The sequence below is a fragment of the Eleutherodactylus coqui genome, chromosome 11 (assembly GCF_035609145.1).
Source record: "Eleutherodactylus coqui strain aEleCoq1 chromosome 11, aEleCoq1.hap1, whole genome shotgun sequence".
Taxonomy (NCBI): domain Eukaryota; kingdom Metazoa; phylum Chordata; class Amphibia; order Anura; family Eleutherodactylidae; genus Eleutherodactylus; species Eleutherodactylus coqui.
In genome coordinates this window covers 90,413,073-90,474,020 of record NC_089847.1, presented here as the reverse complement: position 1 = coordinate 90,474,020, position 60,948 = coordinate 90,413,073, and the positions used below count along the sequence as shown (strand labels likewise).

At 45.8% G+C, this 60,948-nt stretch overlaps 1 protein-coding gene across 2 annotated transcripts; it reads right to left on the bottom strand.

The window, feature by feature from the left end:
* Positions 1-14,476: 14,476 nt before the first annotated feature.
* PNPLA2 (patatin like phospholipase domain containing 2) lies at positions 14,477-52,624 on the bottom strand. Of its 2 annotated transcripts, none has more exons than XM_066583018.1 (10): positions 52,514-52,624; positions 52,227-52,438; positions 32,205-32,437; positions 30,930-30,995; positions 27,254-27,463; positions 24,102-24,162; positions 22,284-22,442; positions 21,957-22,089; positions 21,742-21,864; positions 14,477-18,954 (listed from the first exon to the last, which is right to left on the bottom strand). In XM_066583018.1, the coding sequence occupies exons 2-10, from the start codon at positions 52,411-52,413 to the stop codon at positions 18,669-18,671; spliced, it is 1,458 nt and encodes a 485-aa protein (XP_066439115.1). In that variant the 5' UTR covers positions 52,414-52,438; positions 52,514-52,624; the 3' UTR covers positions 14,477-18,668. The 2 variants fall into 2 exon arrangements, with proteins under 2 accessions (XP_066439115.1, XP_066439116.1); XM_066583019.1 differs by having other exon boundaries at positions 18,859-18,978.
* Between the last annotated feature and the right edge of the window lie 8,324 nt (positions 52,625-60,948).

Below are 60,948 nucleotides of genomic sequence, written 5' to 3'. Positions count from 1 at the left end.
CTGCGGGCTACGATGTCCGACCAAACAATAGTCACCATGTGGAAACATTCCTGGAAACGCAAAATGTCCTGCTTCATTAAGACCAGAAGGTCCCTGGTCTTCAAACTGCCGAGGTCGTTACCCCCCGCGTGGACGACCAAAACCACTCTCCCGGGGTTACGCCTCCCAATGTCCGCTACGAGTCTTAGCATGTCCGGCCATTTTAGCCCCCGGACGCCGTGCCAGGTTACGGACGTTCCGGTAAGGCCCAAGTCCAATCCCATTGGCCGTACCGCCGCCCTCTTCTGGGCCCAATATATATATGAGTGGCCCACGATGTGCACCTTCCATGGCTCCATAACTGAGAAAACAAAAAACAGTTCCAAGGGCAACGATCTCTTCTTGAGCACAAACAAAAAATTATTTTTAAAAAACGCTAACACGACTAACCATGAACGTTCCCAACCATTAGATCCGGCCTAACGTAGGACTTATACGCCTGAGACTTCCACCTCCCCAGTCTCTTTAACCCTTCTTCGCTCATACCGCCCGCATCGGCCGATGTGGCTGCGCCAATTCTAAACGAGTGCGTGCCGAAATCAGACGCGTCGAAACCTGCTGCCCGTAGAGACCTGCGCAAGACAGCCGAAACCTGAAAACGTGTGAGGGGAAAACCCGACGCGTGGACCAAAAACCGATCGCCCGAAGGCCTGGACGCCATATAACGTGTTACTGTCGCGACTGGGCACCAACGAGCGCCCAGCGGGCTGATGGATACCCACTCACCTCTGCCGTACACGTCCGTTTTCGACTTTCTTATCCGTACTCGTAGCGCCCCTTCTACTATCATCACGTCGTTGTCGTGTAGCCCTCCCGCCTTGAATCTACTGGCGGGCACGAGCTCGCCTATTCTCAAGGCTGCAAAAAACGCCAGCAAAAATGCAGATCTGAATAGTAACGCTTCCGCCGAGTCCGTGCAAATGCCTTCCAACACCTCCAATAACCTACACAAAACTGGGTAAGTTATTGGACGGCGGGTGTCCACCTGGGCCTTTTCTTTTTTCCATCCCCGGACAATCTGCCGGAAAACGAATTCCTTTGTAACGTCTACCAAGCTGTGGAGTTTTAATAAAAAGGCAACACCAGCAAGATGTTTCTTGACCACGTCGACTGACGCCTTGCTTTTTCGCAACGCCGCTAACATGTCCAGCGTCACCGCGCGCGCCCTTTCACCCTGTACCATGCGGCCCCCCGCACAATTCACCCACTTCTGCCAAACCGCATTGTACTGCTTCCACGTTCCCGCCGCTACGGATGTCTCAACTAGCTTCAGCAAGTCTGCTCGGCCAGCTTCCACAAGAAAGGCGGGCAGCGTACGCCCTCGGCGTCCGCCTGTGGATGCCGCTCCCTGAAACGCTCCATCTGCGAACGAGAGAGTGCGTCAGCTGCCATGTTCTTGTAACCCGGTACATGCTTTGCGCGTAGATATATGTTCCGCTGCAAACACCTCAAAACCACGTGTCTCAAAAATACCAGTACCGGCAGGGAAGCCGCGGACTGCCTGTTAATTATCTCCACCACTGCCGCATTGTCGGACCAAAAACACAACTTATGATCCTGGAGCTCTTCGCCCCATAATTCCAACGCTACCACCAGCGGAAAAAACTCCAAGAGCGTAATGTTTCTGTTCCAACTTTTTTCCAGCCAGGATACTGGCCAGGGTTCCCTGCACCAGTGGTTCCGGAAAATCACCCCGAAACCCACCGATCCTGCTGCATCCGCAAACAAGCAGAGGTCGGGGCCCAACCACTCCTCCTTAGGGCACACCACTTGCCCGTTAAAGGATTCCAGGAAAACTCTCCAAATATGGAGATCCCTTTTGATTCCTTGCGAGATCCTTATGAAGTGATGTGGCTCTTTTATGCCTACCGTCGCAAGGGAAAGACGCCTGGAAAAAACGCGGCCCATGGGAATCACTTTGCAAGCAAAGTTTAATAAACCCAATAAGACCTGCACTTGGCGTAACGTGGCCTTCTTACAGCTCGCAATCTCGTTTACCGTCTGCCGAAGCCGCGCGATTTTTTCCAGTGGTAACCTGAAAACCATTTCCTCGGTATCGATCTCGATCCCCAGAAAAATCAATCTGTTGACTGGGCCCATTGTCTTCTCTTCAGACAATGGGACCCCCGCGCGCGACATCAATTTTCGGAACGTGTTTAACAACAAGGAGCACGCGCCGGATGTTTCCGTACCTATGAATAAAAAATCATCAAGGTAATGCGTCACCGATGAGATGCCCGTTTCATACTTAAGCATCCACTCCAGGAAGGAGCTGAACAGCTCGAAGTAGTAACATGAAATTGAGCAGCCCATCGGCAAACACATGTCAAAGAAAAATTGATTGTCCACTTTGCATCCGAGTAAATGAAAACAATCTGGATGTATCGGGAGGAGGCGGAAGGCGGATTCGATATCAGCTTTTGCTAATTGCGCCCGCCTTCCCGCTTTTCTTACCAGCGCTACTGCTTGGTCAAAAGAAGCATAAACTACCGACGCTTCCTCCTTCGATATCCCATCATTTACCGACTCCCCTTTTGGGAATGATAAGTGATGTATCAAACGAAATTTTCCGGGCTCCTTCTTGGGGACAAGCCCCAATGGGGAGACCCGCAAATTGGGGAAAGGCGGTTCAGCAAAGGGGCCTGCCATGCGGCCCGCTGCTACTTCTTTCAGTAATTTTTCCTTGACTAGTTCTAAATTATCCGTCGCTGATTTTAGGTTCGGACACCACGTGGACGCGGGCTGAAACGTAAACGGTATACCGAAGCCTACTGCAAAACCCTGTCTAAGGATTCTTGCTTCCTCCTTCCTGTGATATTTGTCTAGCCACAGGGAGAGGTACTGGCTTTTCACCGGTGTTCGGAGCTCCGCTGGCGCCAGCTCCGGCGCCTGCTGCTCTTTGCTTCCTAAAGCATCGCGCCGCCGCGTGTTGACCCCCACAGACAGAACACTCGTGTCTGAACTTGCAGGTGGCATAGAACCTGCAATGGCCCTCATTGTAGAGCCAACAAGTGCCATTGGGTCTTGAGGAGGCCGCAGGAGGCTGTTGCCCGCCCCCCACGGCTCCTCCCTGAAATGTCATTTTTTGCGGGCGCTGTGCTAGGATGAGTTGTATCCAGACATCCGTCGCTTTTGACGCCCAACTTATGTGACTAATGCCCGAAATCCTCCGACGAAAATCCTCGTCGTAACGCCACCACGCAGCGCCGCCATGTAGCTTATATGCACTAAAAATTGTGTTTAGGTACACCAACATCTCAGGGCCTTTTTTAGGCTGTTGTTGGCATACTACGTACGCCAACACTGTATAAGCCTGTAACCAGTTGGCGAACGTTTTAGCCACTTTCGGCTTCCTGTCCGCACCACGCTCCGTAACCCTTTCCTTGTCAACCATCACGTGGTCCGCCGACAGCAAGGACCATATATCCACGTATATACCTTTCCGTATTTTTTCCACCACATCATCGGACAAACCGACCCCCAAAGGGGCGACACCACAAAACAGCGAGTCCGCATATCTCAAACCCTCCATAGGGTCCACATCACCACCGGCTGTTGAGCTACCACCTTCCTGCCCCACCGGCGGGCCCGCGCCCCCTGGGGAACCACAGGACTCTGACACACCATCCTTATTATCCACTCTGCTCAACAGCGATCTCAATACCGTGACTAAATCACATTTCTCCGCCACCCTGGCGGGATCCAACACATTATTCCAAGCATTTAAGTAGTTGGACTCACCGGCATGCCTGTCCTCCGGCGTCGCCAAGGGGGTGGACCTTGCCGGGCTTCCTCCTGGGCTTCTGCCCCCGAGGGCTGCTGATTGCCGCGAATTCACGTGCGGAGCCCTGCGAGCCCTCGTTTCCTGTGTTGTACCAAGGTGGCCCAGCTCCGGCCGCTCCTGCGTAACATCCCGCCTCCTGTGGCGTATGCAATCCCTGGTGTTCTGAGTCTCTGGCAAGATGTCCGCCTGGCGGTAAGTTCCCGTCTGGTGCCGCTGCTCAGGACCGCGGAACCCTTCGCCTACGGTCTCTCTACCTGTTCTTGCCCTGATGCCGCTGGCCTCCGCAGCTAGCCTGGCCTGCTCGCTATCGCGCCTGCGCTGATACCTCTCCCTTCTAGCTCTCTCCCTCTGCCTCCGCTTAGCGCCCTGGCCTTGCCTGTTCTTGCTAGCGCGACTAACGTAGCTATATGATGACTCTCCTCCACCTGAAGAGAGAGCCTCCACGAAACGTGGGTTAACGTAGCAGAACCTCTGCGACGTTGAGCGTGCGCCATCATGCTGCTGCTGTGGGGGGGGGTTACTAAGCGCGCCGTAACTGTCACGACTGCACGCCGCGGCACCGCGTGGGAACGCAGTGGCCGCAACTTGATGCCGCGAGAGTTGTCTGCCGTAGCCTTGTGAGGGTGGGATATCTGTGTAGCCCCCAGGCGTAGGGCCCTGTGGTGGGCTGTCCGAAAACAAACTAGCGCTACCATCCGTTTCACAACCCCTGCCCCCGCTACCCTGCCTGCTACCTCTCCTGCTATCCGCGCTGCTAACTACACTAGAAGACGTGCTATAACTCTCCCTCCCCTCCCCTCTACTCTGATCCTGCTGTGGCCTGCTACCTCGTTGCCTCCCCCCCCCTCGTTCCCTTGCACCTCTCATACCCGTCCCTGTCTGTCCTACCTGCGCCTGCTGAACGCTCGCGCCGCCATCTTGTCTTCTCCTGCGCTCCTGCGGGGCGCCGCCGCGCGCCGCTCTCCTTCCTTGCTGACTCTGTCCCGAGTTATGCTCCACTGCCGTGCGCCCTGCCACGCGCTGGTCCCTCGGGCCGGGGCACCCCGACGATGCCGCCGTTTGTAATCCCGATCCCAGCGGACTGCCACTCGGCAGTGACCGCTGGTCGGCGACGGGCGCTCCTCCCGCCGCGCGATTTGACTTTGGCGCCTTTTTCTGGTTGGCGCGAACTGTCCCCGCTGTCTTCTCGCCGCCTCGGCTGCTCCTCCGGCCGCTCCTCTTTGCCGCGGGGCTCGGGCTGAGCCTCGCGGGAGGGTTCTTCCTTCTCTTCGGGCGTCCTCGCCCGGCATCCCCCTCTTGCGCTGCTTTTTCTCCTGCTGCCGGCTCCTGAACTGCTGTCTCCCCCCGCCTTCCGGATTCCGATCCCGACCTGCAGCTGCCTAGGAGTTCCTCCAGCCACCCGGCTCCATCGCGGTCGATAGCCTCCCGGATCATCCTCTGCAAATCTTCCATCTGTCTTGGGACTTCTCGCTCTTTTGCTAACTCACAGCCCTCCGATCGCCTTTCTTTCTTCTTCACCGCTGTACGTCCGATGCTGCAACCGCTTGACTTCTGCTGTGCTGCTTGTCTCTTCACCTGGACTCTTCCCCGCTCTCGTTCAGCTGCTCTGCTTCTAATCTTTCTTTATCTTCTTTCACTGCCGTCTTCTCCGTTCACCGATCACCTCTTCTCCTCGTGTCTTTCTTCTTCTGCTTCCCTTCTTCCGCTCCCTCCTTTCCACATCCTGTCCTAAGCTCCGCCCCCCCTTGGCTCGCTCACCTACTTTCCCTCCCACTCTCCTACCTCCTGTCCCCAGTCACCTGCTGTTTTCTTAAGCAGCTCACAGCATACGAGGAAGCTACGTTCTCTCTCACCATCCAAAACGGGGACATTTCTGCTTCATCAATCTGTGTCTAATATTCCTCCTCCTCCTCCTCCTGCTCCTCCTCCTGAAACCTCACGTAATCACGCTGAACGGGCAATTTTTCTTAGGGCCACAAGGCTCACTCAAATAATTTTTCAGAACAATTTTTATAAGTTTCAATGCGCTTAAAAGCATTGGAACTTTAACTTGAACCAATTTTTCGTTACACTGGGCTGCCTCCAGGCCTAGTTACCACTTAAGCCACATTAACCAAAGCGATTAATGGGTTTCACCTGCCCTCTTGGCTGGCCATGGCCAATTTTTGGGATGTACATTAGTACTGTTGATACAGCAATTTTTGTGGGCCCTCGCCTACAGTGTAATCAAATTAATTTTTAGCCCACCTGCATTACAGCTGACGTTACCTCAGCTGTGTTGGGCAATGCAATGGGATATTTTTGTGTACCGCCGGTGGGTTCCAGGGAGCCACCCATGCTGTAGGTGCACACTGAGTTTTTAATACATCTGTACACTTCTAAAGAACCCGTCTGACTGGGGCATGCAGTGTGGGCCGAAGCCCACCTGTATTACGCACGACATTACTACCTCAGCTGTGTTGGGCAATGCAATGGGATATTTCTATGTACCGCCGGTGGCTTCCTGGCACCCACCCAGGCAGTGGGTCCACAGGGAGTTAAACCTACATGTTTCCACTTGTAAAGAACCCCAGTCTGACTGGGGCATGCAGTGTGGGCCGAAGCCCACCTGTATTATGCACGACATTACTACCTCAGCTGTGTTGGGCAATGCAATGGGATATTTTTGTGTACCGCCGGTGGGTTCCAGGGAGCCACCCATGCTGTAGGTGCACACTGAGTTTTTAATACATCTGTACACTTCTAAAGAACCCGTCTGACTGGGGCATGCAGTGTGGGCCGAAGCCCACCTGTATTACGCACGACATTACTACCTCAGCTGTGTTGGGCAATGCAATGGGATATTTCTATGTACCGCCGGTGGCTTCCTGGCACCCACCCAGGCAGTGGGTCCACAGGGAGTTAAACCTACATGTGTCCACTTGTAAAGAACCCCAGTCTGACTGGGGCATGCAGTGTGGGCCGAAACCCACCTGCATTAACCCTTTCCAGTCCACTGTGTGACCTGTGAAGACATTAGGGTTTAAGGCTGTACAGCTCCGTTGTTGGTAGACGTCCGTCGGGGTTCTCTTACTGTATATTGCCAGCCTCTCTGCTGTCGGAGCCTATCCTACGTGTCAGCTCATGCAGTACTGGCTTTAGCCAGCATATAGCGCCGTTGTATAACAGCAGAAAAAGAGTAAGCCCCCTAGGAAAACCATATACAAATTGGATTGGAAAGGGTTAAGCACAACATTACTACCTCAGCTGTGTTGGGCAATGCAATGGGATATTTCTATGTACCGCCGGTGGCTTCCTGGCACCCACCCATGCTGTAGGTGCACACGGAGTTTTTACTACATCTGTACACTTATAAAGAACCCCAGTCAGACTGGGGCATGCAGTGTGGGCCGAAGCCCACCTGCATTAAGCACGACATTACTACCTCAGCTGTGTTGGGCAATGCAATGGGATATTTCTGTGTACCGCCGGTGGGTTCCAGGGAGCCACCCATGCTGTGGGTCGACAGGGACTTCACAATAGGGAGTTGTACCTGCCTGTGTCTATGAATTAAAAAGCCCGGTCTGACTGGGGCATGCAGACACCTTGACAGAATGAATAGTGTGTGGCACATAGGTTCCCCATTGCTATGCCCACGTGTGCAGCTCCTGATGGCGGTGGCACAGGATTCTATTTCTCATTGCTTCTGTACAGCATTGTGGGCTATCGCTCCGCCACTTTTAAAGAGGGTCGCTGCCTAGCCGTGCCAACCTCTGCAGTGTGTGCCTGCGGTCCCTCGTCATGGCAGACGCAATTCTAAATAGACATGAGCGTGGTGTGGCATGAGGGCAGCTGAAGGCTGCGCAGGGACACTTTGGTGTGCGCTGTGGGGGGGAGGGGGGGCGGTTGGGCAGCATGTAACCCAGGAGAAGTGTCAGTGGAGTGTCATGCAGGCAGTGATTGTGCTTTGTTGGAGGTAGTGTGGTGCTTAGCAAAGGTATGCCATGCTAATGAGGGCTTTTCAGAAGTAAAAGTTGTTGGGAGGGGGGGGGCCCACTCTTGCCGGTATTGTGGCTTAATAGTGGGACCTGGGAACTTGAGATGCAGCCCAACATGTAGCCCCTCGCCTGCCCTATCCGTCACTGTGTCATTCCCATCACTTTCCTGAATTGCCCAGATTTTCACACATGAAAACCTTAGCGAGCATCGGCGAAATACAAAAATGTTCTGGTCGCCCATTGACTTCAATGGGGTTCGTTGTTCGAAACGAACCCTCGAGCATCACGGGAAGTTCGTTACGAATAACGAACACCCGAACATTTTGGTGTTCGCTCATCTCTAGTAATTATCCATCTCTACTCTGCCTTAGACTAGTTTCACATGGGCAAGCGTCTTATTGGGCCATGAAACTTGGCCTGATATCATGCTCAGGAACGTGCAAGGCACTTTTATGTCAATGGGAAACTACGCATTGCACTCATGTGCATCTGCATGCCATGCAATGTTTTTTCTGGGCCTATTGAAAACATTGGGTGAGGCTGTAATGGGTCTTGGGTTGGTTTGGAGCCTTTCTGTTGTAACCAGAGCGGACAGATAGCGAAGTCAGAGGAAAGCCTGAGGTCAGTAAAGGGAAGTATCTGTTGCGGTACAAAGGAGCAGGCACGTAGCATCATCAGAGGAAAGCCAGAGGTCAGTACCTGATAGTAGCAGTTCACTTCAGAGAAGCAGGCAGGTGGTGGAGTTTGGGAGCTCAATAATCACGCAGGGAGGAAGTGGCAAGCTTAACTAGTGTGCCTAATCAAGGGAACGCGGGCAAAACCAGACAGGGAAACAGGAACTGCATCAAATCAGAGCAAGGACTAGGCTAGACTTCTGCAGGGAGCTGTCCAGCAAGCTGGATAGGTCAAGAGGTAGACCTGCTGCCTGGAGCACAGGTTTGAGTTCTAACACCAGTTTCCTCCTTTCAGGATGGCAAACGGACATCCCAGGAGCTGTTTTTCCTGGCTACCTGTGATGAAACTCCATTGTGAGCCTGGGGCATGAATATTGGAGACTGGCTCCCATGAATTCTCTTCTGGACCACATCCCCTCCATTGAACGAGGTATTGTTGTTAACTCCTAAAGATCCTGGAATCCAAAATGATGTTTTCCACAAGGTACTCCTCCTCACCGTGGACTCTTACTGGTGGAGGAGGAGTTTGATTTCTTCTGGAAAAGGTGTTTACTTTAAAAGGCTTTAGTAGGGACACATGGAACACCAGATGAATCTTCAGGTTGCCAGGGAGGTTTAATTGGAAGGCCACCTGGCCAATCTTCGCAGCAATCTGGAACGGACCCAAGAGCCTTTGGCCAAACTTTGGGGAGGGGTACATGTTTTTAAGATCATGAAATATAAGCCATCCCCTGAAAATAAGCATTAGCTACACTACATGAAAAAAACAAACAGCAATACTCACCTACCCAGCAGTGTCTGAGTCCCTCGTGTTGGTCTCCGGCGCTGCAGCAGGTTGCCGTGTCCTCAGTATTGACCCAGCACTCTCATTCTGGTGACAGGGCTTTGAATACCCCACCTCCAGCAAGTGAGTACTCTGAATGGATCACGAGTGCCGCTGGCTCAGCCAATCAGAGCTGGCGCTCGATCATTCACAGCCATTCAGTGAATGACATAACTGAATGTCTGTCACTGCTTCATTGAGCACCGGCTCTGATTGGCTGAGCAACGGTGCTCATGATCAAATCACAGAGACCCAGACGCTGCGGGTTAGGTGAGTATAAGACCCCTGGAAAATAAGATACTGTGCCTCTTTTGGGGCAAAAATTAATATGACAGTGTCTTATTTTCGGGGAAACATGGCAGTGCAGAAGCGAAAAGAGTCTTTAGTTTTTCAAAAGCATCCTGTGCCTCTGAAGAGCATGAATATGCTTTGGTTTTCTTTGTGAGCGAGGTGATCGGCAAGATGATTTTTGAGAAGTCTTTTAAGAGTCTTATGTAAAAATTAGCAAATCCTATAAGACGTTGTGATTGTTAGTTTATAGTGTTATACTAGGTACTGTTTAGCAAATATAAACCTGATGAGGAATCACTTCTCTGGGTGTCCTCTTATTCTAAGGGCTTGTTCACATATGCCCCATTACCTGTGTATTTGATTGCAGACCCAAATTCACTTATATACTGTATCTGATGTTATGTACATGACGTTATTTTACTGATGGGACTCTACTGGATTCTGATTGGCTCTTTCTAAATGGTCCAATAGCTTTAGCTAGTACACTCAATGGAGCGATCCTTACAGAACTGCTTCAAATGTCTGTCATTGAATATCTTTATTTTTGTTCCTGTTTTATACTTTAAAATAGAATAAACAGATCAAACATATTACAGAGCTATGCACCATCCATAGAATACATGCCCATGTGAATTGGCCTTACAGAAACATGCAGCCACTAACATTGAAAAAGCAATAAACAATCAATTTTTAATGATCTATAAGAAAACTTCTACAGTCATCTTGACCTCAGGTTTCAGTTGCATCACACCCATGTCTCAGCTGTCCGGCCAGCACCATGTGCGGCCAGATAGATCTGTTTCAGTCCTATGCAACAGGCCTGTTGTGTAACTGAGTCTCTATGGTGTGCACACCTATAGTTAGATTGAGGCTGGCCTCACTTACGGTACATTGTGTGGGAGTCATCACTTTTACCAGCCCAGGCTAGACCATGATTAGAAGCACTTTTCTACCATGGATTCCAGTCTTTAGTTGCACTGCTCAGTGGATACAGGGGCTTTTGCTACTCCTTTCTTCTTTGTAGACCATTACTCAGTACCATTACGCAGTACCTCTCAAAACCTCTGAGTCTCTTTCCGCACTCTAGCAGTACCTCTCACAACGCTCGAAGTCTCTTTCTACAGGTGTTCCAACAGCACCTCCTGCACACTGCTAGACATTCTGTACTCCTGCTGTGGTGCAGCAAAAAAAATTCCTTTTGTACAGCTGGGACTCCTTCTCTGGGGGACTGTCATAGAGGAGCAGAGCTTAACGCCAGCTCAGAGCATTCTGTCAGTTCTCCTGCGTGCTGTTTCCCTATCAGGGACAAGGGCTTCCTCTTATTTCAGCGTTTCACAGCACCCAGACTTGCTCTTTTCCCATGCCATGTCCTGGCAAGATGCGGAGCCTACCACGGCCACAGGAGCCATTTATACTTGTACACTGCTCTCATCGTACACATGAATGGTTTGAGGAACATAAAGAGCTCATGTAGTTGACTTGTCTTATAAATTCCCCAGATAGGAGTACAATCAAATACCTGTAGAATGTGCTGGAAAAAGAAGTATAATCCATGAAGGCTGCACCTAGCAACTTACAGGACTTAAAGTGGTTGTGCCAAGTTAAAAAGTTATTTCCTACCACAGAATAGGAAATAACATAGGGAATAATTTTATAAATCGGTGGTGATCTGAAATTTGGAACCCCCACCAATCCCGAGAACAGGGGTCCTAAAGTCACCACTAGAATGAAGCAGCATCGCACATTAGTGCCACTGCTCCATTAATTTCAATAGGAGTGTTGGAAATTGACGAGTACAAGTGCTCAGCAATCTTTGGTGCTTTAATTGAAAAGAATTGAATGATAGCATGCATGCCTGACAACCGCTTCATTCATGTAGGGACTTTTCAGACCATCATTTTCAGGATAGGTGTGGGTTACAGTGGTCAGACCCCCCTCAAATCTTAACTTTATAACTTGGCACAACCCCTTCAAAAAGGTTCTGCTGCTAAAACAGCAAGAGGACAAGCAACAAAAAGACCAAAGAAGAAAACAAACAAGCAATACAAGAACTGTTACTATTGGCTACGATAAAGCACATTGTTTAATTAGAGACATTTTACCCAAAGAACTGAACACTGAGAGAGATCTTAGGGGGGGAGGGAGAGGGGGAGGGGGGAGGGAAGGGGGGGAAACCAAAGTTATGTAAGAAATGTTTTAATAATATGTAAAAGGTGAAAAAAGTTTAATAAAAAACACTTTAATTAAAAAAAAAAAAAAAAAGGTTCTGCTGCCAACATGCCAGATACTACATGACCCCTTTAGAGATCTTGTGGAGTCAACGGGTGAGAGCCATTCTGACAGCACAAGAGGGACCTTCACAACATTAGGCAGGTGGCTCTAATGTTATGACTGATCTGCGTATGTCATTCCTGAAAATTAACCAGCCACTCCTGTTCAGATAAGAGAAGTTATGCATACCTGTTGCCTGGATGCTTCACTAATTTTATCAGACAGCACAAAGCGTCACTGTTGAAAAAAAATCAATTTCCAAAATCCAATTCTGAGCTACAGTTCGCTAAAAGGCATATGCAAAATCCTGAAATTGAGTAAAAAGTGTTCTATAGTCTGATCTGACCAATACTGCATATCACAAAACACCCCAAGAGGAGTACAGTATGATATAGAGAAATCCTGGAGGAAACCTGCTGCAGGCTACAGGAGAACTGCAACTTGGGAGCAACTCAACAATTGTAAACAGTCAGTACTACATAGAAATACTATTAGAACCACATTGTTAATGCCCTGAAGCATTTGCCCAATCCTCAATCTCATTGAGAATTACTAGGTAGGTATGTAAATATGAAATTGGGCATAATCTATCCATAGCCAAAGGGCAAGTAATGAAAATAAGTGGTTTCTGGACAGAGGTTTATGTATTCGCTATGGAAAAGCAGGAAGCATTAGTTAGAAAGTGGCTGCAACTAGATATTTACATAGGAAAATAAGGTATATACAGTGGGGTTGCGTCGTTGTGATCTGAAGTTCAACTAATCCGATCATTGGTGGTTAATTCTGCTCCCTTTTTTTAGGAAAGCAGTAATAATTTCTTGATTTTAATTTGGCCTGAGTATTTATGAGCCCGGCTTGGACTCTACCTTTACAGACTAATTACAGTAATGCAGACTTGTGGTCAACCAACCAAGATAAGATAAGTGAGATGGAAGCTTGGCTGGTACTTGGACACGCCACTTGCCCAACACAGAGCACATCTGGCGATTCACAATCATGAGGATTTTTTATATTTTTTTACAATTTTAGAGCATATCCCTGCAAACAATTGAAAGCAAGAACTGCCTTAGGCTTGTGACTGAGTAATATAATACAGTGAGGGTGCTCAGTTTTGAATATGTGCTTTAAGGGTGGATGTCAATTTGATAGCAGCAATGCATATGCTAACAGTTCAAGTCAGACGGTTTGTTTTCAAGATTACCTGTCAACACACAATGCTACAATCAGTGTTATGTCAGCAGATATTCAGCAATACTCATGCATGCTGGCCTGAATTATAGGGGGGTGGCACAAGTCCAGGGGCCTTCACCACCCAGTTTCTACCGACTCTTCACATACACTCCCAGCTTTAAAGCAAACTGTAACAATATAAGAAGTTAATATGTGTAAAGCTTTTATTACTAATGGTCGGACCTCTGCTCTCTTAAATGATCCACTTTGGGGAAAACCTTTGTGTTATCCTGGGGTGCAGTTACCATGCAGTGCGTATTGGGGCAGTGAATATAGTTATATGCTATATCATTGATGAAATATCCATCTGCCATCATCCCATGTGATCATCTCTGTGTGATTAGAGCCCTACAGCCAACTGAAAGTTATTGTCTCTATTCATTCCTATCAGACTCGCTTTTCAGCTCTCAGAGAAAAAACAGAGAAAGCAACTTATAGTTGGCTGTAGGACTCGGCTCAGCACAATAGGGGGTAACGTGGGATGACAGTAGAGGTCATCTCATTAAAAAAGCAGCAGATAGATTTCTCCATTCATTCCTATGAGGACTGAAATGTCACCCTGAATTAATTCTTTTGAGACTCGCTAGTTCCGGTCTGTTGAAGGATTCGCCTTGTGTGTTTCACATGGGACCAGATCTCATCAATGAAGCAGAAGTATATTATTAACTGTCCCAATATGCACTGTGTGGCAATTTCAGCCCTGGGAAATAATAAAAGGGAGGAAATTTAAAAAAAAAAAAGTTTTTCTTAAATAGCCCTTTAATATGTATCTCCAATACTTCATCTTCCTCTGTGGTCGTAGGAAGGAGGCAATATACAACCGACAGACTGGAGAACAAATGCTCAGGCACATTAAAATCCAGCATGGTGACACTGCCTGTCCTCATATACATTAGATCTGTTGACATGGTAGTCATGTACTATATGGTTCTGCTACTGGGTAGGGTCCGGGACCCTCTATGAACCTTGGCGTAGCCATGCAAGCTCGTCACCATTGGCTTCTATTTACATGGCTAGTAGGACTTTGTTTTATTGTTCTTTCACATAGCTCAAAAGGTAAAGATTGGGTAAAAGTCAAAGTATTTACCCCAAGAACCGTAAGTGAGAACACTAAATCACTCATTGTGCCTGGATGAACTTACCTTCCATAAACCTGGAGGTCAGTGCCAAGTTTGTAGTTGCAATTTGGACTCCACCATGTTGTATCTTGAAGTGCAAAATCTGCACCATGACGCTTCCCTTGCTACTGCTGTTCTTTACATGATTAAGGGCATATTGGTCCTTGGACACCAGGGATTGGGAACAACTACAAGATCTGCACCCGCTTGTATAGGACAGGATCCCATAAGACCTCTGACTTGCAAGTGACAACTCATAGACAGCGCAGTTATGCAACCAGAAGTTCTTTTATTTATATACATAGCTACATACATACAAAGCAGTTCTAGTTATAGCTGCCAGTCAGAAAGTGCAGTAAATGCCAAGTCTATATACAAATATAATACAGCAGGTGCTAATCTGGATGTCCACACAGATGCATCAGGATTCTGTCGCTGGATGGTGCATCTTGAACTAATGGACAGTGTGGGTGGCGATAAAAGACAAATATAAATAGTGAAGTCTGTGTGTCCAACTAGATCTAAATACAAAGTATACAATTTAGAATAAACAAATATACAATTTAAAGGTTATAATTTACTAAATATTATTGACAGGCAGTGCCGGAGCCCTAAAGCAGTCTCCAACCTGTGGCTCTCCAGATTTTGGGAAGGTGCAACTCTTGGCGTGACCCAACAACCTGAGAGTTCTGCTTAAGCAAAAACCGGATAGCCACAGGTTGGAGATCACAAACTAGAAAGTTATAGAAGAAAACAAATGCTATAGTGAATCAGATGGTAGTACCTTGCCATCCTTTGTCCTATTCATAGGCTCAGCACAGAATTGGATGTCCTGGATTTTGAGCATTTCCACATAATAAGCATTGCATGAGTGATGATGGAAATATCACATGCCTAGGGCTGTGCAGGAACCGACTATATAGACCTGAGCTGCCATCATTAACCTAGTTTACCACCTTACAACCCAAGTCAGGTTTATAATGGTTAAACAGCACGTAAAATTAGACCGAAAGAATCTACTTCAGCCACCATAATGTTGAGGTTCTTCAGGTTGACTTTTTCATAAGTGCTCATTGGTCATCCATAACAGCCAATTAGATCCTATGTTATGAGTAGTGAAGTCCAATTGGTTGCTCAATGCCAATACCAGTTTACATACACGAGCCCAATGTCCTACCCAATGCCACATTACCGGTTTACGATAACCTGTAACATGTATGCCATCTTTAGGGATTTCTTATAACACAATCGCTGCCATAGATGCTGGTCGAGAGAATTGAGGGATTACCCAATGTTCTGTACACGACGTATAGCTTTGACAATATACCGGGTGTCCAGAACTGGTTTATTTTTAATGAATGTTATTAATTGGTGAACAATTAGGGATAAAGGAAACCAATTCCTCAACCAAAGGGCGATTAAAATGTCCCATTTGTCTCATAACAGTCGCTGCACTCCTAGTTTCCTACAACCAAAGCATGCACAATGCACATCACATCATCAGTTGGGGTCTCTTTTCTCACTATTACCCTTTCCAATCCACTGTCTGACGTATAAAGACATTCTGATTGAAGGCTGTACAGCTCCAATGTTGGAAGACGTCTGTTGTCAGAGGCCTTTCTAGCATGTCACATACCACAGTACTGGCTCTAGCCAGCAGATGGCGCCATTGTATGATGGCAGAAAGAGAAAGCCCCCTAGAAAACTCTGAATCCAAAATTGGATTGCAAAGGGTTGATGTTGGGATTTTGGAGTTGCTCTATTAAGTTAGACAGTTGGTTACCTTTTCATCTCTACCGCTTCATAATTTATGTATTTTCTTAGTGGACTGAACAATTTCTGGACACCCTGTATATTACAAAGTTGCAAAACTTTTCAGCAGATAATGAGACAGATGTATTATTGGGTTTGTGCCCGTTCTTTTGCTTGTGATGCATTATTTTGGTGCATGTGTTACTTTGCACCAAAAAGAACAGTGCTCTACAAAAGGCTAGTCACTTTGGCTTGTAAACTTAAATATATATATTTTTTTGCCCAAGCCAACTTTTTAGACACATTTATAAAGGGTATGTTTTGGTTGCAAAAATGTGGAGCAAAAGATACCAGAACTGAAATGGATCATCTTGACCCCTCCTGGCACCAAGAGGCACATGTTCCAATGTGCCAAATGTATATCTTAGTGTCTGTCAAAATAATAAAACTGCAGGACATCATCAGGATAGGGTTCCAGTAATTCCACAGAATGACAGCAAACCACCTTCTGTACCTTTTACCTGCTGCTCTTTGACAATAAACGTCAACAAACATCCAAGCATTTCTTGGCAAACCTGCAGCTACTGACTATTCTGGTTGGGACAGGTTAGTAAATGGCAAAGAGACCGATGCTGGTTATGTTAATACTGGGTCTGCTGCAGTCTAAATTCAGTTTAATGTAAAAACACACAAATGACTGGCTTCAAAATATACATCACTGAAATCAGCTATAAGCTCCAAGATTAACCCTTTCCAATCCACTGTCTGACGTCTAAAGACATTCTGATTGAAGGCTGTGCGGCTCCAATGTCGGAAGGCGTCCAGCAGGGTATTCCTACTGTATATTGCTGGCCGCTCTGTTGTCGGAGGCCTCTACAGCATGTCCCATACGACCATCCTGGCTCTAGCCAGCAGATGGCGCCATTGTATAATGGCAGAAAGCGAAAGCCCTCTAGGAAACCCTAAATCCAAAACTGGATTGCAAAGGGTTAAGGAAAAAAAAACTTAATTTTGGCAAAGCATAAATCTGAGGTAGACTAAACATTTTGGAAAACTGCTTCCAAGGCTAAATATTTAGGGTTATCAGTGTCAAGCATTCTATATAATAGTATATAGACAGTAGTGTAGAGTAGAAAGTAGGAAAGGCTGACTGAAGCACAAGATAAAATGCTGTACACAGAACAAGTAATAATTTAATACAGAAAATAAATGTGACTCTACAGGGAAGGTCTTATCCTTCCACATATATCATCTTACTACAAATCAGAGAAGGTAGAGGTGATTTGTACAGAGCTGCATAGATTCATGCAGTTGTGAGGCACTAGCTTCATATAGCTATGGGGTGCCATATGTAATAAAGCTTCAAATAAAACGTGGCTGTCTAATGAAGGCAACCCTGTCTATAAGTCATGTGAGCATCATGGACATCAGAGTGGGGTATCCTCCCTATAAGCTATAAAGGAGAGCCACTCTGGATGAGGATATCCCCCTATGGTGGAGCTGGCTCATCCATTCATTATATGGATGACATTGCTTTCACGCCACCATGCAAAATGCATAAACACTTGGGATTAAAGAAGTTGGACCAGCACTGATCAGCTGATCGACGCACCAGATTATTGGGGGGGGGGGGGGGGGGGAGGAATTGTGCAACAAAAACCTACATGGTACAATACTAGGACTCTCTGGTTCCTGATCTAGTTGCTCCGGCTGTTGTTAGAGATCCTGCACTCGACTCCGATATACCACCACACCAACCCAAGTAGATTTCATTACTTCTTACACTTGATTTCACTGCCAAGTTCAGCACTTACTAGAAGCTTCTTGACGTCTTAACGGTAAAGTCTTAGTGTAACTCTAGTTCTTCACTAGGGGCGTAGATGGGAAGAGGCATTGCCTCGATCACGGTAGTTAGATACAGGCCCGAATCTTTGCCCTTGCTCACCGAAATCCCAACTACGAAGACTTTACCTTTGATGCTGTCATCTCTTTCACCTTTATCCATAAACATTGCAGATGGATTTAACATCTGTTATTGGCTGATCATGATCACTTACAATCCTTTCTTCAAACACTTCCTTATCCCGTTATATCAGTGCATCCCCCTTCCCACTGTCTTCGTCTTTCTAACACTGGTAGCGGACTCTCATCATTACCGTCTGCAAGAGAAAATTCACCAACATTGCACATAGAGAGTCTGAGATGAAGACCTGCTAGATTTTAGTCACCAATTTTGAGATTCTACAGATCAACGTCTAGTGTCCATGAATGTAAATGGGGGAGAACCTCGCCTATCCGATTTTTTTTCAAACTTTGATGTATTTGTAGGATCTACTTTTTTCTTGCACCACTTAACAGTTTTTGTTCATCCACTTACAAGAGTGCGTAATAATATAATATCTCCTTACGTCTACTTTCCAATAGCACTGTTACTCAATACTATAAATGAGTATCCTGGTGTATCTATCCTTATTCAGCGTACATTATGATTTTTTTCATACCACTCAAAAGGTTACAAGTACTCTAGATATGGACATTCGAGTCCCATCAAAAGTTGGTTAGACTGAAGCGGCATGTATTTAACATGCCACTTTACCTTAGAAAAATACATCCACAGATGACCCTGGTCCGGTGATTATCACAAAAAGACCCCTAGGAGATAAGGTCCTAAACCAAAGAAACAAGTATCAGTCACTGGTGGTGCGGTTTTCATGAGGTCTCGGAGACTTCAGCTTTGGTCACCATCATAAGGCTGTTGGGGTCAATAGAGATCTCGGACTGTTGTGGTTGTTGATGGTGGTAGAGTGTGGCCTGCATGTCCACGTTAATACAAAAGAGTCCAGGCATCAAGTGCCTTTGATAGTCCTCCCATTTTTGCATCATGTCCATTAAGGAGGCGCTGCTCCTAATCCACCTGGGCAAAGACTCGCTGTAGCCAAAAACCAATGGGACAGGAAGGCTCTGTGATCTCCTCAGCTCCAAATGGTAGTATAACCTGAAACACAAGCCAAATCATAAACTACAGAGATTTCCTAAATGCAGTGGCCCTCAATTGCTGAAAAACTACAACTGTCAACAGTTTGGGGTTTTGTAAATATGGCATAAAAAAAATAAATAAAAATTAAAAAATCTTGTTATTTGTATAGCGCCAACTTATTCCGCAGCGCTCTCAGGTGATTTATTTATTACCCCCCACCAAGCTGGGTTCTCATTTTACCGACCTCGGAAGGATGGAAGGCTGAGTCAACCTGGAGCCAGCTACCTGAACCTTGTGGAGATTGAACTCGCAACCTTCAGGTCATGAGTGAGAGCCTAGGACCATGATTCTGCTGACTTACCACTCTGCGCCACACAAGGCATTCAGCCTTTCCTTTCAGAGCAAGAAAAGTAATGCAATTACATTGATAAATATACATTATTGTATGGGGTCAAATTAGCATCCTAACAGCTGTTACTCAAGCCCATTAGTGCGTGGAAATTTTTTAAAATGATTTAATTTTTTTTATGCATTGCTCACATCAGCCCATATCCACATTGGGCCACCCAATCTAAACTACAAATTAACGCATCAATAGGTTTTTAAGACAAGTTCACATCTGTGTTTTCATTTTCTGTCTAGCTGTTCAGTCATGGGAGCAGCTAAAAGGGAAGAAAATTATCAGTTTTTATGCCCATAGGAGGTCAATTGAAACTGCAGACCTTCAATTTTTGGGTGGACACGCACTAGCGATATTTCTGCCTGCGATGCGACAGCAATGATTACGAAACCAATGATTTTCAATCGTTTCATACTCCTTTGTGATTTTTCAGTACAGTTTCGCATCGCAGGGAAGAAATCTGTGATATCGCTCAGTGTTTTCAATGATGAATGGTTAAGCGCTGCCTGTAATTGGCTGAGCGCTCAGCCAATCAGCACAGCCTTTCAGGAGGTGGGGATTTTTAAATCCCCGCCTGCTGAAAGAGCTTGACAGCAGTGCAGGGGAGCCAGCTGGAGGACGCGTCTGAGCGGTGGAGAGGTGAGTATATCATTTTTTCATCAGCTAGGGATGATTCGCAGGGAAGGGCTTATATTTCAAGCCCTTCCCTGAAAATCATGCTGTGGGGGTTGCCTGCAACCCACTGCTTTCAATGGGGCTGGCAGCAGCACCGACCCCATTGAAAACAATGGGATAGTATTCTGGACTTCTGCCACAGCTGTCACATCTGTGGCAGAAGTTCGCAATATACTCCCTATGCTTTCAATGGGGCTAGCGCTGCTGCTGCCGGCCCCATTAAAAAAAATATTTTAACAAAAGCCGAAGGAAAAGCAAAACACAAATGTAAACTTGCCCTAAGAGTGTGGGAGGAAACCAAAGTACCTGGAGGAAACAGACACAAAATACGTGAAGAATACAAAGACTCCATGCGGGTGTTGCCCTTGGTCGAATTCGATCTTAGGAGCCAAGTGCTACCCCAATGATTGGTTGCAGGGCCACAACAAAATGTGCAAGCAAGCTGTGTCAAAATAGCGGCACAGACTCGTGAGATGTAACACATTCGGATAGTATCACATGCTAAGTGAAAAAGGTTTCCTTGAAGGCCATTTTAGCTGTATGAAAGAACCAAGCCCGACTCTTCTTAGTGCTTGTTCCACAGAAGATTGCACAGTAGTTGATGTAACTGCTGTCATTACATTAAATCTTCTGTCTTAGACACCTTCCTGGGCTGATGGGCTGCTGCTCTCCCTTTCTGGCAGATTTGAGCCCCTCTCGTATTCCATCAGCATGTAATACTACATCTCTTCTGCGCTAGATGCTGCAGGGAGAAAAGCATAGTTCGCTGGGGTTCCCAGTGTCCCTAATTTTTGTTCCCGATGAGACAACCCTCTTAACCCTTTATCTGCCAATGTTCCAAAATTGCAACAGTGGATTCACACAGTTGCTGCCTTGTTTTGGATTGTGAGGTGGATCCTTGCTCAGCAGGTAAAAAGGTTAATTATTTCACACAAGAATACAGCATTGTCTTTAAATAGGCAAAAGTAGCTTTTACATCCAATGAAAATAAAACCTATCCTGAAAATAAGTCCTAGCCCAATTTTTTCTTTAGGATTTTTGGGGAGGCTCGAAATATAAGCCCTACCCTGAAAATAAGCCCTAGCCACATTACATTTAAAAAAAAAAAAGGAATATATTACCTAGCAGGCTCGGTCCAGGTCCCTTCCGCTGCTCTCCAGAGTTCCTGCAGTCCTCAGCCGCTCATATAAGATAACTTCCTGGCTAAATGATTCATAAATCCCACCTCCACGAATTGATGACTAGGATTGTTTTTTTAAGCGCTGCATTGATTGGTTCTTTGGCTGCTGCGGCTCAGCCAATCACAGACATTGCGTTGTGGAGGCAGAATTTATGAATTGACTGAGCCGGGCTGGGATTGGTTTTTTGAGTGCTGCTCTGCCAATCAATGCAGCGCTTGAAGAACCTATCACAGCCATCGCTTCTTGGAGGTGGGATTTGTGAACCCTGTAACCAGGAAGTGATCTTCTGTAGGCAGCCGAGGACTGCGGGAACCGCAACTAAGCTCTGGAGAGCAGCGGGAGGGACCTGGACTGAGCCTGCTAGGTAAGTATAATAAGACATCCTTGAAAATAAGACCTAGTGCCTTTTTGGGGGGGCAAAAATAATATAAGACAGTGTCTTATTTTCAGGGAAACACGGTAATGTGACTGTTCCTTTCACTACAGTGTTTGTCTCCGCCATTAGATTAATAAAACAGAATACAATTTCTTATATTTTTACCATTATACCTGGCTGATATGTGACTCCCCAGCTTCTTCTTTGCTTTCCTGACGACGTAGTGACACACTTTCTGGGTCTGATCCTTTATCCATCGGATATCCTCTGGGACATCAGGAAGCCATTCCAGAAGCCTGCAAAGCAGAGGATAAAAGAGTAATTAAAACAGTGTAATGCTAATTATCCAAATACTGATGCCTGGTTTAACCCTCAGTGTATCTCATACCTAAAGGTGAAGGACACGGCGGATTCCAGTGGTAATGTGTACGGTATCATTAAGGCAGATGCAAGACGTACAGGCAGCAGGTTGGATATGGACAGGTAGACACTCCGCTTCTCAGTACAGGCCTCCAGAAGGGCTGGGGAGGGAAGGAAAGAGCCATCGTGAGCGATCTGGTATCTAACAAACTCATGGTAGTATGTCACATCCTTTATGCTGTCCTCACTAGGGGCAGTATAAAGTGGTGACAGAAATGCTGATTTCAGGGATCTGTCACTTATGGGGTGAAGTGCTGTAGATTTGAGCCACCAACTCCGTATAGCTGTGACTTACCCTGGTTTAATCTCTGGGGAAGATGCTCAAATACATGTTGTTCAGCCTCCTCAGCTATGGCGATCTCCACCGCCTGCTCCTCTCTTTCGCTGCTCTCTTCATCCTCCTCATCCGGTGGCGCCAGTGCCAGATATCTAGGCTGTGGTCGGTTCAACAGCCCTTTGGTGAGAAGGCATGGGATTGAAATAAAAAGCCTTGGTTTAACATAAAACTTTAGAACAAGTCTAAGAGAGCCCAAACAAACGTTTTGTGGAAACCATTACTGCATGCTTTAGAGTCCTCCAACAGAATATGAAATTAACAATACAAGGTCTGTTCTGCAGTGGTGTTTGCATTGTGTAGTATGACAGCTTTAACCCTTTGCAATCCAATTTTGGATTCAGAGTTTCCTAGGGGGCTTCCTCTTTCTGCCATTATACAATAGCGCCATCTGCTGGCTAGAGCCAGTACCGCGGTATGTGACATGCTGGAGAGGCCCCCCGACAACAGAGCGGCCAGTAATCTACAGTAAGAATAACCTGCCAGACATCTTCCGACATCGGAGTGTGCAGCCTTCAATCAGAATATCTGAAGACGTCAGACAGTGGATTGGAAAGGGTTAATAAAGTTTATCCTATTGCAGTTTATACACCATGGTTGGGTTCACTTGCAAAAAATCTTTATATTTGGTGATCGATGATACAATTGGCAGATTAATCAACACTAAGAATGTCAGTGAATCCGGTGGGCGTTCTACATGTGAAGATAGAAGAGGTAAGAGACATCCGGCACTTGGAAGCTGTAAGGTCTGATAAGCATAGGTTTGCCTCTGTTGGAGTGAATTAAAAGTTGGTTTATTACTAAGTATTCCAAGTGCTGGATGTCACTCTCCAATTGTGCCTTCATACGCCGAGGCTGAAGTGGTTCTTTCATCTATGTCCTTGCACAGGAGCATTGCCTGGATGTGGACTTCGTTATGGGGGTGAGCTGGTTGACACACTTAGGGCTCCTTCGCACGAACGTGTGATTACAGAGTATTACGTACATAATACGCCGCACTCGGCCGTAGGCTCCCATCTTGACGCTCACACATATTGTGCGAAATCCATGCAATACAGATCGCTGCACACTAGACAGCTGCCTGTGCATGGTTATTCTGGCTTTAGCTCACAATTCCCAGTTATTGTTATAAGGCTGGTGGCACGTGACCAGATTGCGATTGTGGATGTAAAATCGCAACATGTTCTATTTTCTGCGGCATCAGGACAGACGGCTTCCATTGAAGTCAGTTGAAGGCGTCCAACGGAGAGCCTCTGTGGTCATCCGCATTACAGAAGATAATAGGTACGCAGGATTGCTGGCCGGGGACAGAGGCGGATACCGCTGCGGGCTCCCACATGCGGAATCGACCTGGTCGTGCGCCGCTGTCCTAAGGCTTGTTTAAAAATTCTGACATCAACTTGCAGGAATGCTGCCTTCCAATAGGTGGCGCTGCAGAGGTATTGTTTCATCTTCCCATTTGCATGAAGATCGCAGAATGTTCTATCTTGGTGTACATGATGCGGGCATATACGCCAAGATGGCGATTGGCAGTGTACAGCAATGTCATTGCATATTTGCTGTGCGCCTGTCTCTTGCACGCGGCACGCAGCGAATTAGGCTCGTGTGCAGGGGCCCTTACTTGATTAGTTGGCCAGTCTACATGCAGTACATGAAGAGGGCGCCAGAATGAGACAAACCGGCATAATTTCCATTTTACTATACACAAAGTTAAACTATATGTACAGAACATAATTATAAATGGCCGCTGATGAAGTAACACATTCGGTATCCACATACCATTCTTCTTTAAGAAGTGTAGAGCGTCCTTGTATCCCTGCTTGCACATATCTTTCAAAACCTACAGAAGGAAATCATCGGTTAACATAGAAGTACCTGTGTTATATGTACAAGGGACTGGAAATTATATCTTAAGATCAGCCAGAAACAAAAGAATATAGTTTTATTTTGCCCCCTTTGTAAGACCTGTATAGTAAAGGCGCGTTCGCATGGCGGAAGTCTTTCACGGAAAATGTGTCGATTCTGCCTCAAATTCACATCCAAACGGGAATCTGTACTATGCAGCACTTATTTTAGAAATCTGTGGCTTAGTGGCAGCTTCCTGACAGTTTTTAGAATCGGCATCGGATTCTGCCATGTGAACGTTACCTTATATTTAGGGTTTTGTGCTAGCTCTATGTAAGCTCTCTGCCTTATCCCAAGTGCTTACCAAGCAACATATGTAAAGGCCCCTATACATGTGTTGGCGATCAGGCTCAAAACCTTTGCATGATCAATGGCCAATGTGAATATTCTCATGAACAGGCTTCACTGGCTGATCAGATAATGTATGGATCAGCTGCCGATGAATACAGTCCATATGGGGACGGACAATCATAGAAACAATCGTTCGTCCCCATACAGCGATCATCTGCCCCATGCAAAAATCATCCTAAAGGCCTTTCTAGTTGGAATGTGCAACTAGCGGTTGTATATTGTTCACTTGCATGCATTTACACTGAATTGGATAGTTTTGATCGTTTGTTTGAACATAACCGCCTCTAGTCCACCCTTCTACCACCGCTTTTTATTCGGCAACGCCTGTTTATGCCCAGCGATGCAGACTGACAGTGATTTTTAGGTCTGCAAGAAAGACCCGATCAGTAACAATCTGACGATTTATTGCTGTTCGTTCGTTCGCAATTATCGCACAAACCGCTCAGTCTAACCATTATTTGCACGGTCATTGTGCCGAGGCCCAACTGACACGCCACTTAGTGGGACGGGCGGCAGTAAATGCTGCCCTACTGCTTAGATCTTAGATACCGTACGCCATGCTATAAATGTCAGGTTTAACAAAGCATTCTCTTTTTTCTCCCACTTTAATTGTTTGCTCATGAATGCGCCAGGATTAAAGGTAAATTCCAGCTTCAAAGTAAACAGTATGAACTATAAAGCCTCTGATGGCACCAAAAGACAGCAAGATGCACTGACGAGCTTACAGAAGTATGTTATCAGTGCTATCGCTGCCTGGGGTTATGGCGCTGACTAAAAGCCCTTTTACATGGGAAGATAAAGTGGGAACACGAGTGCCGATTGTATCAGCAAGGTGTTACTATATAAATACCAGCCTGGCGAATGTTAGAGTAGGTTTCTTTGTGGCCAGTCAGTTGTGAGATCACTTGTATTTCCTCCTCTCCTGCTATTAACAAGAGTGGAAGTTCTGCTAACAAACAAATTTACGGTTATTATTAAAGATGGGATCAATCTAACGATTTCTTGGACATTAGCCCTTTCCAATCCACTGTCTGACCTCTGAAGACATTATGATTTAGGGCTGTACAGCTCTGATGTTGGAAGACGTCCGTCGGGGTTCTCTTACTGTATATTATCAACCTCTCTGCTGTCAGAGCCTATCCAACATGTCACCTCATGCAGTACTGGCTTTAGCCAGCAGATAGTGCCATTGTATGACAGCAGAAAAAGAGTAAGCCCCCTAGGAAAACCAGGATACAAATTGGATTCGAAAGGGTTAATCGTTAGATTGATCCCAATTGTTTATTTCACAATGTAATAACCGTCGTATATGAGTGATGTTAACACAACTTGTATCTTTAAGACAATTAGACAAATTCATGAACTCTTATACTCCAGATTTCTGGCATACAACAGTCACAACTTATGGTTCACATCGTAATTTGCGACTTTTGGCCTCTTTTTTTTTCTCTAAAAGTGGGTGGGGCTGGGCAAACAAAATTTGGCGCACTGACTGGCTATTCAGATTTACACCAAAACCTGACAAATTTATAGCTGAAACCCACGCAAGCTTGTAGCAGGTATAGCTTTCAATCTGGAACACTGAAGTGATACACATAGTAAAAGGTTTGCACCTCTTACTACGTTTGTCACATTTACCCCTAAGTAAACTTTATTTAGACTGGCAGATCAAACACCGGCGGACCAAATAAATACGCCCCAGTATGTTACAGATGAGATTGTCTGCATCATATAGTCCAGTAGAAAACACCATCTTCAGAAGACTTGAGTTCATAATGGAGTACATGTACCAACGCCACCAGGTAGTATGACAGGATGTAATAATATAATGTACATTGTATTGCTATACCAGGTGGAGCCAAATAACTGTTCTCAAAGGAAAATGATGAAAACCATTATCCCCACCCCCCTCGCTTTATTAAGAAAAAACAAAAAAAATCATGAAATCAAGGTAATTTGTAATGCATTTCTGGCTTAATTGTATTGTAAAGTATGTGTCACATGTCAGGGCTAGCATTGGGTAGATTATGTAATTTATAAACAATTAAAGTTGCAATTGAAACATAATTCCAATTACATAATGCATGGATAAGTCCCTGCAACAGTACTAATAAATCTGCTCAACTATGTGTGAGAGATAAAGTATCAAAAGAAAGCCGATTTACCCATTTTCTACCACTAGGTGGCAGTAAAGCACACTGTACTCACCACTGTAATCCCATTCTAACATCTATGTTGAGGCTCTGTTCGGTGCAGATCTGCCACAAAGTCCTGGATGAAGTAGCACAGCATGCTGTACTATTTTGTCAGATGGCATGCCGAAAGCTCGATTGATTCCATCATAATGAACGGGGTCTGTCAAGTCGTATTCTGGCACTTTAATAACTATTCTCATTGTTTAGTTCCTATGATGGAACTGCAGAGCGGAATAGTATGGCACAGATGTGAACTGACTCAGTTTCAGCCCCAGAGGTAAGATTAAACCTAAACAAGGACTTTATATAATTTTCGGACCATGTGAAAACCCCCAACATGGAGGAGAGGTCTTTTTCATCTACATGATCTCATATTCCGCATAAAACCCTTCTGTTCCAACCTTCTTGCATACACTACACGGTAATACACCCAGTTAATAATCTATCGCGCATGATATAATGGGCTAGTTGTCTCAGTACCTGAGGTTCGGGAGGGAAGAGGGCTTTGGACAGTCGGTACAAGTTGCTGAGGTTAAACTGAATGCTTGTGTTTGTGACCCGGAGCTCGTGGATGTTGGTGCAGCCATCACGGGGACAGATGTCACTCTCGCCTGAAAATGGGGAGACCGTAATGGTGTTCTTCAGTTCATACTGGGGAAGGTTATCGGAAATTCCACCATCGACATATCTCTGAGACAAGAAAAAACAAGGAACAAGTTTGTTAGAACTTTGTTCAACTGCAAAGTTAGAACTATAATAAGAGTGTCCATAGTAAACTTCGTAACATATCACTCGCAACTGGCATGCATTACGACTATGGTCAAGCTGTCACAATCCGTTCGGAGGCTGCGGCACAAAACATGATACAATGCCGGGCATCTGAGCGGAAACGGAATGGAACCCATTATAGTCAATGGGGTCCGTTGGGCACGGTTTGGTTAGGCCAGCGGATACCCCTTTCCTGCTTCCCGAGCGGAGCAGAAAAGCGGAATCCCCGATGCAGAAGTGAAGGCAGCTCTACTTTTATTGATCCAGCAGGTAAAGTTGCAGCAAATCTGCACTTCATTAATAAATAGGCTTCATCCAGCGGCTCGCATTCACCTAAGAAGCCCTGTCACCTCTCTGCACTGCAGTGGACCCTGGACCTTCAGAGAACTCGCCCGTTAGTGTTTGTGCAGATAGAGCGATAACATTAAATCCACTTATCTCACACGGCCCTTTCATCAGTTCTAACACAACATCTGACCACAACATTCATCACTTGTAATGGCGGCCATCCAAGTTTACACATGCAGGAGCTGCAGGCCCAGACAACCTGCACTACATCAGGGTGACCAACTGGGACTCTAATCAGATGCACTGCGCAAATGCGGTGTTTTGGTTTTTTTTTGTGTGTGTGAACAAAATGCACATGTAAAATACACTTTTGTGAACGAACCCTAGTGAATGACATCACTGAATGGCTGTGATTGGTTCATCGAGAGCCAGCTCTGAGTGGCTGGTGCTCGATCCAATCACAGCGCTCACTTGCTGGAGGCGGGGTATTCAAAGCCCCATTGCCAAGAAGTGAATTCTCTGTCAGTGCTGAGGACTACACTGCAGCCTGCCGCAATACCGTAAAGACCAGCGTGAGGAACCAAGACGCCGGGGGTTAAGTGAGTACAAGACCTCCCCCGAAAATAAGACACTGTGCCTCTTTTGGGGCAAAAATTAATATAGGACAATGTATTATTTTGGGTGAAACGTGGTATTTAATGTATCACATAATGTACTGAAATACTTTTAAGGCCGGGTCCACATGGGGTTGAGTAGATCAGCCACGGAATGCCGGCCGCCAAACCTGCACCATTTGGTGTGGGGTTTTGAAGAGAGTTTCATTGCGAATTCGTGTGCGGAATTTACCCCCTCGTTGAGGTGAGGAGGTGAATTCTGCAGTGGAGACAGTGATAAAATTGACATGTCGTGGATTTGAATTCCATGGCGCAAGTCAATTTCCGAATGGATTTTGTGTGATTTCCGCAGCTTGTGGATGAGATTTTCAAAATCTTGTCCACTTTGCTGATGCTGTAAATTCCGCGGAATTTCCATGTGGAGGGTCCATGTGGCAATTCCACTCCATGTGAACCCCACCTAAAGATTTCTAAGTTGATTGTTTTCTTTCAATTTTGCACCTTTGGGAGGGCTCTTGTTTTTTCAATGTACATAATGCAGCATAAATGACACAATAACATTACTCTGTGGGTCAGTATGAATAAGGCGATACCAAAATGTAGTTTTTGCAGGATGACCTGTACCATTGTGGTGCACACGCACTTCTTCTTGACCACTTGATTAGATTTTTTTTTCCTGGAGACAGGCTGACGGGTGGGATAATAAAATGCATTGTTTTGATACATAGAATTTTTATAAATTTATAAATTTTTTTTTACTATAAATATGGGACCAGGATTTTTCTTTTTAACCTTTTATACTTTGGTTTTCTTACAATAATTAAAAAAAAATACTTCAGTCTTGGACGTACAATTGTTTGATCGCTTAAAACATAAGCTGCAATACTTAGGTATTACAGTATATGGTATTTCTGCAAGCAGTCTTTAAAGACATGTCACAGACACGTCTTAATAGGCAGAAATACATGGCAGCCCTGGGAGCCTTCAGAAGGCCCCCAGCTGACATAACACCCAGATCTTACTGCGAGGGGGGCTGTTTGGAACTTCTAATCGGGTCATTTAAATGCTGCTGTTAGAATTGACAGTGTAATGGGTGAACAGCCGTGAATTCTGAACACGTCCCGGTGTTAGCTGTCAAAGATAGGATGCAATGGTTCAGGTTCAACTTCCGAGCCCGCATAAAGGACATACACGCATGTCCGATAGGATAAAGGGGTTATTATGTACATATTCATGGTTGCATTCAGTTACTCTGCCCAATGAGGTTTTCTGATTATTGGCTCTTGTAAATATGCACATGATAAGCCAAGAAATAAGTCATTCCTAGCTTGTATGTAGGGATGTGCTGCCAACAAATGCAATCTGTACAGGAATAAATAACTGTCTTAACGATTATTCATTGTCACAGTAGCGCCCCCTGGTGCATGTAAACGGCAGTAATGAGTGCCAATTGACCTGCTAGATTGTTGATCAGCATTCACTAACAAGCCTTAACACAGAATTGTAAGATCTCTACTGTGATGAACTTCACGTGGTAAGGGTCCTTTGACCTGAGCTAGATGACGAGCCCCAATCAACGGGATCGGCACTCATCTAGATGAGCTTTACGTTGGCCACTATAGAGTGCATGGAGGGGGCACCCATGGCTCACATACATCATTGTTGGCAGTACATTCGCTGTCTCCACTGGGGAATGTGCTGCCGACTTGGTGGCAGCACTAAAGATCTGATCACCCGATGACCGATCGGTTACCGATTTGTTGGCTGATCGTTATCCCACAGGCAATGACTGGTGAACAACTGTTGGTTCACAATCACTGGTCTGCGCATTAAGGGGCCTTTAGAAATATTACCACCATTTATTTTGGCAAGTCTCGCCCGAAGGAACGCCGACGTGAAGATAGTCAGTCTGAAAGGCAAAAGCCGTCATCTCATTTACGGCAGCCGTTGGCTCACACGAAATTTCACCCACTGGAAATAATTGAAAACGACAGTAATAATGTCTGAAGCCGAAGGATGAAGAAAGAACGTGTCATCCCGAGTTTCATCAATGCCGCGCAGAACCATAAAAGACAAGGTGCAATAACTGAGCCAGCACATTCCCGTCCCCACATGATAATGGATTAGATTGGAAGCTACAAACACAGTTTTAACCCCATCATTGACCACATGAGGATCACCCCCCACCGACACATTACTATGTGTATAGAGTAAGACTGACGACGCAGTCATCCATCCTGTCCTGTTCTAGCTGTATCCATTTAACAGGAAGCACCCCTTCTTCCATTGTCACTAAACCCCATGGTTGGGATCGGTCTCTTCAATGATACTTTTGCAGTTCCTGTTAACTCGACCGCAGAGCTTCGCTTCCTGCAGCAGCACTAGATGAACTTCCTCTCCTTCTGTTTCCTCCGTACAAACAAGGCTTGCACAGCCTGAAGACAAGTGGCACGGCCCTATGAAGATAGGACATTATCTATACTCACCACTCCTTGTAGACATGGAGGGATAAGTCCGCAGTATACAGGTATAAATGTACTGCATACACAAGCCTGAAAGACATGGGGAGGGTTAGGTTAGTTACGTCCACAGGTATCAGAGGATATCTAATGTTATAACAAGATTGGCGTTATTACAAAGATAATGCTTTTTATCAACTCTTATATGAAGACTGAAGAAAATACAGTGCATTCAGGAAGTCTTCGGACTCTTTAGCATTGACATAAGTTTCCACATTCTTTGGCATGAAACTTGAAATTTAGCTCGGGAAGGAAGGGGAGGGGGGGGTCTTCGATCTGTCTTGATCATCTTTGAGATGTTTCTACACCTTGATTGGAGTCACCCACCTGCAGTGAATTCAGTTGATTGGACATCATTTTAAAAGACACCCCTGTTTATAGAAGGTCTTACAGCTCACAACGCATATCAGAGCCAAACCAAGCGATGAGGAGGAGAGAACTACCTGTAGAGCTCAGAGACAGGATTGTGTGGAGGCACAGATCTGGAGAAGGCTTCAAAAAATTTCGGCTGCTCTGAAAGTTCCCAAGAGCCCAGCGGCCTTTATAATTCTTAAATGGAAGACGTCTGGAAGAAGCAGGACTCTTCCAAGAGCCGCCGACCCACCAAACTAAGTAATTGGAAGAGAACAGCCTTGGTAAGAGCGGTGGCTTACCCAAGAAGACTGGAGGCTCTAATCACTCCCAAAAGGTGCCTCAATGGAGTACAAGGTGTGAATACTTATGGCAATGCTTAATGTTAGCTTTGATTTAATGTCTTTTTATTTGCACAAGGCCACAAAAATGTAAAAAACGTGAAAGGGTCTGAAGACTTTCCGAATGCATTGTAACACTGATAGAAGACAGGAATCCCCCTAATAAAAATACCCAACGCCCTGCGACTGTCAATTCATGAGGAGCTGCAGGCGGATGGGGAACACCTGAGGTCTACAGACGTCAGTGATATTACAGGTAATACTAAGAGCAGGCTCACAGCCGGTTCCTTCTGCCAATTCAGACACATTTTCCGAGCCGAAATCGGCTAAATTCTGCATTCTGAATATTGACATGTCAGTTCTCGGAACAGACACCACGGCGGGGAGGCCACATGCAGATTAGTCCCATCGCATGGGAATAGTGGAATATATTCTAATAAGCAGCTTCATAATGACATTTTGGCTTAGAGATGATCTCGGCTTCCAAATTCTAGTTCAGCGAATCAGTCGGAGACTTTTCCTCTCTACGTCACGTCCAACAGTCCCTCACCTGTATAACCTCCTCCCTGGTGTTGAAATCCGTAAGAAGCACGTTCTCGCCATCGGACACCCGTGTCAGGGATATCCCCAGCCTTCCGGTAGCAAGCTCGTGTGCGTCGTCCGGCAAGGTCTTGTACAGGCAGTTGCGGATAATCTTCACCAGATTAAACGATGGATGGAGAGGACCCAAGAACCGCTTTCTTGCCTCCCTGGAGACATCAATGAAGTTTGCACCCGCCTCTCCTAGAAGAGATAAGGAGTCGTGACATTCATTACACAGCAAACAGCAGACTTAGTTGTATCAGTCTCTTATAACGGGCTAGAAAATCATTGAAATAACATCTGCCCATCTTTAAAGCGGCCATGCTATATCTTGATTACATCTATTCTTCAAGGAAGGGGGGGGGGGGGAATCAATATGGTTGTCATTAGGTCTCCCACATGGATTGTCTCAATGGAAAAGCTGCCCAATTTTGCAAGTATACAGAGAGAGGGGCATTTCACTGTATAACTAGGCAGATTTGCCCCTTAGGAACAGCTTGGTGACTAACCATATGTGATGACGGCCACACATTATTCCAACTCTCTTAGAATTGAAATATGGGTTGATAAGATGATAACTCGGAAGATATTTATGATATTTACTGGTGAATGTATGGAAGGCGAGAGGCCTTTGGTTCATGACACATTTAACCGATTTCCCACATAATCACTCTACCCACATCAATGGTCAAACACCAAAACCTCAAGTATCTCACATCAGCCTTGGCAAAAATCTCAGAGGCACTTGAATATCTATCACTTTCTGGAAATGACGAAATGTTCTGACATTACGATAAAACTTGACCTCGCTGGGCAACTTGTGTTGTTGTTGAGAACTTTTGCCTAATTTTCATGTTTTCTCTGGGGACAGAATGTTCTTTTGCCTTGTGCCCTTACCGAGGAAGCGGGTCTTTTATACAATAGGTCTACGGCCTTCAAATCCATAGTTGGGTTTCATAGTGCTTGGAGGAACATGCAAATATATAGGTTGAGGTTATAAAGCACAAACACTCATAAGCCGTAGCAAATACCCCATGGTAGACAACCAACCAAGCAAACAAGGGGTAAGACAGCTCCCCACAGACTCAGGTGTATGCAGTGGATACATCATGTTGGCTGTAGCTTATAGTAGGCAGAGGAGAGAATTAACTCAGGAACGCCAAGGTGAAAAGTTGAGAGCAAACTTTGTTACAACATGTTAAAAAGTAAATGCCCTTCCTGGATGCCAGCAAGTACAATTGTAGAACATGAAACAAAGTTTGGTTCTAACTTTTCACCTTGGAGTGCCGGAGGTAATTCTCTCCTCTGCCTATCACAGACAACTATGGCATGGCTATAGGTGAAGCTGACAATGCATCAAGATGGATATATAGTCTGTAAACGTCTTCGAGTCTATGAAAGTCTCTTTAATAGCTGAGTAGGCATAAAAGAAAGAAACAGCCTAATAGAACAACTTGAAAGTGGAGGATGACCTCCAATATCCATGGTTTATGCCAGGCATTGCTATGTGTGACCCATGCGGTTGCACAGGATGCCAGCCACCAGCTTGTAAGGCGAACACCATGCGGATCTGGGCTGGGGAACAGATAGCTTTCTTCTTCAGTGTCTTGTGGAACTAGATGAACCATCCTCCTCCTGGCTTTTTTTCCCCATTGAGGTTCTGAGGCATGACCGTCACCCCATTAGTGACCCTAATTGCTCAGTTCTGCTACTGTATTTATGTTACCAGCTTGGTTCTGGTACTGTATTTATTCATCGAGCTCTTCTGCTGTGTGTATACTGCCATGTAGACTACAGGCAGGCTGCCCATCAGTGCAAATATAATTATATATTAGTTTTTTGAATGACTGGGGGGGGGAACAAAAAAAATTCCACAGCAGGTGCCATCTAACTCAAGGCTAGCACTGATGCCAGGAGCATCTAGACTGACCTAAGAGCAGGGACTCCCAGTTAGGAACTTCTTTTGCATGTCAGTGAGTTCCACGAGTGACTTGTACAGCGCCAACACATAACGTACTGGTGCGACCTCGACAGAATTGTAGGACAGGCCTGGACTTGTTCATAGAGGACTCGGCTGGAGGCCAGTAATGCCCCGTCCTCTGAGCGGCGGCTGTGAATGTGACATCGCTCTCCCTGCAATGTGTACTGCCCTTTACAACAATGTTCATGTGGTTGATGTTCTCGGAAAGCGCAAGACTGTTTATGGCTTCTAGGATGACTAGTCATATCTACTGGGTCATGCGGCTACATAGAGTTTTCTGTAGGATCTACCCGGCTCTTGAGCTAATAAACTTTAAAAAGTTCCATTTTTTTGCTAACTGCTAATACATATGAGATAGGAACTTCGGTGGTTGTAATTGGTGAGCTTCTCAAATTCACCAAGTTGATCAGTCCATAGGTGGAGCAGAGCAGAAAGTAGGAGTGCCTAAAGTTTGCCTAAATTCAAACATATCGACCACTCCAAGAAATCCCACTGAATGTCAATTACCAATGTAATAGAGTATAAGATCATCCGATCCAGCCATGAACCAGTTAATGGCACTTGGTCAGAGTAGGCTCTAATGCTGCACCATTTACACCCAGCGAGCTATGTCCCCAGCTAGGAACTGGCTCCAGTCCATGTATGAGCAAAGGGCAGGCAGCTTTCCAGTGTGAGCCCCTGTGACGGCTTAGCATGCTGGCCACGGGGAAAAGGGGATCCGAGGAACACACTGGAATATACAGGAAAAGCCTCTAAATAACCCACACCGGGTATAGGACAACAGCAATATGATCAGGCCATATAAATATCCTGCATTGCTCCACGATATTACCCAATATTACATGGTTGGCAAGCATAAAAAAAACTAATTCTTGGCACTGGCACTTAATGTGACGCATTGGGTCGACACTTCATCAGGTAGCTACCAATCAGACAAGAAATGCTTATGTCGCTGACTTTTATGGTAATACAGTTCAAGTCTGCAACAAATCTGCGCCAGACATGCAATGTTCAAGATATAGCAGAAAATTGTCCATCCTGGTGGCTGTGCACGGTACTGCAGCGGGTCCCATTCCCATTTTACCCATTGGCACTCAGTGTAGGTCCCAGAGGCTGGACCCAAACGATGAAGCAATAATGACCTATGCAATCTAATGGCCATGAATGACCCATAACACCCCTTTAGAAGCTCTGCTGTAATAAAATTAAAGGCAACACATGCTTAATCAGGGGCAGATTAGGAACCCAAAGTGGCCCCCATCATCAAGACCCATATAATTACCTACACTGTCACTGAACAAAACCCACTAAACCAAGACCCACATTACAAATAACACCATATACAAGCCAAGTAATACCACCAGACCTTGATCACATGTAATCACCCCATACTGATACCACTATACCTTTACTGAAAAATGGCCACTACAAAGATTAATAACATTGTGTAGTGGCTAGATAATACAACCAGACTGTGACCACATAATACCGGCATCACCATAGTCTTGCTTAAAAAAAAAAAAAAAGAAAAACCACACACACTACACAAAGAGCAGTAGAGATGAGCGAGCATCGGTCTTCTCGAGTAAGTGAATACTCGAGAAAATGCGTGGGAGTGGGAGGGAGCAAGGGGAAGAGTGAGAGAGATCTCTCTTTCTCCCCCCCCCCCCTCTCCCCCACGCAACCCCCTGCTCCCCCCTGCCGCGCCCAGCATTTGCTCGGACGAGTAGTCAGATAGGAGTAGTCAGTTACTTCAGAAGACCGATGCTCGCTCATCTCTAAGCATTACCCCTCACACAGTGACCATGTAAAATGGTAGATACCAGCTCTAAATAGGCGCTGTGTAGATCATATGAGCGATTATAGTATCATTATATCCACTGATCACAGGTGAAAGTCTCTTACTGGAGTCGTTTGACTTTCCTTATTTGTTCTGCCCAGGCTGCCACGATGACTTCTCCTGGCATCTTTGACTCCTCCATTTCCCAACCATCTGGCATGGACCGGCTGCACACAGGCATATTTGGATTGCGGAATCTGGAGCAGGGGGCCGCTGCAAATGCCACCCATAGCATGCTATGGAAAAGCGCTTTTTCCTGCACATGAGTGGAAATCAATTGCAATTTTCCGCTCATGGAGGAAAAAAAAAAACAAAAAACACAACATGCTCTATTTTTGAGTGGATTCTGCTCGGACTGCTTCCATTGAAGTCAATGGAAGCTGTCTGACCTGCGTCCATTCCGTAATTAACATTGCAGACAGGTGACGGATTCCGCATCATCGCCTAACGACAGCATGGGAAAATCTGTACTGCGCATGTCTGACATATCGCCGGCTGGACCATCAGCAGTACAGAAAAAGAAGACAGGTACGCGGGGTCACCGGACGGGCACAGGGTCAGATTCTGCTATGGGATCCCGCATCTGGGATCTGACCCAGTCGAGTGCAGCCAGCCTTAGTCTTCCAAATATCTACACACCTCTCATAAGCCCGAGCCCCCATCTCATTTTATTATATACATCCACCCCCCCCCTCCACCACCCCAAAAAAGTTAGTTACAGCAGAACGATCATGTGATGCTTGTCACATGATTGCTCCATCTGGAACTCAGAAGCCGGGAGCGGGAGGAGCGACACAACAGGGGAGTATAACGTTTTTTTTTTTCTCCTTTAATGCGTTCCACCAATGCATTGGTTATGTGTCTAAGCCCTAAAGGATGGGTCATCAATAGTTTAGGGGCGGAACACCCCTTTAAATTTTCTTTTCCCGTGTTCTACCATTCCACGCCAATTGTAATATACCCCCGAGAACTTCATTTCCGGATTAAAAGTGGTTTTGTAGCTCTTTTGTGTTGTATAGGCAGATTCCTTAGCAGAGGCCAATAGTATTCATATTACAGCGCTGAGGATATGAATAAGTTAATACTAGAGCAATCATTATATATTATTCCAAAAAAGATCCCACAGTCCACCTTTCTCAGTTGTACTTTGTATCAAGTTATTAAGCTACAGATAAAAATTCTATAGGAAGCGTTACATTGTATGCGAAAATAGAAAAACCTAACTAATAGCAGTGAATGCCATACAAGGCAAACAGAGATAATGCAGTGAAGTGCGGCGGATGGGAGGCAAAGGTCCTAATCTTATGTCATATTCTGTTCCAAAACAATTCTAAGAAAAGGCTGAACGGGCTGGCGGCGTGCCAGGACCAGGTTATAGACATACACACACACACACACACACACACACACACACACACACACACACACATCAGCAGGCCCCATAGACTTCTGGAGTCACAGCGGGCTGGAGGCGTGCCAGGACCAAGCTATATACATACACACATCAGCAGGCCCTGTATACTTCTGGAGTCAAAGCGGGCTGGAGGCGTGCCAGGACCAGGCTATATATACACACACACACACACACACACACACACACACACACACACACACACACACACACACATCAGCAGGCCCCATAGACTTCTGGAGTCACAGCGGGCTGGAGGCGTGCCAGGACCAGGCTATATATACACACACACATCAGCGGGCCCCGGACACTTCTGGAGTCAAAGTGGGCTGGCGGCGTGCCAGGACCAGGCTATATATACACATCAGCAGGCCTCGTACACTTCTGGAGTCACAGTGGGCTGGCGGTGTGCCAGGACCAGGCTATATACACACACACACACACACACACACATCAGCAGGCCCCATAGACTTCTGGAGTCACAGCGGGCTGGAGGCGTGCCAGGACCAGGCTATATATATACACACACACATCAGCGGGCCCCGGACACTTCTGGAGTCAAAGTGGGCTGGCGGCGTGCCAGGACCAGGCTATATATACACATCAGCAGGCCTCGTACACTTCTGGAGTCACAGCGGGCTGGCGGTGTGCCAGGACTAGGCTATATATACACACATCAGCGGGCCCCGGACACTTCTGGAGCCACAGCGGGCTGTTGGCGTGCCAGGACCAGGCTATATATACACACACATCAGCAGGCCCCGTACACTTCTGGATTCACAGCGGTCTGGCGGTGTGCCAGGAGATCCACCTGATCCTAGACTTTTACGCTTATATTTACCCCAAGTCTCTTGGCACTAACACAACCATTGGGTGTAACTAGGCTGGCAGCACCCATATGAGCCCCGATAAAGTCTCAAGCTACTTACCCCTCCATCCACAACCTTCCAAAAACTCTGCCAGTTTCACTTACAGGGGAAGATGGAATTACAGAGAAAATTTTGAAAAATCTACATTATGGACATTATGTCCTGATTCACAGAGAGGGTCCCGGGCACAGGACCCCCTCCACAACATCCTTATAGAAAAGGGTCATCAAAGTGAGACAATCCTTCTAACACTATCTTTAGGATCTGTGCAGTCCCAAGAATGCGCGTGATTTGTGCAGTTCTCCCCATGGTGGTCCTCACATAGCGCATCATTGACTCTTGATAAAAAAACAACTCCGAACACAAAGTACGGCATGTTCACTTACTGGATAGTTGGCATTACAGTACAGCATGCCTGAGGGGAGATAGCAGAAATAGGACTGCTCATTTCAGAGGTATGCTTGTTCTTTATTAACCTTCTCCCCACCACCCACCCCAAGAATTTGGTTGAGGATGTAAACATAACCATGTGATCGTGACGAGAATGTAAAAATTCTACACAAAAAAGTTTTTCAGAAATATATTAGAATTAAAAACAGTATGCGCTGTATGAAAATGGGACGTATATGTTCACAAAGGAAGGGGTCATACTGATCTGTCACCTTTCTACAAGACAGGAGAACTGTCCCTAAAAGTTAACCTACACCAAGTCAGGCGTAGTCAGGGTTCTCCCCAATTTCTGCATGTGGTGGTCTGCTCTGCAATGAGGCAGTCAGCTGGAGATGCCCTCTATGGTGGAACAGACCACTGTGCTCAGCAAAGAAGGGGTTCAGACTACATCAGTACTATTTCACTGGCAAATATGGAGTATAAAACAGGGTAACCTTACAGATCATGTATATTACAAATATACAAGGAGAAATGCAAAGTCTGGGCAAGAAAAATGAAAAAAAGCACATACAGAATGGGAGAAATTGGGCTAAGCAGCAGCACATGTGAAAAAGACTTGGGTATACTAATAGATCATAGACTGAACATGAGTCAACAATGTGATGCAGCAGTCAAAAAGGCAAACACAATTCTGGGATGTATTAAGAGAAGCATAGAGTCTAGATCCCATGAGGTCATTATCCCCCTCTACTCTTCCTTAGTCAGACCTCATCTGGAATACTGTGTCCAGTTCTGGGCACCCCACTTTAAAAAAAAGATAGACAAACTGGAGCAAGTTCAGAGAAGAGTTACCAAGATGGTGAGCGGTCTGCAAATAATGTCCTATGAGGAACAGTTAAAGGATCTGGGAATGTTTAGCTTGCAGAACAGAAGGCTGAGAGGAGACTTAATAGCAGTCTACAAATATCTGAGATGGTCACAGTGCAGAGGGATCAGCCCTATTCTCATGTGCACAAGGAAAGACTAGAAGCAATGGGATGAAACTGAAAGGGAGGAGACACAAATTAGATATTCGACAGTGAGGTGATCAAAGAGTGGAACAGGTTACCACAGGAGGTGTTGAGTTCTCCTTCAATGGAAGTGTTCAAACAAAGGCTGGACACAGACATCTGGGATGATTTAGTGATCCTGCACTGAGCAGGGGTTGGACCAGATGGCCCAGGAGGTCCCTTCCAACTCTACGATTCTATGAAATACAGTGCTGTGTACACTTACAACTAAACCCTTGTTTAAAAATCTCTCTCAAAAGCAGTTCAGGTCTCCATTGGTCGCTGTTTTGCTGCTATTTGCACCTAGTTTGCGCTCTATCAATTTAGTTTTCCATTTATATTTCCTATTTTTCTGTTGACATGCTATTTTCATCCATTTACAGGTGGGAACGTGTCCTAAGCAGCCATTCTGCCAGCACTGTACTGGCCGGGACCACCTCTCCCATATTTCCCATGCTGCCTTGCATAGTCCTGCTCCAATCAGCTACAAGGCAGCATCTGAATGTCTGCCGCTGTTGCATGTAGTAGCTAGCAGTGTCCCCATGTCCCTTTACTACAGAAGCCAAATGCCTAACAACAAGTAGTGGATTGCAAAAGGTGCTGGAAGAGAGACCCCTAGTGGCAGGCATTTCAAACTTTATTTTCAGTGGTAAAAACTAAAGATTAAAAAAATATATACATTGCAAGTTCATTACAAGACTGGTGATACCCAGGCTGTTGGATGAGTAGAAGTGGTGTAAAAAGTTAGTGCCCATTTAATGTATTGTAGAAGCTGAATTCAGAATTTATCATAATATGAACCATAATTAAAGGGGTATCCCACAGAGAATACTACTTTCTTTGAAAACCCCTTTAACTGTAATGCATGCTGAACATAACGTTCATAGATTTACAGAATATGATCAAGCATGTACAAAGTAGCATGTGTCATTATCAGCTTCATGTATGAGAGATTTGGGTGTTTATGGCCAGCACAGTTGCACACAGACCTTTCTTCTCAAGCATGGTGGGATTATCCTTTAAACACTTTACTGTACAGAATAGAAAAAAAAAGTACCATCCTAGAAATAAAATGTACAGAAACTCTATTATCATTTAACCCTTTGCAATCCAATATTGGATTCAGGGTTTCCTAGGGGCCTTGCTCTTTCTGCCATTTCACAATCTGCTGGCTAGAGCCAGTACTGCGGTATGGGACATGCTGGAGAGGCCCCTGACAACAGAGCGGCCAGTATTATACAGTAACAATACCCTGCCGGACGTATTCTGACATCGGAGCTGTACAGCCTTCAATCAGAATGTCTTTAGACGTCAGACAGTGGATTGGAAAGGGTTAAATTGGTCCGGCCAGTGGTATTTTTAATCAATACATACAAAGACATTTCTGCCCTCTGGTTGCTGCATCGTCAATGGAGTAAACACTGCATGTTCTAAACACGGTGTCCTAGGCAGAGGTGACGGTAGAACTCACGTGTTTACAGAGGCATGTGCCACGAATATCACTACAGGGTCACCTGCTGTGTCACAACGAAGCCAGCTTCAGCCGCTGTTATGGATGAAGCTCCGGGGGAGCACCAGCAAGTCACACTTATAGACGTTATAGCACTCTTGGGTTTCACTTGTATGCATAGTTTTCCAGCAGTTCTGGATCCCGGAGAGGTAAAATATAACTTCGAAACCCAAAAAGAAAGTGTCAATCCTCTCTAAAAAGTTTTCATAAAAAAAAAAAAAAGACTTAGACTCAGCATCTACTACCGGTAGATGAAAACTACTAAACGCTTCCATTACGAGGGCCATAGAGGCGGTCACCCATCAGACAGGTGCGGGTTTTGAGGCGGTTTTGGATGTGGATCTGCAGCGGATGTCACCCTTGCAAGGGTGCACTCTACATCGTATCAACGGTTCGGTGTTTGACTTGGTTCCGATGCAGAACGAGATACTCTTTGTAGCCGCTTTGGACAGACATGAGGACCATGAACAGAGGACCCCACTCTATTAACTCGGTCGCCTAATAGATTATACAAAACTGGGTTTTCTAAACTGGACAACCCCTTTAACGTTTAGAGTATTGCCCACTTGTAAGTTTATGGAGATGGACTCAGGGCTGACAATGCCAGGAGAGCGGGCTCTCTGATGAGGCACCAGTACATTACTGCAGAAAACATCAGAGTATTTGGGGTCACAAGATCTCAGAAACCATTTCTTTTTAGTAAATGAACTTTTGGAAATCGAGTACATCTAACCATAGCCAGTAACTTACTGAGGGGCAACCCAAATGCCTTCAACTAGACCAGTTACTTATTTATGGAGATGTTATTCTGGGCAGGCTGTTTCCAAGAACTGTACCCTACAAAAAGTACATCTGGCGGTTGCCCACATGGCACAGAAGACTCGTGTCCTTGGAGGGGATACGGTTTCAGTCTTTTAGGTCACCGAAGCAGGTTGAGCTTTACAGAATAGAGTCAGGGAGTCACGCTGGACCTCAGTCAAGGTGCTGGCATCTCGGTTGATGTAAGAATTTGTTGCCCGGCTGAGTAGACTTTTGCCAACTGCCGGTGTGATTCAGAGCTGAGGAATGACTGAACAACGCTTGTACATGAGGACAAACAAGCCTGGTATGTTATAAGCACTCAACAGGGTTTTGTACGTGCAATTCTTTTCTTTTGAAGCACTTCAACAGTTCTGACACGCAGCACTGAATACTATACATTACATATCGCACAGGGGTGGTTCCACTTCTGCAAGAGGTTCAATCGCAGATCCAGCTGCGAATACCGGAAGAAAAAGCCCCGCATGCTCTAAAACTGGGCAGCTTGATGAAAAGCGGGTGGACCCAATTATAGTCAATGAAGTCCGTCCGCGCTGTTCGGTTCAGTCCAGATACTGGAACTTTTGGTTGTAGGGATTCCCCTTTCCTGTTCCCCGAATGGAGCAGGAAAGCGGAATCCCCAGTGCAGTTGTGAGACCACCCTAAGTGTGGTATAACCAAACTTATGCTCAACATAAAGTCTCGGCAGCGGATTTTGTTTTGGAGGATCCTATGGTAATATTACATAAGATACAAAAATGCTCAATAGTAGCCATATGCCACCCCCCCTGTAGAAATTAATGATGACGAAAAAAAAACAAAAAACGCTCATACATTATTTTGATGTATGTCAGAGCTACACCTGATCGATATTTTTAACCTCCATGTACATACCCATCAACAGGGAACCTGACGGTACATGTCCTACGGCTCAGTGTCACAGTTGCTATTTATAGCAGAAACCTTACGGCAGCGTTGGATCCGTCACATTCCAACCGTGTCGACGGACCTCGCACTACTATGGTAGCATAGCCAAAGTCAGTCTGTAGCCCTAGCCCGATCGGTTATGGCAGTACAGTTAGTACTCCCAAGGAAGAGATCAATGGAAACCTCTGGACACACTGCTTCCAACCAGGCAGAGAACCACCATCGTAGGACAACGGGTGAGGTCACACTTGCCGGGTTTCTTCATTCCCCCCCCCCCCCCTTTTTAAATGCAGTTTTTGAAGCCAAAATGACATTCCCGCATGGCAGGATAGTTGTGATGCTTCTGTACAGACCATCTATACCCTATTCACACCATGCAAGTACATATGTCATTTCTGCTATTGCAGCTTTCTGCAAACTCCGTGATATCACCACAGCTTCCATCCTTGGATTGCACTGGATAACATCTTCAGCAAATCCCCCTAATTCATTAGATCACATGAACGTCATGTCGCAGGGACAATTGTACCGCACGGTCCTCTGCAGATGTATGATCCATGAGGCTGGAGGTACACGGCGACGTTCATCATGTGACCATAGATGATTGTGTAACCTGCAAGCTCCCACTCTGAAGTTAACGGGGTCATATTGAGACTCATAAGCTTGATGGAATATTTATGCAACTTGTGAGTCTCGGATCAGCCTGCAAAAGCCTAATTCTGCATCAAAACCCGGTTAGTACAGGGTCCTATACTGAAGTGTGCCAAAGTTCGTTAGCTGGTTGTGGCCAGGAGGAGGAGAAAGAACATGTTGCACTGTTTACACTTGCTTTCCTTCCTCTTTCTTGGAACAGACAAAGAACAAAATTATATAACCGGCCAGTAATACTTCTTCACAAACACGATACCGGCCAGCGAGCTAGAAACAGCAAAAGGAGCCGGAGTGATGTACGAACACAGACTTGTAGAACTATATATAATCCAAGCCTCATACAACACAAGTAACCAGACGAACCTCATACAACACAAGTAGCCGAACGGGCCTCATACAACACAAGTAGCCGAACGGGCCTCATACAACCACAAGTAGCCGAACGGGCCTCATACAACCACAAGTAGCCGAACGGGCCTCATACAACCACAAGTAGCCGAACGGGCCTCATACAACCACAAGTAGCCGAACGGGCCTCATACAACCACAAGTAGCCGAACGGGCCTCATACAACCACAAGTAGCCGAACGGGCCTCATACAACCACAAGTAGCCGAACGGGCCTCATACAACCACAAGTAGCCGAACGGGCCTCATACAACCACAAGTAGCCGAACGGGCCTCATACAACCACAAGTAGCCGAACGGGCCTCATACAACCACAAGTAGCCGAACGGGCCTCATACAACCACAAGTAGCCGAACGGGCCTCATACAACCACAAGTAGCCGAACGGGCCTCATACAACCACAAGTAGCCGAACGGGCCTCATACAACCACAAGTAGCCGAACGGGCCTCATACAACCACAAGTAGCCGAACGGGCCTCATACAACCACAAGTAGCCGAACGGGCCTCATACAACCACAAGTAGCCGAACGGGCCTCATACAACCACAAGTAGCCGAACGGGCCTCATACAACACAAGTAACCGAACGGGCCTCATACAACACAAGTAACCGAACGATCCTCATACAACACAAGTAACCGAACGAGCCTCATACAACTAGAAGTAACCAAACAAGCCTCGTACAAACATAAGTAACTGAACGGGCCTCATACAACATACCCCTTTGGGATAAATTCTGAATACATAGAAAATTTAACACTACAACCCCCATTGTATAAAGCCAAGGACACACAAGAAACGAGGGAGTTGTAACAACCAAAGAGATCACCATTGTTTCTTTCAGTGTTGGTTAAAAAGAATTGGGACACAAGTCTCCCCTTCTTGAGGGCTTTCTACACAAAACGATCATTCAAACGAGTGAAAGTATTGTTTTGTCCAAGCTGCAAGGACAATATACATTGTATGTCCTCTTCTCATCTGTGATACAGACAAGAATAGGACATGCCAAAACGCCGTATCATCCTGATGGCCACGTTGGCAAGACCATGCTTCCATTGGCGGCCACGGCTGGGCGGAGTCTGACCTGCAAGCAGTTTCTGTTACGTGGGTGCGTACCCCAAACACCTTCTTTTTTTGACAAATGATGGGAGGGAGCCGAGCAAGGGTTGCAGTTGTGAGGAGACTTTAGTTTATTTTAGGCCTTATTCACACAAATGCATTTGCGCAGCATATTGCTCACGCAAAATTTGCACACACAATAGGTTTGTTCACGTAAGCACTTTCTACATGCATTTGGTTCGCATAAATAAATACACATTTTCTATTTTCTCATTTAACTTAATTGCACATTGAAATCAATGGAAACATGTTGGCGTGTTTTTGTGCGCGCAAAAATACTGTAAACCGCAACGCCCATTGTGCAAATAAGCATGTAAATGCACTTACGCATACAAGGCGCCATAATGTGAACATTCTCAGCAGCACCCGGCTTCTGTCACCTGGCACATGGTTATAGGCCCGGCATTTCCTGCGCCAAGAGGTGGCTTCGTGCACCTAGACAGAAATGTACGCCAAGTCCGACTTGGCATACATTCTTGATATCACTTACACGAGTGTCTTGCGTAAATTATACATAAATTTGTCGGTCTGCGATGGCCAGGCCCCCTCGCAACAAGCCACAACTTTTCAGAAAAGTTTTGGGGGTCAGCGCAGAAAAGTCACAAAGAGATTAAATAGTTTGTGGATGCTTCCCTTATCTGGCAGTAATGGATGCTGTATGAAGCCATCTGCTGCCACGTGGTGATGCCCAACCCTTCCTCTACACCAGATGATGAGAAGTGCTGGCACGGCCAATTTACCTGGATACAAAGTTATTTATAACTACACCTTAGAACTCATCAATTTATTGGAACTTGGTACAAAGTCTGCAGTTCTGTGTCCTCAATGACCACGTTGTGTCAGCAGGTATATACAGTGGCAAGGGAGTGACCAGAATATAGAAGGCATAAGAAGCTGGCCAGAAAAAGAAGGGGGGTTCTCTGCTGATGCAATTGCAGGGTGCTGATGGGTTGCCATGAAGCCTACTGAATGTATCCAGGCCTATTATGCATTTCAGCCCTATTAAGCCCTTGCCTGCGGCTGTGCCACCACTATGTGTATAGAGCTTCCTGCTCCATCTATACTGACCGTGGGCCGAATACTAGCTGATCATTGGGGGCCCCCGAGGATAAGACATAGATAGTTCAGACCAGGTAGCTAAGATAACATCCCACGCCTGATAATAACATCCTAATGACATGATATACATTAGTCAGGTGTGCTTATGTCCTACAATTAGGATGTTATTATCAGGGCAAGGGATGTTGTCATCTTAACAACCTGGTTATCCTACCTATATGGGAGGCGGTGTGTTGGGGGGGGGGGGGAGGGGGAGAGAATGGGGCATGCAGGGTCATAATGCTTATTTTTGTTGTTTTTCCTTTAAGGCATTAACAAGTTTGCTATAGAGTAGAACTTTCAATGAATCAGGGCCGTCCCGTCTGGGTAGTTACCCTGCTGTTATATAAGGAGAGAATGGGGACGTCTCTTTTTTTAAACTCTTGCTCCCTATGCCTAAACATAATAAGACACCCCATACTAGTTTCTCTCGGTTCCTTGTAGCTCCAGCGCTATGTCACCGTATGCTTTGCGGGGTTAGAGGCTGCAGAGAGGCAACCTTTGAACAGGGTTTTATAGGCTGCTGCAGCCAATCACAGATACGGTATCAGCTGAGGTCTGTGACTACCTGCAACGTGCCATACACAGCGTCAGGAAGAAACGGAGCTGCGAGGACCCGGGAGAGGAGAGTATAGGATCCTGTATTATATTTGGACACGGGGAGCATGAATTTAAGAAAGAAAAACTCAAGTTGGACAATCCCTTTAACAAGCTATATCCCCTATTAAATTAATTCTGCTGTGCCTGAGGCATTGCCCTAATATATATTTTATGTGTTTATGTATTTTAATTAGTTATTAAAGGGACATGGTCAACACAGAATATCACCATAAACTAGATGATGGTGTTGTTTGGGGACATGTATTTATTTACGATCTCCTGTTCCCTTTGGTGTCCCCCAGTAAAGTTCACACGTGGTCTGAAACTTTGACCCTTTTCAGACCCCCCAGTGGACGTTTCTCCATAGAAGTCTATGGGAGAGTGGGCACACAGAAGTCTGAAAAGTATCAGCTCTTCAGACCATGCGTGGACTTCACCAGGTGACACTGCGGGATTTAGGCCTCCGGCACATTTGCATTGCGGACTCCACAGCGGGCGTCCGCCTCCAGACTCCGCGGCAAATACCGCCCCATAGCATGCTATGGCAAATCCTGATTTCATCTCCACAAGCAGAAACCGATTATGATTTTCTGCTCACGGCGGAGAAATCACAGCATGCTGCGATTCTGTGCAGGCTACGCACGGATGGCTTCCATTAAAGTCAATGGAAGCGACCATCCCGTGACACTTTTGCATTGAGCACTGTGGAAGTATCGCGGGATCCGCGATATCGCCTAGCACTTGCAGCTACTGCGAATGTGTGACAGAACGCCGGCCAGCACTTTTACAGCGCTGACAGGTTCACAGGGGTCATCGGCCAGGCACCAGGTCGAACTCCGCTGCGGGAATCCCCAAACCCTCCCAAAAAAGTCATCATAAGGTAATGTTTACGGAAAAACAAAGGTTCTGGAATGGGAAAAAAAAATGAATAAGTGTCAGGTCTTGGAGGGGTGAGCCTGAACTCTGAGATGATACTGTACTTCAGTCTGCCAAGTCATCAGTCATAGCTAAAGTGCAATTACCTTGTAGTATCTGTGCCAAAACCTCCTAAAGGCACGACTCAATAGACAGGTTGTACCGGAAACACAACCCATATTTATACCTATGAACATCATAGATCAGGGTTTCCCGATCAAGATCTACCCTCTGACCCAGAACATAGATCTTCTCCCAATCTGGAGGGTTTGGGGCTGTCCTTGTATTACAAGATAACGGTTTATCTGAATGAACGCTACATTTCCCTTCTGCGGTGATTATAGGAGACATGTTTGGCTATAGTCTTCACTAGCAAATAAGCTGCTAGCCACAGGGTACCAGAAGTGGGACCCGGGGTCATCAGCTGTTTGCCCCAGGTGCCATTTTCTGAAAGGGGCTTCTCTGATGAAACAACCCCTTTAAATAACATAAAACTCTTGTCAAAGTCAGGACAATGGGGTGATTTATTAAAACTAGCTGGACAAGTAATCAGATTAATTTCATTAACTTGACATTTCAGTTGATTAAGATTCTAATCAGAATTATGTAACTCATATTAGCTCAACTCCATAAGCTTCCCATAGACAGGGATAATAGGGGTTCTGGCTGAACGGAGTCTACCTTTATGCAATACTTTATGCAAAAGGCTGGATCCCCATTATAACATAGCAAAACTGCAAGCACAGCAATTCCTTTAAATATACTGATTATATGAACTGTCCCTTTAAGAGATACACGACTGATTGATATTAAGTATCGAGCTACAGCTGTGGGACAATTACAAGGCCAGTGTTACATATGCATCGGAACCTCCAGCCGGAGCTTCTGTCCAAAGGCCGGGTGTAAACCGAACGAACCCCATTATAGTCATCGTGCGTGTAATACACAGTAAAATACGATCGTGGGAACGAGGCCCGGCTCTGGAACTGGATGCGGATCACTTCCAATTTCCAGGCACCACTTGCTCAGTTGAAACGATAGCAAATCCAGGTGCAAACTGGCAATCAGCAGCGATATGGCAGATCAACCTAAGGCTTCATTTACACGAGCGTATATCAGCCGCGTTTTCAACCCCACCCTATAAGCGCTGCCCATCCGATGCATTGGTTTACAATACATTCGTTCAGATGGGCGTATTCCCGCGGAGTAGAAGTGCCTGGCCAAAATGTGCACCATATCTGCTATCTTGGCCGGCCGGGCGCTTTTACACTGGCCGGGAAAGATAGTTCAGGAACTAACTTCCTGGCTGGAACATGGCAGCGGCTCCATAGACTCCTATGGGAGCCTATGGTAGCTGCCGGAGAAGGGACGTGGGAGGGAATTTAGCAGTGTGTCTGTCAAACTCCCATCCCCTTCCCTCCTCCTTCTCTCCTCCTCTGCACCCCTTGCCGGCTGTTTGCAATGGGAGGGGGCAGGATGCCATTGCTGGCAGCCGACAAGGGGCAGAGAGGGGGCAGGAGCTTAGCACACTAGCCCCTGCCCCGTCCCACCTCCTTTCATTGTCGAGAGTCGTCGAAAAGGCGGAGAGGGGGAAAGCTAAACTGTCTTCCCCCCGCCGAATGGCAATCCGGGCTCGACGTATATGCGCCGGGCCAGGGCAGTCTGAATGGGCGTACAAACGGCAAATTTGTGTGCCCGTTCACACTATTCTCGGTCGCACTATGGCTGTGACGTGACCAAGCGAAAAAAGCCACGCCCATGTGAATGAGCCCTAAGCTTGTACTAGCACCTTTAAATAGAGTATTTGAAAATGATTTCTCTAAACCACACAATCCCTTTAAAGTTTTAACTGTTTGATTACCTCCATTTACTGATCAAAGTAATTCATGAACAGGTAAGATGTTTTACGAGTCCAATAATAAGGCTTACAATCAGTCCCACCTAGGACCATGTAAGGACCTGACTCAGCCTTTACTATGTTGTGACACTGGCGGTGAGAGCCGAGAAGGCTGCAGTACAAAGAAGCGAGCGGCCGGTATATACATAGTTCTGCTTATGCCGCAGGATGGGGATCACATGCTCACTGGTGGTTTGTATACAGTGCAAACACACAGACAGCTCCCTATATAGCATACAGGAACATGTAACAGCTGACCACTTCACATAGATCAGCCATGGTCAGGAGACGTCAGCAGACCTCCCACCACATACATAGAGGTATTCTGGGCTACTGCTGAGGTTTCCAGCATACTGGTATCTGCATTGGTCCGCGTATGTATCAGCTGTATAGAGTATAATGTTATCCACAAATCCCACTGAAATGAATGGGTTGCATGAGTAACCAATGGAAACCCCCGGATGAGAGATGCATTTGTGGGCACCATATATGATCAGATCCTACCTGGCGCAGTGGTTGCGGGATATTCTCTTTCAGGTGAGCTCCTGGCTAGGGTGATATGGTGTATACCACCCTGCTAATTCCAGCTTGTGTACAGGTGGTGTAACATATTATATATGCACACACTGCTCATACACTCACCTAAGCAGTATATCTCCAGACTCTATACTGGTTTATATACTGTACTGGAGTATATGTGTACTAACCGACACGGTTTACGTCATGTATTATATAAACACTCAACCAGGCTCTATACTGAAATGTATAATACTGTACTCACCCAGGCAGTATACCGATATATAATATACACTGTACTCACCCAGGCAGTATACCGATATATAATATACACTGTACTCACCCAGGCAGTATACCGATATATTATATATAGTGTACTCAACCAGGCAGTATACTGGTACATATAATATTTACTGTACTCACCTGGGCAGTATGCCGATATATAATATATAGTGTACTCACCCAGGCAGTATACTGGTACATATAATGTTTACTGTACTCACCCAGGCAGTATGCTGATATATAATATATACTGTACTCACCTGGGGAGTATACCGATATATAATATATACCGTACTCACCCAGGCAGTAAAGAGATCTATTATATATACACAGTAGTCACCCAGGCAGTATACCAATGTATAATACTGTACTTATCCAGGTAGTATACTGGTACATATAATGTGTACTGTATATTTACCTGGGTAGTATGCCAGTATGTAGTATATACTGGTACATATAATGTATACTGTACTCACCCAGACAGTAGGTTGGTATATACAATGTATACTGGTACATATAATGTATACTGTACTCACGCGGGCAGTATGCCGGTATATAATGCATACTGGTATATATAATGTATGCTGTACTCACATGGGCATTATGTTGGTATATATAATGTATACTGTACAGGTAGTATTCTGGGTTTATATAATGTACACTGGTACATATAATGTATACTGTACTTGCGATGGCAGTATGTCGGTATATATAATGTATACTGTATTCACATGGGCAGTATGCTGGTATATATAATGCATACTGTACTCACGCTGGCAGTATGTAGGTATATATAATGTATACTGTACTAACATGGCCAGATGGCGGTCTATATAATGTATACTGTAGTCACCCAGGCAGTGTTCCGGTATACAATGTATACGGGTATATATAATGTACTCACCCAGCCAGTGTGCCGGTATATATAATCTATACTGTAGTCACACAGGCAGTGTGTTGGTATATATAATGTATACTGTACTCACGCGGGCAGATGCAGGTCTATATAATGCATACTGTAGTCACCTAGGCAGTGTTGCAGTATATATAATGTATACTGTACTCACCCGGGCAGTGTTCCGGTATATATATATATATATATATATATATATATATATATATACTCACCCAGGCAGTGTACTGGTATATATAATGTATACTGTACTGACGTGAGCAGATGCAGGTCTATATAATGTATACTGTAGTCACCCAGGTAGTGTTCCGGTATATATAATGTATATGGGTATATATAATGTACTCACCCAGGCAGTGTACTGGTATATATAATGTATACTGTACTGACGCGGGCAGATGCAGGTCTATATAATGTACACTGTAGTTACCCAGGCAGTGTTCCGGTATATATATATATATATATATATATATATATATATATATATATATAATGTATACGGGTATATATAATGTACTCACCCAGGCAGTGTACCAGTATATATAATGTATACTGTACTCACGCGGGCAGATGCAGGTCTATATAATGTATACTGTAGTCATCCAGGCAGTGTTCCGGTATATATATATATATATATATATATATATATATATATATATATATATATATATATAATGTACTCACCCAGGCAGTGTGCCGGTATATATAATGTATACTGTACTGACGTGAGCAGATGCAGGTCTACATAATGTATACTGTAGTCATCCAGGTAGTGATCCGGTGTATACAATGTATACGGGTATATATAATGTTCTCACCCAGGCAGGCTCCGCTCGCCAGCGCGGTCGCGGTCAGCGCTCCGGCAGAGGCTCCGTAGATGTTCTTGGCATTCTGCACCAGGAATGGCGCATGTTCCTGCAGACAACTGGCGACCCCAATGTGATAAATCCCCAGGAAGCCACAGCCAGCGAAGGAGATGTTCCAGGGGGAGTCCAGGGGGAACATGTCCGGAATCCTGCTGCCCTCTGTGCTGTAGGAAGAGAAGCCATATGTCAGCCATTGTCCCCACCTCCAGCAGCATCACCAGGCTCCCCGCCACATTTACCTCACAGCCTGTGTCCCCTCAGCTCCTCAGCTGCAGCCTCTTGTGTCCCCACTGCCCGCTGCACCTTATTTACTTCCCAATTCCTGATATTTTATGATGGGAGGCGGCAGAGACGTCACAACCAATCCGCCTGGTCGGGGCGGGGATGGCACACCAATGGCAGGCAGAGGGTGAGCTACACCCTCATATATGGGCGGCCTCCTCCTCTGTCCCTCTAGTGAAGGCTACTTCTGGGAAACAATGACAGGCTGTAACCCTCTCCCTGCTGGGCGGGTGATGTGCTGCTCTCAGGGCAGATAGGGCAATTAGCAACTTAATTGCGGAAATGCAGCAAAAAATTATACGGCAAATTCTGCAGCATTTCTGCATAAAAAACTGCATCAAAATCTGCGCCATCAGTTTGTATTTTAGCAGCTGCAGCGCTCCCTTTCACATCGCAATATGTCACCCGCAGTAGTGCGCAGTTTCACACAGTTTTTTCTGCGGAATGTGCCACGGAATTTTCAGCTGCGGAAATTCTGCAGCATCTCTTCGCCGTGTGAACGGACTCTAAGGTGATCCAATGGCCACTGAGTCCTGTAGGGGCTGCGAAGAAAGGGACATCAACGACTGACCCCCACTGAGGGATTTCCGAATAGATGACTGCTCAGGAAGAAGACAGCACATTGGGGGACATTTACAAAGGTCTGCACACCAGAATACCAGCGTGCAGAAGCGGAACGTTTTTGCGCAAATCCTGCTTGTACAAAAAAATTGCGACTTTTTTCATCACGGACACCTTTTTTGAAAAGTGTGTAGGGCTTGTCAGATGGGGTGCGGCCATCCAGACCAACAGATTAATGTATAATGTATGCCACTATTATGATACGGTGTCGGAAATAACGGACGTAGTAAAGTTCCCCGTGACGCACAGTCGTTTCTAAGTTCTTGTGAGCCTTCCACACAGAGAAGTGCAGTCTATGGAAAGTTTACGGTTTATGTCATTGTTTTATTACACTCTTTGTCAAAAAATATTAAGCACCTAGAAGGAGTTGTCGTTTTGCTGCAGATCAGACAGCTATGCAAATGACTAGTTATGGCGTGAGACAGAAGTGGGAGGTTTGGGTTAAAGGGGAACTCATTCTAAGGTTATTAGCAGAACGGTGAATATGGGAAGGGTAGTAGCAATGGCGTAGATATAGGGGGTGGCAGCAATTCAAACTGGGCCCCAAAGCCAGGGGGGCCCACAGGCCCCCATTGCCACATTAGTGTTAATACTGTTTCTAGGCCCCGTCTGCCCCAAACCTCCAACTAGCTGTGGAGAGGAAACTTCGTAGCTGATGTTACGGTACTACCCAGCGAGCGCAGTCCGACTCCATTGTCTGAGGCTTTACAACTACAATACCGAGAGCGGAAGACAGACAGGAGTCGGACTGTGAAAGGCGGGCAGCAGTCTAACGTCAGCAATGAAGTTTCCTCTAGACTACTGCGTGCAGGTTTAGGAATCTTTTACTTTGAGGGGTCAAAGAGAAAGCTACTCTAATATGTGGGGGCACAAAGGGAAAATACTGTGACCAGTTGGGGCACAGAGAGGACCACACTGACTTGTGAGGATACAAAGGGGACCACTATTACCTTTGGGTCCTATATGACCTCTGGGGGAACAGAGGGGGCTCTTTTATTTTGTGGGTTGTACAGTGCGGGGCACAGAAAAGTACTCCGCTATCACATTCTTTGGAGGAGACCGTAGCCCCCACGCCCAGTTTGGAGAAGTTGCGTTACCCTGTACAGTGTTCCAGCTTTATTAGTGCTTATGAGTATTTCGCATCAGAAAGATGGTGTTCTTCCTGCAACAGCAAATAGTTATTGTGGAAGGCTATGAGCGAGGCGGATCAATTAGGGAAACTCAAGAGGCCTTCATCGACAAGTACCCAGGTGCAAAACCACCTGCTAAAAGTTGTATTCAGAACCTGGTTTAGGAATGGCGCTAAACTGGGTCTGTCACAAACATGAAGAAAACGAGGCCTCTGTCAGTGCCGACGTCCAAAGTCATATAGGACATTCAGCAGCAGTCCTCGAAAATCAACCTGGAGACCATTCTAGCAAGTCGGTGTTTCACGAACGACATGTTGGTGAGTGCTGCAACCTCTGAACTTGAAACCATACCAGATAATTTGTGCAGCAACTCAAAGAGCTCAACAGAGCTAAACATGTGAATTACTGTACGTGGTTGCTGACTATGACTGCTAGAGGACTTTTGGACCCATTGCTGTACTTTATGATGGATGAAGCATGGTTTCCTTTATCAGGTCATGTGATTTCATAGACTACGAGGTACTGGTCTGCTGAAAATCGCCACCTAACTCACGAAACATCACTGCATGACCCCCAGAAAATTGGTGTTTGGTGAATCCAGCGGTTTATCTGAACATGTTTGAATAGTTTTACCAACTAACAGCAGAAGAAAGAATGTACTGCTTTTTCCAACAATATGGGTCACATTCTACACCTCCGGCAACTTACTGGCACGGGTTCATGAACAGTTTACGGAAGAGTCTACTGTAGACAAGGGGTTATGGCCAGCGCGTTCCCTAGGCTTATCCACATGCAGTTTTTATCTGTGGGGAAATTTAAAGCAGAAAGTGTATGAACTCAGGTAAAACATCACAAACACATCACTGTTGAAGAGCTGCAGGCAGCATCAGCCAACATGTTGTAATGTGCTCAGAAGTGCATAGAAGTAAATGGAGACCCCTTCCAGCATCGATTGTAACGTGGGTAAATCAATAAAGCTTTGGAAAAAGCAATCCACATGCTCATTCTTCTTGTCGTAGTATTGTAGAAGGCGGGCTACTTTTCTGTGGCCCACCCTGGAGTATTTCAATGAAGTGACTAATGATAGCCGGTGAGAGAGACAGGACAAAACGTGAGAGAATAGGGTCACTAAAGCCGATAGTAGAGCAAGAGAGGAGCCTGAAGACTTCTGTCATTGATATAAGGTCATGTTCACATGTAGCTGAAAGGCTGCGGATTAGAATACCTCCCAACTGTCCTGTATCCGGGAGGACAGTCTGGGATTTTAGGTGCTGTTAAAGGAAATATGTAGGTTGTTCATCAGCATCACATTTGTCCATTGGTATGGTGGATTAGCACTAGACTTACTGTCTGTACTGAGTCTGAATGACCCGCAGATACATATGTGACAAAAGAGATAAGTAGAGCGAAACCTGTGTGACAGGATGGACAAGGGAAGGGATACATGTGTGACAGGATGGGCAGGTGGAATGATACCTGTGTGATTCAGTATAGGTCAACAGATCAACGGGATCTACTGATCTACTGTTTCCTTGGGCCACTGTGCTTGTGCACGGAGCCAATGTGAATGGGAACTGTGTGTTTCTAAAACATAGTAGTCTGGGGGAGAAGCTGACTGGCAGGATGTCAGACCATCACAATGTACTATTGGTGACCTATCCTGAGGTCATGAATTGGTTAAAGCTGGAAAACCCCTTTAACCCCTTAGTGACCAAGCCTATTTGCGCCTTAATGACCAAGCCAAATTTTGGACATCTGACACGTGACCCTTAACCCCTTAAGGACATGGTCTATTTTGGGCTTAAGGACGCAACGATTTTTGGCGGATTTTCATCTCCATTTTCCAAAAGCCATAACTTTTTTACTTTTTCGTTGACACGGACATGTAAGGGCTTGTTTTTTGTGTGGCGAACTGTAGTTTTTATTGGCGCCATTTTTAGGTACATAGACTATATTGTAAAACTTTTATTATTTTTTTATGATAACAAGGAGAGAAAACGCATCAATTCTGCCATAGGTTTTTTGGTTTTTTTACAGCATTAATCATGCAGCATAAATGACACACTACATTTTTTCTGCGGGCCGGTACTGTTACAACGATACCAAAATTCTTATTTTTTTTAGGTTTTTCCGCTTTTCTGCAAAACCCCTTTTTTGGAAATCTTTTTTTTTTCTATATCGCTGCATTCAAAGTCCTGTAACTTTTTTATTTTTCTATGCACGGAGCGCTGTGGGGGCTTATTTTTTGTGAGACGAGCTATATGGCATCATTAATAGGTTGCTGGTCTGCATGGTGGGCTACATGTATCAGAAGGTCTGCCACTTTGTATCTACTCTCTGTGGGAGTATACACGAAGCAGCTACCCCCCTCTATATTAAGAGGCTGTGTGAGTGGCTGTTTCATCGGTGTCCCTCGCAGGTGTAATTAGCTCCCTCATTTGCTAGTCTGCTACCTGCATGCTGAGAGGATGCAGCTATCTGCCCTCCTCAGTCAGTAAGTATATGGCCATGTTCTGTAATTGTTTTTATGTTTTCCCTTCTGTGACACAGAATATATGTCAAATGTCAAATATGTCAAATATGTGCAAGCAAACTGTACAAAGTTTTGATGAGGTATATATTTCCATCTGTTTACTTTATTCTGGAAGCACATTTGAAAAACCTTATTTTTTAAAAACCATTTAGAAGATGTACCAATTTAACATTGATTTTTAAAATTTTGAAGAACATTTTGTTTTCCTACTCCAAGCCAAGGGCTCATAGGTGTCAGAATAATAGATACCCCCACAACTTACCCCATTAAAAAAAAATACGACCCGGGGGCGTGGCTGGCAAGCAATGGTGTGAGTTGCATGTAGTGTGAGCTCCCACTAACTGCCTGCATTATAGCACATAACAGACAGTAACCAGCAGAAGACACCAGCGCTAAACCCACCATTGGACACAGGAAAGAATCCTCCAGACCAACAGCAGGACCAGCTGGTGAAATGGGGCAGCTGGAACACTTCCACAGCTGTCCCAGTGATCCAGGCATAGTCGCCAAGATGGCACCTACATGTGAGCACTTGACTTCCCTCCCGGGCTCTACAGGGAAGGCTCCTGCTGAGCGCCAGCATGATAAATCTTCAAACAATTGAGAAGATAACAGCAGCCCAATCTCTCCTCTGGACTCTGCATGGAGGACTCCCATTGGGTGCCAGCAGTATAGATCTCCAGACAATGGAAAGGATAATAGTAGCCTGACCTCCCCTCACCCGGGCTCAGCACAGATGGCTCCTACTGATCACCAGCAAGCAGGATCTCCAGACAATGGAGAAGATAACAGTGCAGAAGCACAGTGTCAGGCTATTCGGGCACAAGCCATCCAAATTGTGGACAGTTTAACCTACATTGATGATCTAAAAAACAGACATCGGAGAAACCATCTCTGTATCCTGGGTCTCCCAGAGGATGTCGCTCCAACCCAACTTGAACCATGGGACCATGCCTTCTTCAGTGCCATGTTACAGCGCCCTCTGGATAAACCAATCGAGATCGATTAGATCCACAGAGCATTGGATCCTACACCCTCAGATTCATATGAGCCCAAGAGACATTATTTGTCATATCCATTTTTTCAATGATAAGGAAGCCATCTTGAAAAACGCGTGGGTGTGAGGTCCCTGAGAGAACTGATTGGTGACAGGGGTCCACTGGCCAGGGCATGGTTTCAGTACTTGCAGTTACGCACACATTTACAATATCTCAGTCCTGGAGCACAGCTTGTGGCCCCTTTATCCTAGTTCGAAAAGCTTTGTATGTCATCCACGCCACCTACAAAAGAGATCTCTCAAGTATACCACATCTTGCTGGCAGAGGAGACACGGAAAGACTCATTGGTATTTAAGTGAGGTTGTGAAAAAGCACTAGGCAAAGCTTTTACAGAAGAACAATGGGCCAAAATTTTCAATCTGACACACTTATTGTGCAGTTTAAGTAGTGGGCGTTTAGTATTTCACATACCAATGTGAGATACTTAAATGGGTTGTGTTATTAAAAAAAAATAAAAAAATCAATACTTACCTATTCCTTCCCCCGGCAGCCTTCTTACTGCATCTTCACCTCACTGATCTCCTGTCTCCTGCCATCCCCCGGGTCACCTCACCGCGTCCATTCTCGTCAGTCTCCATCCTTTAGGTCAATGTACACTACGTCACTAGTATTGCTCTCTGCCTAGCAGGGAATGTCGGGTTATTGCTGAGACTGTGCATGCACGCTGTCTCGCGACAATATGTAATGTGCACTGACCTGCTGGAAGGAGACTGTCAAGAATAGACACTCCAAAACAAGAAGAAGAGGATCTGGACGGCTGGAGGTGAGGTGACCTGGGGGGACTGCAGGAGCCAGGGGTAGATCAGAGAGCAAGAGATGCAGCAAGAAGACTGACGGGGAAGAACAGGTAAGTATAGATTTTTTTCTTTCTAATGACAAAACCCCTTTAACGATTGGTGTAGGAGAACCGCACGATTCTCATGGATGAGCAACGTCTGCTAGAGCTGTATTCTGGTTTTCGCACTCACAGCAGAGGACACAGTGTCCAGCAGAGCACAACCTCACGTGTAGCTGCCAGTGCGGCTGATCAAGTTGCTGCTTTTATAACTCATAAAGGTGCATTTAGACACAAAGATCATCACTCAAAAGACAAAAAAGTTTGTCTTGTTTTTGTGTTTATTGCAAAAATAGTACATATTAAACTGTGGTCCATGTACAGAGGAACATCATGATCGACGTAAAGATGAGGCAAAAAACAAAGAGCAAGAGCAACAAGGGACAGCAACAGGAAACATCAGGGATGCTGTCATACATGTAGGTGAAGTGGAGCAACATTAGAAGAAAGCAAAAAAAAACAAACAAATGAAGCAAAACTAAAGAAATCTGGGTTAAAAAAAAAGTTTTTCCAAATTTTTGAGGCCGTCCACACTTGAGCGTAATTAGCTGCATGCCACCCGCTTGGGACAGTTGCGAGGCACGCAGCAAGTATGCAATAACAATTGAGTACTTGCTGCAGGCCGCCGATAGCCATGCACTATCTTGGTGTCAAGATACAACATGCTGCAATCTGTATTGCAAGTGTATTTCCCGCAATATGTGCGATTGGCAGCATGGGGACCTAGGGCAGATTGGTATAGCATATTCCCCACAGCTAACCCACGCATGGCGGAATACACTGTAACAATACGGTCGTGTAAAGGAGCCCTTAGAAAGAAAAATTAAAAAGGTCAACCATCATGGCAGAATGTGTCCATGTGACATTATTTCACAGTATGACACAATCTGATGCACGGAGACCATGATAGTGCATGTGGATCGTCGAGGAGCGGGCATGCTATGAAGAGGAGAAGCTGCCTACAACACAACATGCCTTCTTCTCTTCACAACATCAGGGGATGGAGGCAGGATGGTTGTATAAAAGATGGCAGGAGAGGAGAAGATGTCGGGACTTGAACCTGGGAACTAAGATGAAATAAGCGCTTAAAACCAAGCTGTCGGTCCTGTTTCACTGATGGATCTCCTACTCAGACTTATACTGCAGTCTCTTTATACAGTGATATGTAACAGCTGCAGACAAATTGCACTAAATTTATAATGAAACCCTATTACAGAATTGACTGTCAGCCCAAAATACATGCATTTAAAGGGGTTGTCTCGAGGAAGCAGTGAACTTTTTTTTTTGCCCAGTCCCCCTAATTAAGCATACATTACTAAGCCCCCTTGTAAATGACTTTTCTAGCTGGTTTGTACTTACAGTTCCAGCGTTTCAGCAACTTATAAAAAGTTTCCCCAAGATGGCCGCCGGCTCTTTTTCCGTCGCTTGCTGTAGCCCGACGTGCGCGCTCCCGAGATGCTACCAGCTGTGTCTCCCTGACAACCAGACGCCCCGCAGCCGCCGACCGGACCCCGGGATTGAACGCGGCCGACCAGTCACCCACCGCCAGGCAGCAGGTAACCGGCGCTAGACCCCGGCTCCCCCGCGCTTGCCCCGACTTCCCCGCGCTAGCCCCGGCTCCCCAGCGCTACGCCCCGGCTCCCCAGCGCTAGGCCCCGGGGCCCAGCGGTAGGCCCCGGCTCCCCAGCGGTAGGCCCTGGGGCCACAGCGGTAGGCTCCGGGGCCACAGCGTCAGTCCGTCACCCATCACTTACCTGGGCGGCTGGGTTGGGCGGCTGGGCGGCTTCTCGGCACGGCTGGGTGGCTCTGCACCTTTCTCTAAGAGAGGATGGTAGCAGAATGGCCGCTCCAGCGCGCTCCCGAGAAGATACAGCTCGTCTGCGCATGCGCAGAAGAGCTGTGGCGGCGAGCACACTGAAGCGGCTCGTGCTCAGAGCAGAAGACCGGACTGCGCAAGCGCGTCTAAAAAAGCAAGCCGCCAGCGAATTTAGACGGAACCATGGAGACGAGGACGCTAGCAACGGAGCAGGTAAGTGAATAACTTCTGTATGGCTCATATTTAATGCACGATGTATATTACAAAGTGCATTAATATGGCCATACAGAAGTGTATAACCCCACTTGCTTTCACGAGACAACCCCTTTAAAGGGGTTCTGACACAAATAATTTTTTTATGCTTTAGCAGCCATTGTTCCCTGGTCTGCCTAATGGACC

Coding starts and splice junctions, on each gene's coding strand:
- PNPLA2 (XM_066583018.1), bottom strand. CDS start 52,413: ATGTTCCCCCTGGACTCCCCCTGGAACATCTCCTTCGCTGGCTGTGGC. Junction 27,464..30,929: donor CTCCATGTCTACAAGGAGTG/GTGAGTATAGAT, acceptor TTCTTGTCTCAG/AGATATGTCGATGGTGGAAT. Junction 22,443..24,101: donor ACACTTCTTAAAGAAGAATG/GTATGTGGATAC, acceptor TTCTCACCAAAG/GGCTGTTGAACCGACCACAG.